Source organism: Oncorhynchus masou, chromosome 7 (genome assembly GCF_036934945.1).
Source record: "Oncorhynchus masou masou isolate Uvic2021 chromosome 7, UVic_Omas_1.1, whole genome shotgun sequence".
Classification (NCBI taxonomy): Eukaryota; Metazoa; Chordata; class Actinopteri; order Salmoniformes; family Salmonidae; genus Oncorhynchus; species Oncorhynchus masou.
The window spans coordinates 10,752,163-10,823,300 of NC_088218.1; the positions used below are offsets into that span (position 1 = coordinate 10,752,163).

Here is a 71,138-nt window from a genome sequence, read left to right on the forward strand (position 1 = left end):
GCTGTCATGTTGTCTTTGACAGATTCTAGAACTCTGAGGCTGCAGCATTCAGTTCTCCTTTGGCCATCATGCAGCGTCCATCAGTGGTGCTGCCTCCATTATGCGTTAGCTGTTGCAGCAGCTAGCAAGGCAGTTTCTCCTGAAGCACTTTCAATAACCTCTCAGTGCTCTTCTGTACTACAATGTGTCTTAGAGCAACAGTGGTGACCTTGCTATGAATAGCTTCAATGTGGTGGTGGAGATCACGCCTTTGTCACATTGTGACGTCAGCAACTCTAAGACCCTTTGTGTACAGAAGAACGCCCACCTCAAAAATGTACTCCCACGGGGCATAGCTAACTAGTTGTACTTTGAACAAAGGTGGGCCAAGGGCAGAAGGCCTGGGTGATATGGAGAGCCGAAGGCCTGGGAGCTATGGAGAGCAGAAGGCCTGGGAGCTATGGAGAGCAGAAGGCCTGGGAGCTATGGAGAGCAGAAGGCCTGGGAGCTATGGAGAGCCATTTTGGCTCATAATAACATGAATGACAGCTAGCATTCACACTGAAGACCAAACCTCACAATGCTGGAGCCAAAATGGACAGCTCTTCTTTTTCAAGTGATGAAAACTGTTATACTCGTGAGATAAAACCTTCTTATAATGAACATTCCAGTTTTGACAAATTATTTGGATCAACCCTTCCATTAAGAGCCCATGGCAGGACAGGCAGTATGATTATGCCATATTGTCCTGCATCTGCAGCTGTCGTGGTTTGCTACAGAGAAGATGCAGAAAAGATATTGCACAGATGCAGAGAAGCCAATAAAGCAGCATTGTTGAATTCCCACAGCCATTCCTTAATGCCCTTTTCTCGTAGTGTGCAGTAGTCAGTCAGACACCACGGAGCTCACCACTCCGACACCACAGAGCACACCAACCAGTCAGACATCACGGAGCTCACCACTCCGACACCACAGAGCACACCAACCAGTCAGACATCACGGAGCTCACCACTCCGACACCACAGAGCACACCAACCAGTCAGACATCACGGAGCTCACCACTCCGACACCACAGAGCACACCAACCAGTCAGACATCACGGAGCTCACCACTCCGACATCACGGAGCTCACCACTCCGACACCACAGAGCACACCAGTCAGTCAGACACCATGGAGAGCACCAGTCAGTCAGACATCCTGGAGCACACCAGTCAGTCAGACACCACAGAGCACACCAGTCAGTCAGACACCACAGAGCACATCAGTTAGTCAGACACCACAGAGCACACCAGTCAGACACCACAGAGCACACCAGTCAGACACCACAGAGCACACCAGTCAGTCAGACATCGCGGAGCACACCGGTAAGTCAGACACCACAGAGCACACCAGTCAGACACCACAGAGCACATCAGTCAGTCAGACACCACGAAGCACACCAGTCAGTCAGACATCGAAGAGCACACCAGTCAGACACCATGGAGCACACCAGTCAGTCAGACACTTGTAGGTGTACTCTCCCCATCTGTAATCCCCCTGCTGCCGACCTGCTGCCTCCAGAGATGGAGAGCTTTAGTGGTCATAATGCCAAGAAGATTTGTCTGATTATTCATTACAATTACAGTAATTGCCTCTGGTCTCACTTACTCAAGGCCCTTTAAGAGTGGCGCTGGATGGATCTCATAGACTTCCACTGCAAACGCATCAAGTAATATGAACAGAGGACAAATCCTGACATTCAAATCTCACATTGACCTTTAGGAAAGCCTGGTTGTGTGTGTGTGTGTGTGTGTGTGTGTGTGTGTGTGTGTGTGTGTGTGTGTGTGTGTGTGTGTGTGTGTGTGTGTGTGTGTGTGTGTGTGTCAAAAGGCTGCTAGCAATGGCCCTTCCATACTAGTGCTTGTATGTTTGAGACATTTTGGCCAGCCTGACATCTTGTCTCCCCACTCTCCCTGACACATGGCGAGCGTTCAGAGCAGAGGACCTCTATCAGCCTGGTCTATCAGCCTGGTCTGCCCACCCAGTTTCATTAGCAGCCTACATGATTATTCCAGGATCACAGCGCTTGCTGTCAAACCGCAGTTCAAATTAGTTCAGGATCAGAGCCCCTCGTCCAACAGCCCCAGGTTGCTTAATTGCATTATACCGTCTGCTGATCACCTAGGAAAACCCATTACCTATTCCCCTGGTGCAGGAGAGAGCCCCCTGGATTAACACTGGGCTGGGTGACAGGGGACCAGGTATATTAAGGGCCTTTAAGCAGAGCAAGCCACAGATACTAGTTCCCTGTTCAAATGAATGAAATCAGACCCAATGAAACAATAACACATTTTGAAAAGCTTTTGATGGATTAGGGGTTAAAACCACTGAGGCAAGCAGACTGAATTGAAGGATCTAGCAACTATAGAGCAGCTTATCTGTACCAGTGACTGATAGATCTATCCGTCCTTAATGCAGGATCATCTAGACTCCATGTGCTTCACTCTGACCAGTCTCTTCCATACATGTAGCTTCATAGTGGTGCTAGTAACAGGTGTCATCTCACGTATATACAGTTCTGTATGCTGACTGCTCATCAGAACCTGCTTCATGGAAGGCTGCCATATGAATAGATTTAGTGCAAGTGTCTTGGGTTTGTTTGTTACAGTTCCGTGGTTATAATGTAGGTACTAATTACCTCAGTTCAATGTGTAGTACACCTCAGTCTGAGTACAGTTCAACATGCAGCCGTTTTCTGTATTGTGTTGATTTATACTACTAAGTTCCCTTATGGGAGAATTATCATGCAAAGCTTGTTATGCTCACAAATCTGAATGGCGGTAAGCGGGATTGTAAAAAGAAACAGGGTTTGCCGTGAAAACACACACGAAAACAAAGTTGTTGTTAGCAACCAGATACATTTAATTACATAATTGCAGTGTGTCTTGGAAAAGCTTTTGAGATCGACTTACAGTGTTTATTGAAAAAAATAGGACTATGAATCTCTTTCAATCTGGATAAGGCTGGAATTTCATCCAAGCAGACACAAGCAAACATAGACAAAGTTGGCCCTGGCTGTCAAGGCATTGTACTGAAAACTCCCATGTGGCAAAATACTGATACACATGGTTGGATTCAGTTACAGTAAGAGTACACAGCGGAAGCCTCTAGAATGATTCTCTCAGCCTTTTTAGACAAAACAAGAACACACGCAAATTGTATTACAAACATGCCAACAACACCAATATTAAGAACCAGTCAGAACACTATCAAAAAATGTGATGTTCCTTTTATCCATTCGTAAAATACAAATTCTTTAAAAATACGTTTTAGAATATGTATCTTTACATGCTTTTTAATAACTGCAACATTAAGACAGTTCAAATATGTAAAATATAGAGGAATGAGTTGGAATAGGTTCAATTCATATGACGTCATACCGTGTTTGAAAGCAAGGCACAGATCATACATTCCCCTTCAACTGCTTCCCTCTATAAAACCGCAAATAATCAGCAGAACTGCAAGTATCAACTTAGTAATAGTACAAATACTGTACAAGCTCAGGTGCCACTGCAGACAGATACAGACAGTGAAGAGACATTTCCAAGCTCAGGTGCCACTGCAGACAGATACAGACAGTGAAGAGACATTTCCAAGCTCAGGTGCCACTGCAGACAGATTAGACAGTGAAGAGACATTTCTATACAATACTGAAAAAGGCACAACTTGTAACTTTCTGCAAAGGTAAAGGTGGTCACCTCCAGTTTACAAACAAATGCAGCGGCAGCACATTTGACTGGAAATGAAAGTTCCAGATTGTTCCGTTAATCCTCTCAGCATTAGACGTACATCATCACCACTCATACCTCTAGCTATCTTATCTTAAGTTCTTTGAATGATGGAAGGAGTAAATAACATTATAATGAATAAATATCTTTAATTAAAAAATATATATAATGATGTAGCAATAACAGTAGTAAAAAATCATTCATTCTGCCATGATTTAAAAAACAGTAAGGATAAAGATGGAGTCAGTTACTTAAGGTGCATCAGACAGACCAGTGGATGCTAGCTAGCAGACAGCAGATAAAGAAACGTCGTTGTCACCGGTGTGCCAGGAAAAAAGCCTTATTATAAACCAGGTAGTTTGGTCCTGTGTGCTGATTAGCCAAAACAGCATTTCAGACAATATACCAACGGTATGACACAAAAATCCTTGTTCACTGTTCTATTTTTGTTGGTAACTTATATTTGCACCAGTTTATAAAGCAGTAAGGCACCTCAGGGGTTGTGGTATATGGCCAATATAGCACAGCTAAGGGCTGTATCCAGGCACTCCACTTCGCGTCGTGCCAAACAGCCCTAAGCAGTGGTATACTGGCCATTATAAACTGGGTGGTTCAAGCCCTGAATGCTGATTGGCTGACAGTCGTGGCTGACAGTCGTGGTATATCACGGGTATGACAAAACTTTTATTTCTACTGCTCTAATTAAGTTGGTAACCAGTTTATAATAGCAGTAAGGCACCTCTGAGGTTTGTGATATATGGTCAATATACCACGGCTAACTAAGGGCTGTATACAGGCACTTCGCATTGCGTCGTGCATAAGAACAGCCCTTATCCGTGGTATATTGGCCATATACCACACCCCTCTCGGGCCTTATTGCTTAAATATACAGTGTGACTGCGGCGAGGAACAGTGATGTAAAGTAACATGCTGAAGTCAAAAATTAAGACGTGAAAACGTTAAGCTCGAGTGTGAATAAACTGCATGGTACTGTAATGCCGGCTGTCCCTAACGAGGAGGAATCAGGCACAACCAGGCAGAACTGGCTCTTGTATTGGAGAAAGGGCATAAGAACCACATCCAAAGTACAGCTCCAGTGAAATGTGGACATCCATGAGACACCGATAACAAAAATAAGACGGAATAATATAACAATAAACTATATTACAAAGCCATATAAGGCGAAGCATTGATAAGATTATAGACCGTATGAACGGTGAGTTACAGCTTTATGTCAGAGGCACTGATTGTCAAACCCATTGACTTTGTAGTAGTGAGAATCCAGTGTGATGGAAAACTGGCCAGATAGTCCCTGTTTCCCTCCATGAAAATATCAATACAAAGAATTATTATAAAAAATGTCTAACATCAAACTACATTTTATATTTTAGTCATTTAGCAGATTCTCTTATCCAGAGCGATTTACAGGAGCCATTAGGGTTCAGTCCTTGTTCAAGGACACACTGACCTTCCAGTTACTGGCCCAACGCTTTCAACCACCAGGCTACCTGCTGCCCCAATCTAGCCTCAACTTCACAATAAAACACTCAGGGTTGACACATACTCACCTAGATTAAATTAGGATACAAATCTAGTTTGTACTCTTGTTGTTTACAATATCATCCCTTTCATCATTGTCATTCTTAGCACCACAGCTCTGGTTAGTGTGGTGGTGTGGTGGTAATGTGTGGTGGTACGGTGTGATGGTACGGTGTGGTGGTGTGTGTGTGTGGTGCGGATGGGCTCCCCTCACACCCCTCCTCCACTGCGGTCCACAGTCACAGGTCCCCTCAGATCCAGGCTCTCCTCAGCTGTCTTCATCAGGATGGCCAACCTGCTGTCAGACACCTGGCCCTTCTTCACAGCACTCATCAGCTGGGAGCAGGGAACAGGGGAATATAGAGGATGAGGAAACTGTGGCATAGTTGTGGATGTAATGCAAGATATCAAATTAATGCAACGAGATACGCTGTATGTATGTATGTATGTATGTATGTATGTATGTATGTGTGTATGTATGTGTGTGTGTGTGTGTGTTAGAGACAGGGATAGAGATACATTATAATGCTGGAGCATGTTCTGATCTAAGCTCCAGGGGTGGTCAGGCTGTGTCTGGACAGAGTACTCATACTACTGACACTTGTGGTAGTAGTACACTGGTTTTACAGTACCCCAAACCATTCTGGGATTCTTACTTGACCATGGAGAGTCATCTCCTGTCAACAGTTCTTGTAATAAAGGTATTCTCTGGTCCTCAGCATTATACTTCCTAATTGATCACATGATGACTACTAACGACCTGGAAGTACTGTAGCTCTCTGTCACCCTCATTACCTGGAGTCATTGTCATACGTTTCAGACTGTAATGATCTGAATCTGGTCAGCAGAGAACATACTCCCAGTTAGGCTTTCACACCTACAGCTCCCTTCATAGGAGGGTCTGTCATGCCTTGCCACTCGCACAAGAGAAAAAACACCCAGCGAACAGAACATGAAGATCCCCTATTCTCCATTAATTACAATGTTGGAATCATGTAAAACTAATGTGAGCATCTACTTGTTCTGTAGCCGAGTGTTAGTGTGTGTGTCTGTCTGTGTGTGTGTGTCTGAGGGGTAATTGATCCTTCTCCCTGAGGAGTCTATTATCATGTTCTCCAGCCTGGTCTGTTTGTTCAGCTTCTCATGGTAAAGAGAGAGAGAGAGAAAGAGAGCAGAGATGGGAGAGGGGGCAGATATTGACCATGGGCCTGAGAATTAATGAGTCCTCTTATCAGTGGAGGGAGGAGAGACCATATGTGAAGATGCGTGCACACACACACACACACACCTACCTGTAAAAACTCGTTCAGCTCCACCTGTCCATTCTTGTTGAGGTCCACTTCGTTGAGGATTTCATGGAGAGCGTTCTCATCAATTTGGACACTGATGTTCTGGGAGGGGGAGAGAGACCAGCAAGGCAAAATATCAGGAAATGAGCCACAGCTCAATGGCCTTTGCACACAGTTTACATGAGCCCTGTCAGCACTCATGGATAAAGATTCCAAAGAGAGTTGTGAAAGTTTCTCACCTGTAAGACCCTCTGAACGTCCACTGTGGTGATGAAGCCTTTACTGTCTTTGTCAAACTTGTGGAACCGGTTTGTGTACCTGTCAATCAAAACAGAGCTATTAACGCAATCTGCATCTCATATCGTGGCAACATCTCAAGGGGAGTGATTTAAGAAGGTCAGGTGGGATGGAGCAACTGACCAGATTGAACCCTTGGTATATCAGGGGTCCAACTCAATCCAGTCAGTTTCTTCCTTAGAACACGTGTCAAACAAGGCCCGCGGGCCGAATCCGGCCTGCGACACATTTCTATCCGGCCTGCGCAATGATTTGTGTTGTCAATTCATTTTGTTCCGCTTTCGTACAGCTGCAATACGCTGCAATATAAGTCACACGGACCCAGACATGAGCCAGCCAGTGCGCTGTAACATGTCATCACTAATGGCACTGACCAAGTCTTCTACCGGACCGAAAGTTTAAACGTGTTGTAGGTTAAATGTCCATGCCAAGTTTGGGTTCCAACGAGTCATTGCTGTAGCCTACAGGAAATGTCATCTTGATCGTCAAAAAGTTATAACAAAGGATTCAGAAGTGGGTATACTGAACGTTACTACTAAAGGATTCAGAAGTTGGTTTACTGAACGTTACGACTAAAGGACAATAGGACACACAAGCGAGTATAAAGTAATAAACAGTTGAGTAATCTACTTTATGAAATCACAGCCTGATGCGCTCACATCTGTGAATTCAACATCAATTGCATTGCTTTCGTTCCGTTTACTGTGCGCAGCAGAGGTGTACAGACACATAACACAGTCCTAGCTAGGCTCCAAACATTTTGCAGTCTGGCTTCGTTTTTTTAAAGCTCGACAATGAATAACCAAAACTAAACCTGCGACAAAACTACATGCAAAGGAGGAACATGTAGACCTATTACAGCGTGGCGGCAGAATTTGGGGTGAACTGTTGCAACTTCTCAAGGGATATATTCCCTGTTGGACTGTGATGTTATGCCTTTCATACAGTAGACTCCTGGTATGTCTCACCCTAACACAAGGCCATTGTGTTCCAGAACTGTTGCTTGTATAAAGATCTGTTGTGTAAACAATATGATTGTATGATCACCTCCCACTATATAAGAACATTTAAGCATTTATTCTTTGAGTTCTTCCCTGACTGCGATCAGAGACAGATCTACCTTGCTGCTGCTCGTATGCATTAAATATTTGTATTTTATACATTAAACAGTCTCTGTCTTAATCTTTGGATTGAGCCTAGGCTGACTACTCATCTACAAGACATGTTGAGTGCACCATAAAGCAATGCTGCATTCAACCGCACCAGTGATCCATGCCGTGCAACAAAAATGTAACAATGTTTTTAAGTTTAAATGTTACAACAACCTAGCTACATTTATGTCATTGTTGTTATTAAAAACGTTTTGATTAGGGACGCAGCATATTATGCACATTCACAAGCATAGCAGCAAAGGCTGGACAAATATTAGAGCTCTTCTTTTGTTTTAATTTGTTAAAAATGCTATATACAGCATCCTATGTACATCAGTGGGCATTGTAAAGGGTCATATTTTAATAAAACAATGGCTAGTTTGGATCAGTTGTATGCACACATTTTTTGTAAAAAAACAACAACACATAACTGGCTATGTATGGCCCGCCAATTCATTGTGTTTTTTCAATATGGCCCTGTGCTGATTGAGTTTTACACCCCTGCCTTAGAGATTAGAGTAGACAGGAAGTAGAGTAAAGTAGACCAGAAGTAGAGAGTAAAGTAGACCATAAGTAGAGAGTAAAGTAGACCAGAAGTAGAGAGTAAAGTAGACCAGAAGTAGAGAGTACAGTAGACCAGAAGTAGAGAGTAAAGTAGACCAGAAGTAGAGAGTAAAGTAGACCAGAAGTAGAGCGTAAAGTAGACAGGAAGTAGAGTACTTTGCCACTTCCTGTGTGTCCAGTGTGATCTCTGTGGTCCCGGTCAGCTGCTCAGAGCGGGACCTGTAGCCCATCTCAAGGTACAGGAACTTCTTAGCAGCTTCCAGCTCCTCCTAAACAAACCATGGTAGTGAAGATAAATTACACTACGTGACCAATAGTATGTGGATACCTGCTCATCGAACATCTCATTCCAAAATCATGGGCATTAATATGGAGTTGGTCCCCCTTTTACTGCTATAACAGCCTCCACTCTTCTGGGAAGGCGTTCCACTGTATTAGAACACTGCTATGGGGACTTGCTTCCATTCAGCCACAAGAACATTATTGAGGTCGGGCACTGATGTTGGGCGATAAGGCCTGGCTCGCAGTCGGAGTTCAAATTCATCCCTAAGGTGTTCGATGGAGTTGAGGTCAGGTTTCTATGTAGGCCAGTCAAGTTCTTCCACACTAATCTCATCAAACCTTTTCTGTATGGACCTTGCATTGTATACAGGGGCATTGTCATGCTGAAACATATATATACAGTGTACATTAATCCTAACTAATTTAAGTAATAATTAATGAAGAGGGATCATAGCTAAATGTAACAACAACTTAAGTAAAAGGAACTCAAGCATCTTGTGATAAACCTGTAAAGAGCAGGACAACAGGAATAGCAGAACTGGGGGAAGGCGCACACACACACACACACACACACACACACACACACACACACACACACACACACACACACACACACACACACACACACACACACACACACACACACACACACACACACACACACACACACACACACACACACACACACACACACACACACACACACACACACACACACACACACACACACACACACACACACACACACACACACACACACACACAGCCCCCTGGAGAGGGAAATCCAGGAAGGGCGTAGATCCTACTATTATACTCTGACCTAACAACAGTTCCATGGCTCCTACAAGCTGACTAGCAGCACATGGATTTAGGGTTGGTCCTATTCAATCAAAACATTATTATTAGTCCACTGAGTGAGAATGTACTGTAGTCACTGAATCATTAAAACAATGGTTGGATTAAAACAGGTCCTAAGCCTTTCCTGGACAGGAAATACAGGGGCAATAATTCATCTTTGAGTTAAAAATGGATATTAAGGCAAGTTGTTCTTTTTAAAAGGTAAAAAGTATTTGGTTGTTTGTATATGTTATTGTAAAGGTGTTGTAAAAGAGTTGCTGTAACACTGCCAGACAGTCATTTGAACTACAGTCTAGTAGACAGGAACAACAGTTTGTGACGTACCGTCCTCTTTTTGTCGCTCCAGTCCAGCATCTTGCCCATGATGTCTACGATGCGTGGCAGAGCCTCATCAGCAGCCTGCACGTTGAGGAAACCCAGCCGTGTGCGCCGGGCGATCACATCGATGGCCGTACAGGCATATTCCTTAACAGCATACCTCACCTGGAAGGAGGGTGGGGGGGTGTGTGTTTCAATTGGTTAGATAATAGAATGTAATAGTCTATGGTCATGATGTGTGTGTGTGTGTGCATCAGGAGAACATAAACATGCAGTCTTTTACAGATCTGATGCAGTATCCTGTAGTAGTCTCAACAGAACACATATTGTACCTCACTCTCAATGTAAGGGAATTCAGAGACCAGTCTATTCCCTACGATGGGCCACCTCTTCCCAGTGACGCGCGCCATCTTGGCCACGTCGAATGCTTTCCCCCCGTACGTTGCTGCCAGGTGCTGGGCAACCTGTGGAATGATGGGAAACAGGCCACTATTCAATCAAAACAGCAATCCTTGTTTAAGGTTTTACCATGACAAAATGATATTGCTCTTGTGTTGTGAGAGGACATTGTGTGGGTGTCATATAATCAACGAAACAAGGTTTAGAGTGACACTTTTTGATTTAAGCCCAGTTAATGGTTTTGTTTGAATATGCCCCATGAAGACCTAAGGGCAGAAACATTGTTATAAATACATCACCTGGGGACATAAGCAGCAGTGTTAGGCGTTTTCCTTTCTGTTTCCCATGAGTTTGAATATGACTCACAGCGTTTTGCCAAAGACAGTATTGAGAGAGTATTGTGAAACGCAGCAGGTAGCTGTTCAAAGGCAACTCCTTATGGTTCGATACGATCTTTCAGCAGACAGCTCCAATGTTTTGGATATGCTGAGGTGGGTGATGGGTAGATACAGTTATGTCTATGATTTATCTTGCGTTTGGACCAAACAAGGGGTTATTGCTATTCAGATGGTTGGCTTAGCTCTCTCACCAAAAGGTCAAATGCTGTCAAAATATGAGCACTGACCTTTTGGAATATTCTAGAAAACACCCTAATGGTGTGGAAGGCTTTCTCTAATGAGAAGTTAACATAGATAGGAAGCGGAGCGCTTTCCTACCTGGTACAAATGACTTCTAAAACCTTGAAAGGGAAGTATACTGGTCTGGACTAGAGCCCTCAAACTCAACTCTGGACCGCAAAGCCAGTTCCACTGCATTGTTCCCCTCTAATCAGGGACTGATGTTGACCTGGGACACCAGGTGTGTGCAATTAATGATCAGATAGAATAGAAAACCAGCAGGCTCTGGACCTCGTGGGTAAGAGTTGATTAGCCCTGGTCGAGAGCCTTGGATCAATCTCCTGTGTACTGCTTGAGAGAGTGTCTTGTAACGCGACATCATCTCAACATTTTCAACCCTCATCCAACCGTTAACCAATGTTAAATGTTCTGATATATGACATACAGTGCCTGTGTAACCATAGTGCAACTGACAATGCCTAAGGGAGTATTACAGATCCAAGATGGTGGCTAAAAGACAGAATGTCTATGGGAAGGGTCTGTCCCCACCTCATTCTCCAGGCCGTAGTCCTGCACCAGTCGGATGTACAAGGTGGGGCTCCAGTCTTGGCCCCCCTCCAGCACCAGGCCCACTGTCTTACTGGGCCCGCCCCCCAGCCTGTGGGCTGCAACCGCGGCGTCCAGGGTCTCCTCTGCCATGGAGCGGTACGTTGTCCACTTCCCACCTGGGGTGATGGGATCATCCACATGTTACACACACATACGCACACATACACATACGATAGGGGGGCAGGTAGCTTAGCGGTTAGTGAGTTGGGCCAGTAACCGAAAGGTCGCTAGTTCAAACCCCTGAGCAGACAAGGTGAAACATCTGTCAATGTGCTCTTGAGCAGGGCACTTAACCCTATTTGCTGAGGGTCACTCAGGAGGCGTTGGGACATGCAAAAACACATTTCCAATTCACACATGCATATAATACACACAAACCCAAACGCCCACCAGATGATCATTATTATTAGATACAGGGCCAGACAGAATACAGGACAGGACCTATCCAATTTGAGCAGGAAAAGGTCTATAGGCTAAGAGCCATTGACGGCCACGAACGACCTCGAAACTACTACAGCTGTATAGCACGTCATCAGGTTACCACTTGTTTTAGAGTAGGTACTGACCTGCAATGGTGACCAGACCGCTGTCGCTGACGTTGACTATGTGGTTCCTGCAGATGGACTGGGTGTCTTTAGAGTTGGGGTCAGTGACCAGAGGACGGATACCACTCCACGCTGCCAGGACATCTCCTCTCCTCACTGAGGACCACCGGGCGAGGACAGAGTCAGTATTACACACATTAAATCAGATGACCATATCACATCTTATCACAGGTCCTAGAACCAGTCAGAGAACACAGGGAATCTCATCTGCATGTGATGACAGAGATCATTACCTGAGGCACAGAGGCATCAGACAGGTGTTACATCTAATGGCAAAACCATATCAAGCTAAACAATCAGAAAATCAAGCCTGTAGTGTCTCCAGCATTTAAAACAATTACTAGCTACTATGCTGTTCCAAAGTCAACGTTACGTACCCTCTACGGCAGAGGTAGTTTGGGGGTTACGTACCCTCTACGGCAGAGGTAGTTTGGGGGTTACGTACCCTCTACATCAGAGGTAGTTTGGGGGTTACGTACCCTCTACGGCAGAGGTAGTTTGGGGGTTACGTACCCTCTACATCAGGGCTGAGGTAGTTGCGGACTTCGTTCAGGATGAAGTTGATGTCTTCCTCCCTGGGTATGGGGTGGGCGGTGATGTCAGTGGGCGTGTCCGTCGTCCCGGCTATGGTCATCTTCTCCCAGGGCAGGAAGAAGATGACACGGCCGTCACTGGTTGCCGGGTCCAGGAGACCCATGTTGTCAGGACTACAAGAACAGGGCAGAGGGAGGAGGGGCTATGGAAATGACAACTACATTTAGGAAGACCTGGTTGGTCAGCGCTGCTGAATTGAAATTCCCTCATTAAAAATAAATTACAATTTTCAATTCACGAGTTGAATTTCAATTCATGACCTAAATTTACCTGGTGTGAAGGTGTGACAATGTGGCGCTGTCCCTGGTGTGAAGTAGTGACAGTGTGGTGCTATCCCTGGTGTGAAGTAGTGACAGTGTGGTGCTGTCCCTGGTGTGAAGTAGTGACAGTGTGGTGCTGTCCCTGGTGGGAAGGTGAGACAGTGTGGTGCTATCCCTGGTGTGAAGTAGTGACAGTGTGGTGCTGTCCCTGGTGTGACCGTGTGGTGCTGTCCCTGGTGTGACCGTGTGGTGCTGTCCCTGGTGGGAAGGTGAGACAGTGTGGTGCTGTCCCTGGTGTGAAGTAGTGACAGTGTGGTGCTGTCCCTGGTGTGAAGGTTGTACTGTGTGGTACTGTCCCTGGTGTGAAGGTGTGACCGTGTGGTGCTGTCCCTGGTGTGAAGGTGTGACCGTGTGGTGCTGTCCCTGGTGTGAAGGTGTGGTGCTGTCCCTGGTGTGAAGGTGTGGTGCTGTCCCTGGTGTGAAGGTGTGGTGCTGTCCCTGGTGTGAAGGTGTGGTGCTGTCCCTGGTGTGAAGGTGTGGTGCTGTCCCTGGTGTGAAGTGTGGTGCTGTCCCTGGTGTGACCGTGTGGTGCTGTCCCTGGTGTGACCGTGTGGTGCTGTCCCTGGTGTGACCCTGTCCCTGGTGTGAAGGTGTGACAGTGTGGTGCTGTCCCTGGTGTGAAGGTGTGACAGTGTGGTGCTGTCCCTGGTGTGACCGTGTGGTGCTGTCCCTGGTGTGACCGTGTGGTGCTGTCCCTGGTGTGACCGTGTGGTGCTGTCCCTGGTGTGACCGTGTGGTGCCATCCCTGGTGTGAAGGTGTGACAGTGTGGTGCCGTCCCTGGTGTGAAGGTGTGGTGCTGTCCCTGTGGTGCTGTCCTGTCCCTGGTGTGAAGGTGTGACAGTGTGGTGCCATCCCTGGTGTGAAGGTGTGACAGTGTGGTGCTGTCCCTGGTGTGACCGTGTGGTGCTGTCCCTGGTGTGAAGGTGTGACCGTGTGGTGCCATCCCTGGTGTGAAGGTGTGACAGTGTGGTGCTGTCCCTGGTGTGACCATGTGGTGCTGTCCCTGGTGTGAAGGTGTGACAGTGTGGTGCCGTCCCTGGTGTGAAGGTGTGATAGTGTGGTGCTGTCCCTGGTGTGACCAGGTGTGATAGTGTGGTGCTGTCCCTGGTGTGAAGGTGTGACCGTGTGGTGCCGTCCCTGGTGTGAAGGTGTGACAGTGTGGTGCTGTCCCTGGTGTGACCGTGTGGTGCTGTCCCTGGTGTGAAGGTGTGACCGTGTGGTGCCGTCCCTGGTGTGAAGGTGTGACCGTGTGGTGCCGTCCCTGGTGTGAAGGTGTGACAGTGTGGTGCCGTGTCCCTGGTGTGACCGTGTGGTGCCGTCCCTGGTGTCCCTGGTGTGAAGGTGTGACCGTGTGGTGCCGTCCCTGGTGTGAAGGTGTGACCGTGTGGTGCCGTCCCTGGTGTGAAGGTGTGACCGTGTGGTGCTGTCCCTGGTGTGAAGGTGTGACCGTGTGGTGCCATCCCTGGTGGGAAGGTGTGACAGTGTGGTGCCATCCCTGGTGTGAAGGTGTGACAGTGTGGTGCTGTCCCTGTACTGTACCTGTAATAACCAGGGATAACTATGTGAACCCCAGCACTGGGCTGGCAGATGTTAGTGTTTTTCCCGTCGTCCATCTTCCTCAGAGAGTCCGTGAACGGTCCCGTGGCGTTAATGACACATTTGGCTCTGACGTCAAATTCATTTCCTGTGAGAGATCATAACTGTTTCAGTCAAAAACCACTGTCATACTGTGTCTTCGTGTGTGTGTGCACATACAAGTGTGAGTACCTGTGATAACGTCCCTGCAGCGCGCCCCACAGACCTTCTCCTTGCCCGTCCCTGCGTCTGTTTTCTTCAGCAGGTGGACCACCTCTGTGTAGTTAGCGATGGCAGCACCATGTCTGGCTGCTGTCAGGGCGATCGCCAGGTTCATACGAGCATCGTTGTGCTGTCCTGTAGCGGGAGGGGGGGTGAAGGGTGAGAAACGATAGGAGGGGGTCGATGAGAAATAGAAACAAAGGAGGAAGATTTCCTTAGAGGTGCTCTATGCGGAATTGTTCCGCCATTTCCTGGTTGTGAAAAATTCGTAAAAGTCAGCCTAATTCCAGTTTATGTGCCAAAACAAGCAGTTATAGTGTAGAGAATCATTGTACCATCTAAACCGCTGTGAAATATATTTTCCATAAACAAAAATATAGTATTTTCAGCTGTTTGAAGCTGGTGTACAAAACCCAAAGTAGAAAGACGCAAAAACTAAACTTAAGAATAGAAGCATAGAAATAGCACACACATAACAGATCTACCGCTTCTTAGACTTTCTTTCAATGAGAATTACAGATCTATAACTCACATTTCTATGTGCATTTGGTCAGGTTGCCCAAAAAGTTAAATATTGCATCTTTAAGAATTTGGAATGGAGCTTTGAAGTGCAGTGTGGCTGTGGTGTATCTAATGTGTGGGAATCCCTTGCAGGGGCATTTGGTTCATTGCTGCCGTCAAGGCCCGGTCATAAGCCATGCCTGCTGGTGCTACTCAAATCACTAGTCAGAGAGCTTGTGGGATGGGACAGACAGCCAGGGCTGGGCTGGGCAGTGCTGGCTTGGGGTGGGCTGACGTGGGGCTGGGGTGTGCTTGGCTGGGCTGATGCCTCACATTAGGCAGCAGAAGGTTTGACTGGAGACCCTGTCGTTAACCCAAAATATGATACGTCGAACAAACCAGTTCATGGTTGCTTGCTGAAAAAAAATGCAATTACACACTTGTGCAGAATGAATTAGTAAGAATGAGGACTCCTGTGTGTGTGTGTGTGTGTGTGTGTGTGTGTGTGTGTGTGTGTGTGTGTGTGTGTGTGTGTGTGTGTGTGTGTTGGACCACACTGGTCTCCTGGGAAATGAGTGACGCTGGTGAAGTCTAAGATCCCACCCGGCAGGGTGAGGAACAGGAGGAGACAGAGCAGTCTGGCAGTCAGACCACGGTACTGCTCTCCTCTTCTCTGAGCCGCAGTAGCAGAGAAGGTCAGCTTTTGAAATGTCACGGCCGTGATTGTTCCAGACAGAATAATTGGAGAGAAAAGACCCCCTCAGCCTCCTGGGGGGGAGGGGTACAAACCAACCCAACAATGCTGCTTCAACCCAACACAAAACACCTCCGAATATTCTCTCTGTTTGCTGTAGGACAGTCAGCACACCCAGAGACAATACACACACAAACATGCTGCCTGGAAGAAATGTTAAGTTACAAATATGTTCTGCACATTTCAAATGAGCAATAAACAAAACGCATTAAAATAAACAAAATGCATTAAAATAAAATGCATTAAAATAAACAAAATGCTAAAAAAATATCAGCATGCCTCACTCTTCCTTAGAAAGTCAAGTGAGTAAATGTGATGAACTGTTGCTCAGGTATCTGGCCTGGTATATTATCCCCCTCAGAGAAGAGGTTGTCTTTCCACTCTTGGAGAGACCTAGTAGAATCTAAATGTAGACTGACTGATTCAGATAGCCTTCAGACACAGAGTTGGCTGTTGTTGGTTTGAAAAAGAGAGGCCTCCAGTCAACTAATGGGACATTCTGTGCACAGAGTACACCCAGATAGAGCCGGAACATCTGATTGGTTGTCTCTGTGCCAATCCAGGCCACGCACACACTACACAGCCTTGGCCCAAGGCACATAGAGAGCACAAGCTGCTCGCAGACGCATTGGTTCAGGCATCAATGGACATGTGAGATCTGATGGCCACTGGCTGCCTTGTTCTTGTCTTGTTGTTGACTTGGGTCACATTTAATCACACCCACACTAAAGAAAAAATATTTTGTTACTGTTGGGAAAAAGGCAGTATTTTTATAAACATGAGTTTTGTTTTGTTTAATAACAGTGTGAATTCTTAATGTATGGCAAACTGGCCCTCGACATAGCCCACTTTGCAAACAGAAGAAAAGCATCTTGATAAATGAGACGGTTATTACCATCCTATCGGAGTATTACTGACTGAAGTGTTGGTATGTCCAACAACACTTATACATCTTAGTCATTTAGCAGAAACACTGTTATCCAGAGAGACTTACAGTGAGTGTAACACATTTTGGACCAGTTCCCCGGATCCAGACTAAACCTACTCTTGGACTAAAAAGCCCTTTCAATGAAGATAATAATGAGAAATACTCACCATCATAGTAGACGATGGCTCCCACCAGCTTGTCTTTCTTCAGCATGGGGAAGAGTTCCAGAGCCTTGTTCTTACTGAGGACATAACTGCTCTTCAGACACTGGCCTCCAGCTACCAGGTCGTACATCTTTATACCAGCCCAGTAGTATGGCAGCTGCCACCATCTATAAACAGATAGTACAGTACAACATCTTTCTACCAGTCCAGTAGTTCATCTAAGACGGTGCCGAAGGGGATGGCTGACGTTTTACATGCCCATAACCAATTGTGCTATTTGGTTCATTTTTTTGCGTTGTTTGTACCTTATTATTTAACTTATTATGTACATAATGCTACCGTCTCTTATGACCGAAAATATCTTCTGGATATCAGAACTGGGATTACTCACCATGAACTGGAAGAAGCTTTTTCCTGTAACGAGTCTGACGAGAAAGATTTACTGCTCTCCTGGGAACAGGCCCAGATCCTCTTCATTTGCATGAAGAAAAGATGGAGGAAAAGATGACGCAGATCAGGCTGCCTTTTGAGAATCCGTAGGTGAGCGAGTGAACTCCCACTGCCATCAATTCTACTTGCTAATATGCAATAATTGGAAAGTAAAATTGATGACCTACGATTACGAATATCCTACCAAACGGACATTAAGAACTGTAATATCTTATGTTTCAACGAGTCGTAGCTGAACAACGACGCGGATAATACAGAGCTGGAGGGATTTTCAATGCACTGGCAGAACAGAGACGCTACGTCTGGTAAGACGAAGGGTGGGGGTGTGTGTCTTTTTGTCAATAACAGCTGGTGCGCAATGTCTAATATTAAAGATGTTTCAAGGTATTGCTCACCTGTGGTAGAGTACCTTATGATAAGCTGTAGACCTATCAAGAGAGTTCTCATCTATATTATTCGTAGCCGTTTATTTACTACCACAGATCGATGCTGGCACTAAGAGCACACTCAACCAACTCTATAAGGCCATAAGCAAATAAGAAAATGCTCAGCCAGAAGCGGCGCTCCTAGTGGACTTTGATGCAGGCAAACTTAAATCAGTTTTACCAAATTTTTACCAGCATGTCACATGTGCAACCAGAGGGGAAAAAAAACTCTAGACCACATTTACTCCACACACAGAGATACGTACAAAGCTCTCCCCACCCTCCAGTTGGCAAATCTGACCATAATTAAAACCTCCTGATTCCTGCTTACAAGCAAAAACTAAAGGAGGAAGTACCAGTGACTCGCTCAATACGGAAGTGGTCAGATGATGCGGATGCTACACTGTTTTGCTAGCACAGACTGGAATATTTTCCAGGATTCATCCATTGGCAATGGGGAGTGTACCACCTTCGTCATCAGCTTCATCAATAAGTGCATCGATGACGACATACCCACAGTGATCGTACGTACATATCCTAACCAGAAGCCATGGATTACAGGCAACATCCGCATCGAGCTAAAGGCTAGAGCCGCCACTTTCAAGGAGCGCGACACTAATCCGGATGCCAATAAGAAATCCCGCTATGCCCTCAGATAAACCATCAAACAAGCAAAGTGTCAATACCGGATTAAGATTGAATCCTACTACACCGGCTCTGACGCTCGTCGAATGTAGCAAGGCTTGAAAACTATTACAGACTACAAAGGGAAACCCAGACACAAGCTGTCCAGTGACGCAAGCCTACCAGATGAGCTAAATGCCTTGTATGCACGCTTCGAGGCAAGCAACACTGAAGCATGCACGAGAGCACCAGCTGATTTGGATGACTGTGTGATAACACTCTCGGTAGCCAATGTGAGGAAGACCTTTAAACAGGTCAACATTCACAAAGCCGCAGGGACAGATGGATTACCAGGACTTGTACTCAATGCATGCGCGGACCAACTGGCATGTGTCTTCACTGACATTTTCAACCTCTCCCTGACTGAGTCTGTAATACCTACATGTTTCATGCAGACCACCCTAGTCCCTGTGCCAACGGAAGTGAAGGTAACCTGCCTAAATAATTACCGTCCCATAGCACTCATGTCGGTAGCCATGAAGTGCTTTGAAAGGCTGGTCATGACTCACATCAACAGCATCCTCCTGGATACCCTAGACCCACTCCAATTTGCATACCACCCCAACAGATCCACAGATGGCGCAATCTCAATCGCACTCCACACTGTCCTTTCCCACCTGGACAAAAGGAACACATATGTGAGAATGCTGTTCATTGACTACAGCTCAGCGTTCAACACCATAGTGCCCACGAAGCTCTTCACTAAGTTAAGGACCCTGGGACTAAACACCTCCCTCTGCAACTGGATCCTGGACTTCCTGACTACAGGAAAAGGCGGGCCAAACAGGCCCCCATTAACATCAACGGGGCTGTAGTGGAGCGGGTCAAGAGTTTCAAGTTCCTTGGTGTCCACATCACCAACGATCTATCATGGTCCATGAGGGTACGACAAAACCTATGCAGTCCCCCTCAGGAGACTGAAAATGAAAAGATTTGGCATGGGTCACCAGATCCTCAAAACGTTCTACAGCTGCAATATCGAGAGCATCCTGACCGGTTGCATCACCGCCTGGTGTGGCAGCTGCTCCACATCTGACCGTAAGGTGCTGCAGAGGGTGGTGCGTACGGCCCGGTATATCACTGGGGCCAAACTTCCTGCAATCCAGGACCTCTATAAGCTCCACATCTGACCGTAAGGTGCTGCAGAGGGTGGTGCGTACGGGGCCCTTCCTGGGACCTATATCACTGGGGCCAAACTTCCTGCAATCCAGGACCTCTATAAGCTCCACATCTGACCGTAAGGTGCTGCAGAGGGTGGTGCGAACGGCCCGGTATATCACTGGGGCCAAACTTCCTGCAATCCAGGACCTCTATAAGCTCCACATCTGACCGTAAGGTGCTGCAGAGGGTGGTGCGATATCACTGGGGCCAAACTTCCTGCGGACCTCTATAAGCTCCACATCTGACCGTAAGTATATCACTGGGGCCAAACTTCCTGCAATCCAGGACCTCTATAAGCTCCACATCTGACCGTAAGGTGCTGCAGAGGGTGGTGCGTGCCCGGTATATCACTGGGGCCAAACTTCCTGCAATCCAGGACCTCTATATCCACATCTGACCGGGTGCTGCAAACTTCCTGCAATCCAGGACCTCTATAAGCTCCACATCTGACCGTAAGGTGCTGCAGAGGGTGGTGCGTACGGCCCGGTATATCACTGGGGCCAAACTTCCTGCAATCCAGGACCTCTATAAGCTCCACATCTGACCGTAAGGTGCTGCAGAGGGTGGTGCGTACGGCCCGGTATATCACTGGGGCCAAACTTCCTGCAATCCAGGACCTCTATAAGCTCCACATCTGACCGTAAGGTGCTGCAGAGGGTGGTGCGAACGGCCCGGTATATCACTGGGGCCAAACTTCCTGCAATCCAGGACCTCTATAAGCTCCACATCTGACCGTAAGGTGCTGCAGAGGGTGGTGCGTACGGCCCGGTATATCACTGGGGCCAAACTTCCTGCAATCCAGGACCTCTATAAGCTCCACATCTGACCGTAAGGTGCTGCAGAGGGTGGTGCGCAGAGGGTGGTGCGTACGGCCCGGTACGGCCAAACTTCCTGGGACCTCTATATATCACTGGGGCCAAACTTCCTGCAATCCAGGACCTCTATAAGCTCCACATCTGACCGTAAGGTGCTGCAGAGGGTGGTGCGAACGGCCCGGTATATCACTGGGGCCAAACTTCCTGCAATCCAGGACCTCTATAATAGGCGGTGTCAGACGAAAGCCCATAAAACAGTCAGATACTCCAATCACCCAAGTCTTAGACTGTTTTCTCTGCTACCGCACGGCAAGGGGTACCAAAGCGCCAAATCTAGGACCAAAAGTCTCCTTAACAGCTTCTACCCCCAAGTCATAAGACTGCTGAAAAATTAATCGAATGGCCACCGAACTATTACATTGACACCCCTTTCCCCCCCATTTGTTTTGTACACTGCTGCTACTCGCTGTTTATTATCTATGCATAGTCACTTCACCCCTACCTACATGTACAAATGACTTCTGTAACCACGCACACTGACTCGGTATTGGTACCTCCTTGATATAGCCTCGTTATTGTTAATTTATTGTGTTACTTTTTACTTTAGTTTATTTGGTGAATATTTGTTTTAACTCTTCTTGAACTGCACTGTTGGTTTGTAAGTAAGCTTGTAAGTAAGGGCTTGTAAGTAAGGGCTTGTAAGTAAGGGCTTGTAAGTAAGCATTACACAGTAAGGTCTACACTTGTTTTCAGGGCATGTGACAAATAAAGTTTGATTTGATTTAGGACGGCAGCTGCCACCATCTATAAACAGACAGTACAACATCTTTATACCAGCCCAGTAGACAGAGTACATTCAGCCATTGCATTTATATGTTCGTCATTTAGCAGATGCTCTTATCCAGAGTGACTTAAAGTCAGTGACCATTCGAGGTGACCATTTGAGGTGACCATTTGAGGTGACCATTCGAGGGTAACCATTAGAAGTAACCACTAGAGGTAACATGTAAATACACCTGGTATAACTAGCTGTCTGTTATACAGAATGGCCATCTAGCTTGTATACGATTGAACATTTTAAAATGTGTATACATGTTGTAAACAACCACCACACACTCAGAACATTTTCAGTTGACAGGGTATAACACTCATTCTACTAACTGTGTGGACTCGTGTCTTACTTGTAAACAGGGAGCATGATGGGTAGTGGGGCAGACAGATGCGGGGCGATGTCTAGCAGGTTGGAGCGCTCGTGGAGAGCCTCTTTCACCATCATGTACTGAGAACAAGGGAAAGAGGGGTTCAGAGGTCAGTAAAATGGGTGGATAACATCTAACACATAACACAGTACTTGTTGGTAGAAGAGTAGGAGTATACCCGTAGCAGTCACACAATAGCAGAGCAAGGAAGGATTATGGGAAACACCTAGTGCCCTACAACCCTCTGAATCTTCCAACCTCTCAATCTCTTTTCAATGATAAAATGTCCACAAAGGGGGAAAACAAAGCAATGTGATCCCAAAGGGAACCAACTGTCAGGCAGCATCGGAAACACGGGCCGTTTACCTGTTCGTAATCTAACTTCATGATGGCCTTTTGGAGGTATCGTACTCCCCCGTGGATGAGCTTGGTGCTCCGGCTGCTGGTCCCCGATGAGAAATCATTCCTCTCCACCAGGGCAGTCTTGAGGTCTAGGAGAGCAGAGACAAATCAAGACAAGACCGGGATTTAGACCGTCTGAAATATCACCCTATTTCCTATATGGCACACTACTTTAAACCAGGGCTCATAGGGTTCTGGTCAAAGGTAGTGCACTATATAGGGAATAGGGTGCCATTTCAGATGCACCCTCAGAGTCAGAGTTATTCAGGAGGCATTTGGTAGGTTATGACTTCCATGTGCTTCTCCTGTCGTGTAATATGCATGAAGGGAAAATGGCAAGGCATGCATATTGCATTGAGGGCCTCATAATATTGAGAGAAGAATAGCCTCGACTCTCCTGCACATTGACTGAAATTGAAATGTAATTGACCCCAACCAAAAAGGTTTTCCAAAATGGTGCAGCTCATGGGGACTCACTGCGTGTGACAGCGTCTAAGGCACATCCGGAGCCCGTGGCCCCTCCCCCTACGACAAGGACGTCAAACTCCTCGGTGTCTTGCAGGGTGGAGAGCTGAGCCTGTCTGGTTGGGAGCTCATCTTTAAACGGCTGCTTTAACTCCCCCTCCGCCGCTACGTACGCCAGCCGTGCCTGGACAACATGCAGTACAGGCACAGTTACATCTGTTTTTGTGAAGGCATTGTCTTTTGTGACAGATTTGGCTCTGGGTTCAGAGATTAGTGAAAGCATAAAGTGATGTCTTAAATCCTGGATAATCTCCTCTGGGATAGATGTGTCTACATTGTCACGACCATAGATATCGATGGTCACAACAACATCGGGTACCCATATCGGTAAGGGTTGTACCCACAATCCTATTCATACAGAAAGACCCCTGCTTGCAGTACTTAGATAATAACAATGATTCCTGGTGTCTGATTTGCAAAAGCACAAAAGAACTCAGGGAAAATAGAACAAAGTCAAATCAAGTCTGTTCTGAACTCAAGGATCATGGGGACAAGCAAGTTAAGGATGGCTGTCGTAATGAAACATTTTATTCATTTTCTATTTAGCATTTTATTCTCTAAATGATTACATCGAGCTGCTGCGATGCCACTTGGTCCATTTGACTTGCAAATCTGTGAATGAAACCCGGGCATTTGTAATTTAGGGTCGTAACAGCAAACAAGATCAAATAATTAGTATCTATTTCCATGGACGTGCATATTTAAAACACCCACAGACAATTAAGTGGCATTCTGCCCTGCAATCACGTTGAGTACATGGAGTCAGTGAGACAGTGGATGTCATGCAAATGTCCAATCGCCCACCGCCAGAAAACAGAAAAACGTTCAAGCTGAAAGAGAGAAAGAGATTGTGCCCTTGTCACAGAGGAGACCAAACAGACATATTTATCCAATTAGCAGTAAAGCTCCAGGGTTAGTTAGTGATGGCCTCTGTCGTCCGCATGCCTGATTGCAGATTATTATCATTTTTTCGGAGGCGTTTCACTTTTGCTTACCCATTTATTCTTGTTTGGGAGGAAGGTGAGGGGGACGAGATGTTATACCAGGATACAGAAATAAAAGTTCACATTAGGACAAAGGGTCACACAAAGGGTCAGATGCTTTAGACAAGTGACCTGGTATGTCACTAGTAATAACAGACCATTAAAATAGAAGATATACTGTAAGACGTATTTATATCTGTGGCGCTGACTAGGTTCAAAGGTCAAGAGATGCACCCGTTTCTCTCTTTCTAACGTTACCCACGTGACTCCTTGGCTATTTCAATCCCTGGTCTACAGTGATGCAGTGGTCACCTGGTCTCAGATCGGTTTGTGCTGTCAATATAGTCATTATCATGTCAAACATGTTCGGCACAAACAGATCTGGGACCAGTCTAATGCTTTTTCACACAGCAGTTGCCCTATTAAATAATTTCAAGTGATGCATCGCCATGGAAACATCATGGAGGTGTATTTTGTCCAGTTCCCTGGAGTTTCAGACGCTGTGTTATATGATCCACATGAGCTTCATCAGATTTGAATAAATGAAAAAGAATGAAATAAAATCAGGACTCCCATTCCTCCGCAGTGTTTTTTTGTTTGTTTGTCACCAAAATAGTGCTGATTATTTCACTGTACTAAACAAACATCAAAAGTCATGTTCCCTTCTTTTTTTAACACAAATGAAACAAGGAATAAGAACTTCTCACGTCACATAGCTAAAGTCCATCTTACCACCTCATAAGGCAGTTTATGGTAAGTTGCGACAGAAAGTAAGCTATTTTATGATCAGGGTTGGTCCCATTGACTGTCTTCATATTCAGGTCAACTTCACTCTACACAGCTAAAGTCCCATTGAAGGTCTTCATATTCAGGTCAACTTCACTCTACACAGCTAAAGTCCCATTGACTGTCTTCATATTCAGGTCAACTTCACTCTACACAGCTAAAGTCCCATTGAAGGTCTTCATATTCAGGTCAACTTCATAAAGTCCCATTGACTGTCTTCATATTCAGGTCAACTTCACTCTACACAGCTAAAGTCCCATTGACTGTCTTCATATTCAGGTCAACTTCACTCTACACAGCTAAAGTCCCATTGACTGTCTTCATATTCAGGTCAACTTCACTCTACACAGCTAAAGTCCCATTGACTGTCTTCATATTCAGGTCAACTTCACTCTACACAGCTAAAGTCCCATTGACTGTCTTCATATTCAGGTCAACTTCACTCTACACAGCTAAAGTCCCATTGACTGTCTTCATATTCAGGTCAACTTCACTCTACACAGCTAAAGTCCCATTGACTGTCTTCATATTCAGGTCAACTTCACTCTACACAGCTGTCCTATCTGAGCAGCATAGTCTTGAATAATAGTGGAACACATTCCTCAGTCTAGATAAGACATGCCCAGATGCATGTTGACATTTATTGTCATGAATCTTGTCCTGGAGGCAGAACTGAGCCATTTCCACAAGACAGGCCAGCTGGAATGTCAAAATTGGCTATATTGTAAAAATGCATGAAAATAAAAATGTGCTTTCTGGTCTTAATTTAAGGTTAGGGTTAGGCATCAGGGTTAGCAGTGTGGTTAGTGTTAGGCATTAGCAGTGTGGTTAAGGTTATGGTTAAGGTGTGTGCCAGCTAGTGACCACTCTGCAGAGCTGCCTACAGTACATTAGTCATCCCAATAAATGCCAACCTGCTGCCCAGATGGGCGTTCCCTATAGACTCCCAGGAGCCTGCCCTGCCATTGGCAGATGCTCTCCGAGCATTCACTAGTAGACTCCCAGGAGCCTGCCCTGCCATTGGCAGATGCTCTCCCACTCTCATTACTATCTATAACCTGCTGCAGAGGGACTCTGAGGTGTAATTTACAGGTCCTGACTTTAGAAACAGACTACCACAACCTTGGCAACATAAAGATGAGATTAGAAAATGTTATTGTCCTCAATGCAGCATGCAAACTCAAAATCCATACAAGTATCAGAAAAACAAGTTTACAAAACACAAGCAGATTGTGTGAAATGCAACCCACTACATCATCTCAATGTCCCAGGCCTACCTGTGTCTTTCTGTATTCTGACAGTTGTGATAGGCCCAGAAGAGCAGCAGCCGCCCCGGTCCCGATGATAGCTGTCCCTTTCAAGGCCTTCCGGAACGCCATTGATGCTGTTCCTGCAGCACAACACACAGCAGTGGACTGAGTTAGACACACTGGGTTATATTGCAATGACATGACAGGTGATCATGTGGAGAGGGCGTGACAGGAGGGCAAGGAGCCAATCGGCTAAGGCCAGGTGCTGAGGGACATGGGGTTCACAGGCAGAAGTAGTGGAGGAGAGTGTGGGAGCCCTGGGAGTGTCTGTGTGAGACACTTGGATGACAGCTGACTTTTCTTTAACATTCTTACTTGTCTGACAGTTAAATAAAAGGTTCAAAAAAAGAATTAACTAGGCAAGTCAGTTAATACAATGACGGCCTACTCCAGCCAACCCCTAACCCGGACGACGCTGGGCCAACCCCTAACCCGGACGACGCTGGGCCAACCCCTAACCCGGACGACGCTGGGCCAAACCCTAACCCGGACGATGCTGGGCCAACCCCTAACCCGGACGACGCTGGGCCAAGCCCTAACGACGCTGGGCCAACCCCTAACCCGGACGCGCTGGGCCAACCCGGACCCGCTGGGCCAACCCTAACGACGCTGGGCCAAACCCTAACCCGGACGACGCTGGGCCAAACCCTAACCCGGACGACGCTGGGCCAACCCCTAACCCGGACGACGCTGGGCCAAGCCCTAACGACGCTGGGCCAACCCCTAACCCGGACGACGCTGGGCCAACCCCTAACCCGGACGACGCTGGGCCAACCCCTAACCCAGACGACGCTGGGCCAACCCCTAACCCGGACGACGCTGGGCCAACCCCTAACCCGGACGACGCTGGGCCAAACCCTAACCCGGACGACGCTGGGCCAATTGTGCACCGCCCCATGGGACTCCCAATCACAGCCGGTTGTGATACAGCCTGGAATCGAACCAGGGTCTGTAGTGACGCCTCTAGCACTGAGATGTAGGGCCTTAGACTACTGCGCCCCTCGGGAGTTAAGACGACACCTGGTTCACCCACTCAGGTGCTGTGACCATGGCCACTTTCTCTCCATCATTCTGACAATCTGCTTAAAAGACACCTTTTTTTCAATATATTCTAATCTACAACTGAGCCAACATCATACTGGTGTGTGCATGCACACCAGCAGCTCTTGTTTCACTAGGCCAGAGGTAATGATTTCCCTCATAAAATGAGGAGAATTTAAAAAATATCTGTCATTTTCTTATCTGTCATGAATGTAGGTAGGCAAATCCTTTTGGATGAGACAAGCTGCGTTCTGTGTTTATTACCTGCGTAGTATGTGTTCATCAGATGGATCATAAAATCAAATATATGATAATAAGAAAAAAGTACATGTAGTATGACATCGTCGTGTTGATCCAGTGAATGTGTTAGAGTGCGGCCGGTAGCCTACAGTACTAGTTAGAGTTACCCCAGTAACCGGAAGATTAAGCAAAGCGCTCTGTACTACTAGGGCTGACCCGTAAAACAACACATTTCACTGCACCTATCCAGTTTTCGTGAAAATAAAACATATTTTTGTATTATTTGTTTTTATTATTATTAATACTCAGCATGATTCAGTATAGGGGAAATTAATGGGGAGGGGTCTTACAGCCCAGCCCACGCAGAGAGACAAGTACATTATTGGTTTCAGAATGGCATTACTTCCTGGTGACACATCTCCAACGTAACACACCAGGGCCAAATCCCACATGACAGCAGCCGTTTACTCAACTGACTGACAGAAAATGAAGAAATAACGCAGGGAACCACATGAAGAAGAGACATGATCACGCGAGATACAGACGCCACCATCCACATTACATACAGTAAATCCCTCTAAGACAACGTTTTAGCTTGAGACTTGTTGTTAATGACAACAAATACACATGCATGAACAGTGACAGCAACTCATTTGAAGGTTCCGAGTCTTTACACAAAAACGACAACGTGAAATTAGAGGACAAACTAACTTAGCATTTGTTCCAATTTGTATACGTTACATAACATTTAAAAAAGTCAATCCATCCCCATTTCGGTGATAGTGGTTATCCAATGCAAATGCAACAGGAAGGAAATAAGTCTATTTCACAGTGTTTTTATTCTATAGAACGGTGTAAAATAAAACAGAATGCCGTATCATCATCCTAACATAAACATAACAGAAAACGTTGAAGGTGCACTGGTGAGAGGGTTCTAGCGATACGTACAATGCCGCATTGACGTTCGCCATGATATTGTCTGGCTCGCTGCCAGTCGCTCAACTTTTCATATTATCAATATAACAATAAAGAAAGGGCACAAATATTTATTCTAAATCGTTCACTTACTGATTTTCTATGTTCAATTGATGATAACGCCAGGAGAACGGTGATACAACTCTGACAGCCAGGAGAACCAGGAAGCAAAGATTAGTTGACTGACATATGGGTAGACCAATGGGATTACACAATTATCCAATCAGGTTGGAGAGGGCGTTGCTATAATAATGAGGTAAGTGAAGGGCAAAAATGCACAACGTTTCCTCAGGAATCCCCATCCTCAATAGTGCGGGGTCACTATGGTGCCACAAGTGTCACCAGCCCTAGTCATTATTTTACATGATTGTTGTTTAGTATCTTCGTACATACCTCTATATTTGGCGTAGGCTGCTGTAAATGCAACAATGCATATCATTAAGTTAGTTGTGAATTGAGGTGAGATTGTTATTTGTTTTTTGCAATGCTTTCATCAGGCATTTCGCCAACCCATATGCGTTCATGTGTATTATTATGTGATGTTTTTTTATCATTCTTGTATGAGGATGTCAAAAAAATAACATTCTATTCTATTCTATTAGATTCTGTACGCTATCGTGCGTTTACAGAAGTATCTGAAACATCCATCCTTGGAAGGGATTGGTGCGCGTAATGCTCGATGACGTCCAGTGTCTTTGGCACGTGGGCAGTGGTATTCCGACTCCGAGCCACATAAACAAAGGCACATTGTCAGTGTTAACCGCGGCCAGTCTAGTAGCCAGTTGGGGATGTGCATGGCCATCTGCCCGGTTCTCTTCACAATGCTACATTTGCACTTGGATATGGATACAGCGGAGAAGATGTAATCCTCTAAATGTATGTATTATGGTGCACCGGGTGACAGTTTAAGGTATTGGTTTAATTGTCTTAAAATTCACATTTTGTTTTCAACAGTATAACATTAATGTGATCAGAAAGTAATATCCTGCTTATAAATTCATATCTTTACAGGTTTGTAATTTTTGTGACCGATTTTTTTCGAATTCTTTAGCAGGGAGCAACATCGAGTGGATATTATCATAACTCCAGGAAGTGATTCGGGCATTGTGTCTTTGAAAATAGTCATACAACTGAAGGTAAGACCACAAATAATGTTGGAGACGTTGCGCCTATTATAGATGCAATGCTTTGCTGTTGCCACTTGTTCTAGAGAGTGGTGACAGAATAGGCTAATCATATAAGTCTCGTGCGCTTTTACGCAAACATTCTAATTTACGTGCAATGCATCTGCATTGGATGGGATTGTGGCTTGACAAGGAGATCGATTTTTATAATTTTGTCTCCCTCACTCATTATAGCAGCTATGCCGTGCGTCCAGGCTCAGTGCGGATCGTCGCCTCAAGGAGCTTGTCCCGCTTCGCAACAGAGCGCAAGCAGCTTCCACGCGGCTGGAGAGCACCACAGCCATAACTGCGACTTCCTAACGCCCGAGTTTGTCAAGTTTAGCATGGACCTGACCAACACAGAAATCACATCAGCCACTATCACCAATCTTCCAAATGTCGGTGTTTTCGTGGACAGCTACTGTAACAATTCGAACTATGACGTCAAACCCCCTTGTCTATTCCAAATGCCCCATCCGGGGGAGCAGTCATCCATCAAAGTTGAGGACATCCCCATGTACCACCAGCAAAGTCACCACCACCAGCCGCATCAGTCCGATGAGATGGTCACTCCCTCCGGGTCCGTTTACTACAAGCCCCCCTCTCCACACACACAGACATTCCAGAGTCCACCCAGCCATGCGTGGGATGATTCTGGATCTCTCTACAGTTTTCACCAGGACTACTTGGCGGTGGCGCACAGAATGGAGCAGCGGAAAAATGCCATATCCAGATTATCCTTGTTTTCTCTCAAGCATTCCCAAACCGGTAGTCCTTTGTCGACGTGCCAGATGAGATTTGACGGGTCCCTCCAGGTGTCCGTGAACCCGGATACCTCAGGCAGGTATCATGGCTTGGAGAGCCAGGGCATATTTGGTTCCAGCTCCCTAAGGAAACAGCACAGGGTGGGTTCCCCCTATTCGTTCCAGCTCGGTCACGGACATCACTTTATGGATAACCAAGCACCGTCGCCTCCTATCCAAGGATCACCCACCAACACCGATGCTTTATGTGCGGTGTGTGGGGACAATGCCGCCTGTCAGCACTACGGCGTGCGAACCTGCGAGGGCTGTAAGGGATTCTTCAAGGTATGTTACATTAAATATCAGCGGGGATTGTTATACATTTAGAACTAACGGTCAACTAACATTCCATTTAAATGTATTTTAATATTTAGACTACTGATTCATTGTGTTGTTTGTTGGCTCCTGATACAATCCCTTCAAAATCAATAACCGTTATCTCCTTGCCATGTCAATAGAGGACTGGGAGAGGGTAAACTTAATATTATGAGTAGCCACGGAACGATATTTACCCACTGTCTGCCTCGTCCGCTGCTATGATGCATTATGCAGCTGGGAGAGTAGGTGGAAGACTACAACGCCGTGGCTGTTCATTTCCCATGGTCAATATGCGTGGCAAACGTATTTTAATGGCTATATTTGATCAATGTATCAAAGCTTCAGGTGGCAACGCATCGAATGGCAACTAAGGTGTTCTCCTCTGTGTTTCTTCACAGCGCACTGTTCAGAAAAATGCCAAATATGTGTGTTTAGCTGGGAAAAACTGTGCAGTTGACAAACGCCGGAGAAACAGGTGCCAATACTGCCGTTTCCAGAAGTGCCTTGTCACGGGAATGGTCAAAGAAGGTAAGGTTCGTTCTAAAACGCACAACTTTACGCATTTCCTTGAAATGTATCTACACATTAATTGTAGGCAGAATGTGTTTTTCAAAGCATAATAGTAATTATTTATACAAAACAACTTCATTTATATTTTTCATTATTCAGTCGTCAGGACTGCAAGTTTAAAGGGTCGACGTGGCCGGTTACCCTCCAAACATAAAATTCAAGACCCTTTGTCACCTGTCAGCATCCTTAACGCGCTAGTGAGGGCCCATGTGGACTCCAACCCCTCATTGTCTCGACTGGACTACTCCCGAGTAAGTACGAGCCTCGGAAATGCAACCCACATCACTTTGCGCACCAATTTATTCATAAAATAAGTTTAAAAAAATACGTTTTAAAAATATACCGTTGAGCATTGGGTTTATGAGTTCAATTTAACATCACCTTCTAGTTCCAGAATAATGCTGACAGCCAAATCGACGGAGATGACACGCAACATGTGCAGCAGTTCTACGACGTCCTGACCGTCTCCATGGAGATTATCCGGGACTGGGCGCAAAAGATCCCAGGTTTTACCGATCTGCCGAGACCGGACCAAGATCTCCTATTCGAATCAGCCTTCCTGGAACTCTTCGTTCTGCGTTTGGCTTACAGGTATCTTATACAATAGCATATCAAAAATGCACCTATATAAATAGTCTTTTTACGCACAACAATTACGCGCGATAGTATCCATTTGATCTTATTGCCAAGTCGGTATCCGATTCCTAATCATGCGATGCTATCATATTACAGGTCCAACCCTGAGGAAGGGAAGCTCATCTTCTGCAACGGATTGGTTTTGCACAGGCTTCAGTGTAGGCGCGGCTTTGGAGACTGGATTGACACCATAGTGGAGTTCTCTGCAAACCTTCAAAGTATGAATATAGACGTAGCAACATTCTCCTGCATTTGCGCCCTTGCCACAGTAACAGGTAGGCTAATAAAACCCTAAGTTCTGAATCTATGCGCCTATAATGCCATTGGGTTAAGTTTTGAAACGAATTGCACCCTGTCATTGTTTCAGAGAGACATGGGCTGAAGGAGCCCAGGAAAGTAGAGGAACTTCAGAACAAGATGGTGAACTGTTTGAAAGACAAAGTGACTTTTAACGATGGAAGTGTCAGTCGACCAAATCACTTGTCAAAACTCTTGGGAAAGCTGCCTGAACTTCGCACGCTATGTACACAAGGTCTGCAGAGGATATTCTACTTGAAACTGGAAGACTTGGTCCCTCCACCTGCAATAATAGATAAGCTTTTCCTCGATACTTTGCCCTTTTAGGTGACATATATCCTGTCATCATGTCAGATAGGCGAGGTTAATATGGCCATTTTTGAGTTCCCTATATCACGCATTATGCATTTTCTCTCATATTTATTTCCATTGTTTTTGTACCTCTCTTCATAAGAGCGCTTGATCATGTTTATAGGCCTACATATCTGCATTACCAGATAAAAAAGAGACAACACAATATTTAAGATGTTTTTAATTTAAACAGAATGAAGAGTTAGACAATATTACAATATCGTCGATTTCTGAAGAACATGGATGTCTTGAACTATTTGGTCTTGCTTTGAATTGTGAGTATTTTAATTTGATAACTAACCATTTTCGATAACTATGTTGTTGTATGTAGACACTGGATAATGTATATGGAACATATATGCCTCGAACGTATACAGATTTATTTTTTATCAAATAATTTATGGGAGATGTTTTATGTAGGCTATTTCTTGTCTTGTCACACCTGGACTGTGGTTATATTGCATTTGAATTAATAACGTATACTGCTAAATAATCTAACGTTTGTAAATGTGTTCGTTATTTTGATTGGTCAGGGGCTTACAATGTCAGGTTTTTCCATTCAAAATAAAAATCATGCCGTTTATTACACTTTTAAATGAACAATTATTTATGTTGGCAATTTATAAGGATTCTGACTTTATTTTAGTTGTTGAAATATCGTCATAAATCATCAAACATGATAATGGGGAAATATGTTGTTAATATTAAATAGTAGCCTACTAAATAGTTTCCTATTTTTCTTGTACACAGATTTGTCTGACAATCATTGATTGATTAAGGACAAGTGTAACAGATGTGATTCAAATATTTGTCATTAGATGGTCAGAGGATAAATTCCAAATAACGACAATACAATTATACCAAATTGTATAACCAGACCTAATGTAAAATGTTACCTATTCTCAACATAAGTTCTTCAAAGAAATAACTGTCCTCTCCAGTGAAGTGAATGTTATAGCCTATTTTTCTACTAAGTGTGATTTCTCCGGCAACAACAAGACGAGGAAATGGTCATTCTCCTCAGTAGAGCTTGAGTTGAAGATTGACGACGTGCTCTGTTATTACACATGGATTTATCATGAACCATCATGTCAATCAATTAACAATGTTGTCAAACCGTTGTCGTTTAGCGGTTTTATAATATATGCCATTTAGCAGACGCTTTTATCCAAAGACAAATGGGTGGTCCCGGGAATCGAACCCACTACCCTGGTGTTACAAGCGCCATGTGCCACCAACTGAACGAAGAAAGATTAAATAAGACTCACGGTATGGACTGTAGGAACAAATTGCTGGAGTGTGTGATTTGACCTGCTATATAATAGTCTACATGACATTTCCAAACCAAACCCTCAGGATAGGATTGGCATTAAAGAAACATGCAAACCAATGTTTTTCAGTGTTGGCATGTAAGTAAACACACATTGTGTCCTGAACTAAGAACTAAATAGCATTATATATGTATGATTTCAGCTCCCTATATGTAGTCTTTCTTCCAGGGAACGGTTAGAAAATGCCTAGGTCTGCCCAAAATGCCCACATTGGTGGAGGGCATGTAGATGAAAATTGCAGATTTTCAAATATGACCTCTCTTCTGTCCTGGCTACAAAATGTGAACCATTGATTCTATAGGCAGTAAAAGGTCTTATAACAACGATTATACTCACAAGAGGGTTTAATAGGCTAGAGATCAATAGAAACGCTGCTCTCTGCACCGGCCTGTCATGCAGGCTGAAATGCTAAGATAAAGTAATCAATATTATCTGTGAAATGTCACATTTATGATAATGGTGTGGATGAAGAGTGGCAGGCAGGGGCCATCCCAGAAGGATGGGCTCTTGTTAGTATCAAACACCTTTCAGCCAGGCCTACAACATCATGAATGGTAAATGCGTGTGTGTAGGTGTGTGTGTGTCTGGAGGGTGTTTGGGGAAAGCAGAGGTCTTGATGTTGAAGGAGGAAGTACAATAATCAGTTATTAACCACAACCTTTTCATGACAGCTATTTTCTAGGCTTGTGTGACCCTTCAAGTGCCAATCCATGCCATTCTGGTAAGGATGATAGCTTACTTTAGGAATAAAACTCAATGGGGTTTTCTAGGGGTCTGAACACTTCTGTTGTGGTCTGTGTGGCCCACCTTGATCTCAGTGTAAAGCTGCCTTCAAAGCCCCTAAGCCCTTATCACGGCCAGCCCAGACTCCCCTGCACCCAGGCCACCGCAGAGGCCCTCCTCCATGTGTGAAAATACCCTGATTTCATCTATAGCAGATTGGGAGCTGAACATAAACAACCCAGCCTCTATCCAAGCCGATGTTCTGAGACATGAAACAAGACAAAAGTCTGGAGTGATGAATATGAGGAGCTTGATCAAGGTTAGTCAAGACATTAGAATTAGTCTTGCTTGTCAATGTTCTCAATGTTAAGGTTACAAACCCCTACAAGCATTACAGTGTATTTTCTGTGGAATTGCCCACTGGGATTTAAATTGGCTTAGCAAGCAACTTTGCATCCCTAGAGTTTCCAACAATTAAAAAGCATTACCTCACCCTGAGGACAAACCCCAATCTCAATGTGTATAGATCTTTATAGAAATCCTAGAACTGTAAAGACAACCAACGGACCAACAACCAAGGGACGGACTGGGACCAAAAATCATTCTGGACATTTCTAACACTGGACAATTTTGTCCCTTGAGGGCCCCATTACTAGCCAAATAATGATAATTTTGTGCAAAAAAATATTTATACAGGCCCACTGGGCTAAAGATGGACCAGTCCATCTGGAATTTACCAGAATTTCCCTATATCCAGTCAGACCTTGCCACGGAATAATTTTAGTTGAGAGTCAGAAGGCATCTTCAGATACTTTACAAACACAGACATCCTTACCTCTCTTATTACCACAATATTACTTTTTCTGAAGATTAATTTTCAACCAAACAGCCATGAAAGGATTTGATTATGGTTGGTAAGCAAGGAGAAGGCATAGTTTATAATTACTCTAGTGTTAATGGTTATCCAGACAATTGAAGATAATTGGAAAGGATTAAAATTACTCTTGATGGGTCAAATCCTACCTTGTAATACTTGATACACGTGAACGTTTGGGTTACCCGAGCTAATATGAAGTCAGGACACTTATATAGGACACTTGAAATATAATCACTGGATTGGACAACAGCACTTGGGGGAACTAGGGAGTATAGGATGAATACACAAGCACTTCCTGCTTGACTGTCTGGTGTAAATAGACCACTTCTTTCCAAAAATAATTATTGTTTTCAAACACTTGATGATCCGTTTCATTACAAGATACAGATTGTAATAATTACATTCATTACATGTTTGCGTACTTCAACCGATATCCTGGGACTGTGTAGCAATTAAACAAATTCTAATTAATCGTTACCCACATTTTATTTAGCAAGGTACCTGATCAAAGTGACAGGTTTTTCCACATTAGATGAATATGCATCACACAGTAAATGGAGCAGCCAACCTGCCATCCAATAGCCTCGATGTTTAATCTGATTCTCATTTTGTATCTTTGTAGTTATGCGCACACACACACACACACACGCACACACACACACACACACACACACACACACACACACACACACACACACACACACACACACACACACACACACACACACACACACACACACACACACACAAAAAAAAAAACTCCATCACAGAGAGTGGGCTGGTGTGTGTGAGGTCAAACACAGACCCAGAGTTTCTCCGTTTGTCTAATAGGAGGGCGGGTCCACAGGGAGGAGTGATTCTATTTGACCAGAGGTTGGCCAGACTGCAGGGGACACAACCTCCCATATCTCAATCTGTATGCACAGGGCAGGATTCTGACCTGGCTCCATTAGGGAGCTCACTCTGATAGCTCCTCCAACCTGCACTGCAGAGAAATCAAAAATCACATTGCCTCTGTGCTGCAGTGGAAATACTTTAGTAGCACAGCAAATCTACTTAGACCCTGTTAATTTTACATGGTCTCTCTCAGAGTGTATTATTGCACAGTGCGGGACAGATCCCCCTCCCCCAGTGTCTTCCTATAGTTAGTGGTTTAGCAGTAGGATCCTACTAGGCATTGCCTGAGGCAGGTACAAGCACTGGGGTGTTTAACTGGCTAATGTATTCTGGTCAGTTAACCACACAGACATCACTGCTAATAGGTTTTCTATCTCTCCAATGTCCAGACCAGCAGACCTGGACATGACTGTGAAGCAGTAATATCACTATGGTATTCAACCCATGGATGCTGTTCATTAGATTTAACCGTAAAAACAATGGCAACAATGAGATTTGTCAACATGACTCACGAATGGCAGGTTCAGAAATCCACAAAAAAAATGTCTGCAGTGAGAACAGCACTTTTTGTAGCTCTTTCCTGCAATCAAATGTCCCTCTAGTGGCCTCATGGGTGGAATGTTATAAATATTTTTCATAATTAAAACCTTTTTACTGCAGAAAATCCAGTGTTTTATTGGAAACAATTGTTATATTTCAGTGTTCTGTGATGGATAAAGTGTAATATTGGGATGCAAACTGAAAATGTAGTATATTTCAACTATATCTGACATAGCATAGGTGACTACTTTTTTTTAAGCCCATAACTATCAGGAATCAAGGTAAGACCCAAGTGCAGATGTTTATTGTAACCACAGGAGCAGGCAAACGACCGGACAAGGCAGGCAGGGGTCGATAATCCAGAGCAGAGGCCAAGGTACAGGATGGTAGGCAGAGGTCGATAATCCAGAGCAGAGGCCAAGGTACAGGACGGCAGGCAGAGGGTCAGGACAGGCAAAGGTCAAAATCAGGAGGACAAGCAAAAGCGTGACTAGGGAAACCCAGAACCTGAGACAAACCACTGGTAAGCTTGAACAAGCAAGACGAACTGACAACAGACACACAGAAAACACAGGTATAAATACACAGGGGATAATGGGGAAGATGGGCGACACCTGGAGGGGGGTGGAGACGAGCACAAGACAGGTGAAACAGATCAGGGCGTGACACATAACCATATGTGTGAGGTGTATACTTGCTTCAAAGTAGATTTGTTTAAGACTACCAAGAAACACTTTGTGTGGTCCTGACCCTGATTTGGCCCACTGCTGTTAAAGGTTCATTTGTCCTCTTCACAGGTAAGGCTGGAGAAGTGGGGACCCCAGGTGGTATTCAACCTATGGGTGTTGTTCTTTAGATTTAACTGGAAACCATGACAAATATAATTGTTGACAACATGACTCAGGAGTGACTGGTTCAGAAATCCACAACAACAAAAATGTCTGCAGTGAGACCAGCACTATTTCTAACGCTTTGCCTGTTACAAGAACACACAAAACTTCTTGGGAGGAATCTGCCCATAAGCAATATGTACTCTAAGAAAAAAGGGTTCCAAATGGGTTCTTGGCTGTCCCAATAGGAGAACCCATTTTGTTTCCAGGTAGAACTCTTTTTGGTTCCAGACAGAATTCTTGGGTTCCATGTAAAACCCTCTGGGGAAAGGGTTCTACATGGAACCCAATAGGATTCTAGTTGGAACCAAAAGGGTTCTACCTGGAATCAAAAAGGTATCTTCAAAGGGTTTTTCTATGAGTGTAGTCACAGCATGAGATGAAGACTGGGAATCAAAGAGCTTTACCTGGTTGGTCTGTTTCAGCATCTGTATCTGCAGGTAAATGATTCCACATGTATGAAATGATGAACTTGGAACTGGGTGCCCTCTTATCATAGGACAAATATGTGCCCCATCTTCTTCTCTTGAAGCTTTTGGGCCTATACATTGACCTTTGACATATGAACCCTACACTGGGGATCTTGTTTTCTCATCCTCTCTTCCTGGTTAGATAGAGGTGGTGGCTTGAAAGTGGTTGCTGATGCTTAAAAATACATGGATGCTATTTCTGCTTTGAGAGAATATATACAGAAAGAATACACTGAGATGCAGAAGAAACCTCAGATGTAAATGTAAAATAACAGCAGACAGGCCCTTTAGTAAAAGAACACTGTCAGTGATTGACATGGCACACAATGGTACCAATATGGGACATCAGTTTACACTCACATTCATGTTCTAGACATCAGTTTACACTCACATTCATGTTCTAGACATCAGTTTACACTCACATTCATGTTCTAGACATCAGTTTACACTCACATTCATGTTGTAGACATCAGTTTACACTCACATTCATGTTGTAGACATCAGTTTACACTCACATTCATGTTGTAGACATCAGTTTACACTCACATTCATGTTGTAGACATCAGTTTACGTTCACATTCATGTTGATCAGTAATCAATTCACTATTTTGTGGACATCAGTTTAAATCAATTCATTTGATCTAATCAATGTCCTAGATGCTGTAAAAAACATTTTCTTGCTATAGATGCTACAAACCACCATACCAGCATATACAAAATGCTTTATAGACAAATGCTATATTAAAGAAAGAAAATAGAAAGAAACTTGTTTAAACCATTAGCCGGTGGGTTAGGGTTTAAAAAAAATAGCCAGCAGGTTAGAGTTTAATCACATGGCCAGTGGGTTAGAGTTTAATCACATGGCCAGTGGGTTAGAGTTTAATCACATGGCCAGTGGGTTAGAGTTTAATCACATGGCCAGTGGGTTAGAGTTTAATCACATGGCCAGTGGGTTAGAGTTTAATCACATGGCCAGTGGGTTAGAGTTTAATCACATGGCCAGTGGGTTAGTTTAATCCATGTGGGTTAGAGTTTAATCACATGGCCAGTGGGTTAGGCCAGTGGGTTAGTTTAATCACATGGCCAGTGGGTTAGAGTTTAATCACAAGGCCAGTGGGTTAGAGTTTAATCACATGGCCAGTGGGTTAGAGTTTAATCACATGGCCAGTGGGTTAGAGTTTAATCACATGGCCAGTGGGTTAGTTTAATCACATGGCCAGTGGGTTAGAGTTTAATCACAAGGCCAGTGGGTTAGAGTTTAAACATATGGCCAGTGGGTTAGGGTTCAAATCCATGGCCAGTGGGTTAGGGTTCAAATCCACGGCCAGTGGGTTAGGGTTTAAACCCACGGCCAGTGGGTTAGAGTTTAAACCCACGGCCAGTGGGTTAGAGTTTAAACCCACGGCCAGTGGGTTAGAGTTTACACCCACGGCCAGTGGGTTAGAGTTTACACCCACGGCCAGTGGGTTAGAGTTTACACCCACGGCCAGTGGGTTACACCAGGCCAGTGGGTTAGAGTTTACCCACGGCCAGTGGGTTAGAGTTTACCCACGGCCAGTGGGTTAGAGTTTACACCCACGGCCAGTGGGTTAGAGTTTAAACCCACGGCCAGTGGGTTAGAGTTTAAACCCACGGCCAGTGGGTTAGAGTTTAAACCCACGGCCAGTGGGTTAGGGTTTAAACCCACGGCCAGTGGGTTAGAGTTTAAACACATCGCCAGTGGGTTAGGCCAGTGGGTTTAAACCCACGGCCAGTGGGTTAGAGTTTAAACCCACGGCCAGTGGGTTAGAGTTTAAACACACGGCCAGTGGGTTAGGGTTTAAACCCACGGCCAGTGGGTTAGAGTTTAAACACATGGCCAGTGGGTTAGGGTTTAATCACAAGGCCAGTGGGTTAGGGTTTAAACCCATGACCAGTGGGTTAGAGTTTAAACCCATGGCCAGTGGGTTAGAGTTTAATCACATATGGCCAGTGGGTTAGAGTTTAAACCCAGTACATAAGATAAGGGGAAAGAAATCCTTAGCCCCATAGTGTCCACTGTAGGAGGGAAAAACGATGCACATGAAATAGATTTTGATCTATCGTTCCGTCTATCTCAAAATACAGGGGGGGGTCGGATGAAGAGCCTGTCTGGAGGAATTCAGGCCCTGTTTGAGGATTATAACTTTTTCATTCATCGCCAAAAGCCTGAGAGAAGGTCCTCCAATGCCTCATGGGCCAGGGGCCGGGGTCTATAGTACAGCTAACCACTTAGATAGGAGAGATAAAACTGAGTTCAACTGCAACAAAGTTAAAGTATTAAAAAGTATATCCTCTCAACTTTCATTTATTAACCACAAAAACAGATGTTACTGAATTCAAAACTGCCACCTTGTTCATGCACAGAAAGACGGCTCCAAAAATTGTCCCTTAGACACAGAACTAGGATAATTTTACTCTCCTCGATTCCCAATGGAGAAATTAGGGAGGAAAATGCATACCTGGGACAACGTTGACCTATTTTGTTGCAGACAGAAGAGCGTCTTCGTCATGGTCAGGACAACAAGCAGATCACTAGACAAGTCTGACATCTAGTGGCGAACAAGGAGCAACAAAACCCGAAGGCAGTTAATTGCGCAAAGACAGAGAGGAAGAGGTGAAGCGAGAGGATTACTCTGCCCAAACTCTGTCCACGTGTAATAAGCCCTTTTTTGTATTGGGGGGGGGGGGTCTATAAGCGAGTGTTGAATTACGTGAGGCTTACTTGGTAGAATAGAGTTTCGTAATGTTTAGACTGTACTGATTTAAGTGGATGCACGTGCCATTCCGGCAACAATTTAGTTGTGCCTGTTGGTCATGAGCCCTCTCGTTGACTAGAATGGTCTCGCCTGCCTTCAATCACTGGGGAAATGTAATTACATTGTTAGAGCGGTCACTCGGCTATCTTGTCAATGTAATATATCGTCTTTGGTACAGTTTTCCTTTTCTGTCCTGTACTTTCCTACCTAGCCTGAGGTCTAATCTGTGTATGGAGGAGTTCGTTTTGCATAGCCCGGTGACTAGGGATATCAGTTAAGGGCCAATGGAATAGTCTAAAATATCCAACTACGCCTACTTAGAATGGTCTAAAATAACCAACTCCGTCTAACCGGAGCACCGGGCCATGTGAAACGAACTCGACCTATGAGAGAAGAGGGAGTGTCCAAAACTCCACCCCCGCCCTTCGCAGTTTATAAAAACAGATTACAGTAACACACGCAGTTAAAACATACTCACGGAGACCCCATTATAGGTTCACTGTGAGAGGTTATACCACCAACACTTTTATTTTTCTACGGAAACGAAGACAAACAGAATCAAAATGGTGAGACCTTTATTTTTTTCAACATTGCCTTCGACGCATAGGTTGTAATAATGTAAAGGTTGAGATGTATGAATTAGGCTACATTTCTAATGTTTTTTTAGTCTATCCTGTATAGTAATGTTTATGTTATCTATAATACTTGTAGGTACAGCCTACGCTACGGCTCACCTGTTTTTAAATAATATTATTTTGTTCTGATAACATGGTGCGTCATTATAGGAGTATCCATTTTGCTGCGCGTTCAATTTAGCCCGCCGTTTTGCTTTTCAATTAAAACACGACTGGCGCAGTAGAAAACTATTACTAGAATTCATTTAATTATTAAATTGCGTCACATGAGCCTTAATTGTCCTATTTCATAATAATGACTCAGTTCACAGGTATCTGCATTTACTATCAAGTTGTCATTTGGCGCTTGAAGCAGCCTCCTGCCATTTTGAATGGTTAAAGGAGTTGCCCGTTTCCATATAGTGGCCGTGGGGCCAGTGTGGTTATGGGTGTGTTTATTTGCTCTGCTGGCTTTAAATGCTGATGTGGCTCCCACGGGTCCGTGTGTATTCTGAAGGGTGACTGTAGGTCTAGTCAGCTACTGTTCCTGTTGCTCTAGTCTACTGCGCAAAACTGGGAACGTTCTCTCTATGTAGTGCTATTCAGTCCGAACAAATGCCAACGACTACTAATGAACCACAGATCCACCATCTTTTGGAATATGGCAGATTACATCCACAATGAGTTTAAAAAAAAGATTCACTGTAATAAGTAACATTTTCCCACCAAGTTGGCACATAGATGTTTTTAGGACATGGCTCACATTTGTATTACCTCACATCCTGCCCATGTGATTAATCATAAAATATATCAAGGAATTCGACTTAGACCTCTCAGAAATCTTGTGACTATGCATACATGCTTAGTCTTGATGGGGTAACCTTCAGTAATCTGACCTGAACGGGAAATCTGAGGTTAGGAGTGACGCAGAGCCCAATGGATCAGCATTTCAGACTAGCACATGGCAGACTGTCTGATCGAGAGGTTAAGGTCTATACTACTAAATGTGGGTGAAAGAGCCTTTATGATCCATTCCAGTTCATGTACTACTCAGGTCATAATGCGGTGTCTTGATTTGCCTGTTCTTGATTTTCCTCTTTACTACAGATTACCATGGCATGTGGGAGTTTCTTTTGACACCTGCCATCTAATTTGAATGTTATGAAAGGAGAGGCTATTTGTTTGGGTGTGAATTCCAAGCCATATGTCTTCCCGCATAACACAAGGCCCTCTTTGCACTTTTAAAAACACCATAGGGGACAGAACAGGAAGCTGGAGGGGGGTTGCTTACTAGCTACTGAACAGGCCACAAGCGGTTGGTCCATCAGCCATGCTGGTGCCAAGTGTCTCAGCGGACTTGCAGTTGCACAAACAATTTGTTAATCTAGACTGTACTCTACGGTCTACCGCCATACCGAGTTCAAAATACAGGAAATGAATACCATAACCTAGCATGTACCTGACTGGCCTATCTGGTAACATTAACATAAATGGCTTATTATATCATGCGCAAACAGTCACTGAATCAGCAAGCTATCACAGTTACACACGGGCCTGCACTAGACTCGCCTACAAGGTTTCAAGTGTGTGGTTTAGCAAATCAGGGCAACCCCTGACAAATGCAACAGGGTGGAGGTTAGTTTCTTACATCTGGTATGAACTAGGGACTGCCTGAACATCAACTCTGACTGAACTAGAGGTTCAGGACACCATGTGGTTGTTCCCACAGAAAGGGGTCAGTGGAGTAGAATGGGGTCTGGCGGGGCTACATACAGTGGGGGGATGGAGTCATGATTGACACCTCCCTTTAAATAGCTGGCTGCAGTGCTGACCTAGCTGTCATGCCTAAACTAGGCACACACTCACATCCCTGTCACCACCCCTCCCCCACATCCACCCTACCCAGCTTGTTCTGTCAAACTAGGAGGCTGGAGAAATGGCTGACAGTTGTGGCCCCAGTCTCTACATGAGTGGAGTCATACCAGTAGTACATTATGTGTGGAGGGGTGTAGCAACATGCAGGTGTAAGACCTTTATGTCACGAGGACCTCCCTGTAGTAGATTCAGATCTGGAGGGAAGTGAGGTTTTCTAACGTTTCCTTCACATCCTCTTACTATACTGGAAAAAATAATTTACAAAGTTACAGTTCATAAAAGGAAGTCCTATTCCCATTATGTGGATTCTTCCATTTAAATTGCCCTTGATACTACTGAAAGTTAAACCTAGCTTAAGGGGAAATGATTCTACCAGAGGGCAAAGCCTAGTTGGCTGGTGTCTGTTCTCCTGTTACTGTGGCAGGTGGTCTTGTTTATAGCTGGGCCTTTGCAAATCAAAACGCTCTGATTCATAAGTACTGCCAACACATACAACCACACAACATTCCCAGACTCGTCCTCTTGGCATGTTTATTTTTATTTTTTATTTTACCTTTATTTTACTAGGCAAGTCAGTTAAGAACAAATTCTTATTTTCAATGACGGCCTAGGAACAGTGGGTTAACTGCCTGTTCAGGGGCAGAACGACAGATTTTGTACCTTGTCAGCTTGGGGATTTGAACTTGCAACCTTTCGGTTACTAGTCCAACGCTCTAACCACTAGTCTACCCTGCCGCCCCAATGTCACTGTCTCGTGAACTTATCTTCCTTGACTTTCTCGTTTCTCTTGAATGTCTCGCTTCCATCTCTGTCTTGTCAGCCAGTTTGGACAGACTGGTGTGTGTATGTAGCCAGCTCTGCCTCTGGTGTGCTGCGATTCAGAAATGATACGCTTGTTATTATCAGCTTCACTCATCCTTGGTGGTGCTTTCCCCTCGGCCTGTTCTCTGGAAATACTTCATTAGGGTGTGGAGGGCCTTTTGGCCTTGACGCAGACTCGTCAGCTCCTGTTAGCATTGTCGCTACTCGCTAGCTCAATGACTCGCTGAAGGGGTAGCCACTTTCCAGACCTCCCAGTTCAGCCTGGATTCTAGTGATGTCTTATCAGACCTTGTTTCCTTGCGAAGCTGTAATGTTAAACAAACTCACATAATTGTATAATCTCTAATGACCTCTGTCCAAGTTGGCATTCCTGTGTGTGTGTGTCAATCTAGTGGCATCCTCTCCTCAGGGGTGTGGTGCCTAAATCACAGGAAGAGTAGGAGAGGAGAGTATAAGGAGAGTAGGCTGTAATGGACTATTGGGATGCACAATGTGGTAACACATTCAGCATGGCTGTTTTGCTAATGCTATAAGAGTCTAATCGACTGGATGGTGTCACTGCAGTCTAGCCTCAACTATCCTGCCGTCTGCCAATACTGCATTGCAAAATTGACTCATTTCTCACACGCACACCTTCTGTTTGGTCCTTAGTGAATATAGATATCAAGTGCCGCCTTCTCTATAAAATGTGTACACTACATGACCAAGTATGTGGACACCTGCTCTTTGAACATCTCAATCCAAAATCCTAGGCATTTAAATGGAGTAGGTCCACCCTTTGCTGCTCAACAGCCTCCACTCTAAGAAAGGCTTTCCACTAGGTGTTGGAACATTGCTGCGGCGACTTGCTTCCTTTCAGCTACGAGCATTTGTGAGGTCGGGCACTGATGTTGGGCAATTAGGCCTGGCTTGCAGTCAGTGTTCCAATTCAGCCCAAAGGTGTTCGATGGGGTTGAGGTCAGGGCTCTGTGCAGGCCAGTCAAGTTCTGCCACACCGATCTCGACAAACCATTTCTGTTTGTACCTCGCTTTGTGCACAAGGGCATTGTCATGCTGAAACAGGAAAGGGCCTTCCCTAAACTGTTGCCACAAAGTTGGAAGCACAGAATCGTCTAGAATGTCAATGTATAGTTAAGATTTCCCTTCACTGGAACTAAGGGGCCTAGTCCAACCGGTGAAACGGCCCCAGACTAAAGTCACTGAGCTCTTCGGTAAGACCAATGTTTGTCTATGGAGATTGTATGGCTGTGTTCGATTTTATTAACCTGTCAGCAACTGGTGTGGCAAAAATAGCCGAATCCACCAATCTGAAGGGGTGTCCAGACTCCTGTGTAAATGCAGTTGGTGTACAAAACATTAGGAACACCTTTTTTATAATTGTTCCACCTTTTGCCCTCAGAACAGCCTCAATTCGTCAGGGCATAGACTCTACAAGGTATCAAGCGTTCCATACTGGTCCATGTTGACTCCAATGCTTCCCACAGTTGTCAAGTTGGCTGGATGTCCTTTGGGTAGTGGATCATTCTTTATACACATACGTTGAAGTGCTTGACACAACCCGGTGTGCCTGGCATCTACTATCATACCAGTGTCATCAATAAGGGATCATAGCTTTCATCTGGTCAGTCTGTCATGGAAAGAGCAGGTGTTCTTAATGTTTTGTACAGTGTAGATCAGTTACATGGTTCAGACGTGGTTAATGGCTATGTCAATACCGGTAGTCACACACTGAGACGTGGCTAGGCTTCTGAGACGGTAGCTGCATACAGTTCAGTACTAAAGTAGGTCAGATCCACTCACTGCAGAGTTGGCTAAGCCATGCTAGGAAGTTTAGTCATCGTCCCGTTTCACCACACTGCAAACAAATTGGGTCACCATGCAAATATACATACGACTCATAACTTTGGCTCATAACTCCGGTGGCTTGTCTTTAACTAGCTAGATCATGCCGCCCACTGTTTTCAGGCTCACCTGTCCTTTGTCACTCAGACATGGGCAGGTTAGGTTTGTTTCCTCTGTTAGTGTAGAGCAGTGGTTCCCAACCTTTTTCTGTTATTGTACCACCAACTGAATTTTGCCCTGCCAGACGTACCCTCTCATGTGCATTCTATCAGTAACCTTATGGTCTCATGAGTCTTCTCAAGTACCCTCTGTGTATCGGCATAGCGCCCCCAGGGAACCTAGTACCCCTGGTTGGGAACCACTAGTGTTAGTGCTGCCACTTGGTGGTGAGAAACCGCAGATAAACAAGTGCTAAAATGGTTGCCCAAATCCTTAATCGTCCTCAGACTCCTATGCACTGAGTGGTTTGGAGGGGTGCTCCACTGGCTCCATTTATCATTGGCGACATTGACATCCAAGTGTTCCTCCATCCAGTGCAGACTGCTGTCAAATCATCGGCTCTTTGTGTAGTCAATGTTTTGTACCTGTTCAAAGAAACCATAAGCTAATTGTTTGACTAACCCTATATTTCCCGGTCTCTCCAGCGTGAGTGTATCTCTGTGCATGTGGGTCAGGCTGGAGTCCAGATGGGCAACACCTGTTGGGAGCTGTACTGCCTGGAGCACGGGATCCAGCCGGATGGCACCATGCCTAACAACAAGGCGGTCGGTAGCACTGACGACTCCTTCACCACGTTCTTCAGCGCCACGGGCATCGGGAAATACGTGCCCCGCGCCATCTTTGTAGACCTGGAGCCCACTGTCATTGGTGAGTATTGGAGGGATCTGGCAGAGAAAATCCACTGACTGATTGACACTGGGAATGTGTAGGAAGAGGTCTTCATCAATATGGTGGTACAGTTCAAAACAAGCATCAAGACCAGACTAATTAACCCTAGTCTGTTCCCTTTTCTCTCAGATGAGGTGCGGACAGGTACGTACCGCCAGCTGTTTCACCCCGAGCAGCTGATCTCAGGGAAGGAGGACGCAGCCAATAACTATGCCCGTGGCCACTACACTATCGGCAAGGAGATCATCGACCAAGTGCTGGACAGGATCCGTAAACTGGTGAGAGAAACTCAGATTTGATAGATTCAATGGTGATATTAGGATGACAAATGGGTTTCTCATTAATATTTTATCAGAAAGGGTTTTTGCTTTGGCTTGAATATATCTAGCCTGAATGTGTCTTATCAGAGCTTGGACTTTCCTTCTAGAAAACATGTTGATGATTTTTCTGTCTTGACAGGCTGACCAGTGCACGGGGCTCCAAGGTTTCTTGGTCTTCCACAGCTTCGGCGGAGGTACCGGGTCTGGTTTCACCTCGCTGCTCATGGAGCGTCTGTCAGTCGACTTCGGGAAGAAGTCCAAGCTGGAGTTTGCCATATACCCTGCTCCCCAGGTGTCCACAGCTGTGGTGGAGCCCTACAACTCCATCCTGACCACCCACACCACCCTAGAGCACTCTGACTGTGCCTTCATGGTCGACAATGAGGCCATCTACGACATCTGCCGTAGAAACCTGGACATTGAGCGCCCTTCTTACACCAACCTCAACAGGCTCATCAGCCAGATTGTCTCCTCCATCACCGCCTCTCTCCGCTTCGATGGTGCCCTTAACGTGGACCTGACAGAGTTCCAGACCAACCTGGTGCCTTACCCCCGCATCCACTTCCCCCTGGCCACCTATGCCCCTGTCATCTCAGCCGAGAAGGCCTACCACGAGCAGCTTTCTGTGGCTGAGATCACCAACTCCTGCTTTGAGCCTGCCAACCAGATGGTGAAGTGCGACCCTCGCCACGGTAAGTACATGGCGTGCTGCCTGCTGTACCGCGGAGACGTGGTGCCCAAGGATGTCAACGTGGCCATCGGCAACATCAAGACAAAGCGAAGCATCCAGTTCGTGGACTGGTGCCCTACAGGTTTCAAAGTGGGCATCAACTACCAGCCACCCACTGTGGTGCCAGGGGGTGACCTGGCCAAGGTCCAGAGAGCTGTGTGCATGTTGAGCAACACCACAGCCATCGCTGAGGCCTGGGCGCGTCTCGACCACAAGTTTGACCTGATGTATGCCAAGCGGGCATTCGTGCACTGGTACGTGGGTGAGGGCATGGAGGAGGGAGAGTTCTCTGAGGCCAGGGAAGACATGGCTGCCCTGGAGAAGGACTATGAAGAGGTCGGAATCGACTCATTTGAGGAGGACGAGGAGGGAGAGGAGTATTAGGAGAAGAGTTCAAAGGAGGGATATGTCCTCGGTCGGCTTACGTATCACTGAGAGATAGAACTGCCTTTACTTAACCATGAAGTGGGGAACGGCCTGCTCCTTCCCTTGTCGAAAGTCATCAATCGTGTTTTCTTCACCAAAGACCCCACATCCATCCATGTCTGACACTATTTTCCCAGGTTGACTATGGAACCATGCAGAACCTTGAAGATTAAGCTGTCTCCATAAAAATGTTTCCTTTAAGTTCATGGTACTTCTGTGTGTTCAGATCTATCCTAAACACTAAAGTTACTGCCAATCAGAAAACAAACTAGCCAACTAAACCCCATGGTGTTGGGTCTTAATGAATGTAATTCAGTAACAGTCTTGGAGGATTATTTTGCATTGCATGTTAAGTTACCCCAAAATAATTTATTGGTTTTATCCCTACAGATTGTATTTTTGCCATGTCTTATTTTAAGAGTTATCACATCAGGTTACTGTTGTGGCTGTATCCCCTCCTTTGTAAATAAAGTTGTATCTCAGTTAAACCTGTGTTCACCTCTTTCAATGGTTATAATCAATCACAACTGCCTCCAGTCCTGACCCGAGGTTTCATTGTAATTTGTCTAAATGACTTAAACGGCCATAAAACATCGGTCTGTGCAATCGGCCACACAAATGGCCGTGTAAGTAGCAGAGAATTCTTGGGATATAAATGCAGCCGCAGGGTGCCTTGAAAAACAAGTTTATGGTCAGGTAACTCTGTCTTAATTGCATACTCCTGTGGACTGGCAAGCCCCATTGGATGAGAAAGCCAGGGGTCTGTCCCTTCTGACCTTCTCAATGTGTTTTGAGAAGGTGAGAAACAAGGATAACCTGTAGTGTTGACTAATGTGGAAGGATTGGCCCCATAATGTGAAACTAGTTTATTTAGATTGTTACAGAATAGCCTAAAGGTGACAAGTGCTGAATCGAGAAGTTTAATTCGGCCCAAAATCTGTCCCCGGAATTAAGCCCACAAAGTGAGGACTTTTGTATGGAGGTCAATGAGTACAGTTTGTTCAAAACAGTAAAATAATTTGCTACGTGAGGCTTATTTGATCGAATAGAAATGTCGTTAGGTTGTTACGAATGCACATGTGTGGACGCAAAATGCTTCAAAATATGTCACATGCTTCATAAACAGGTGTAGAGTACACGTAGCACTAGACCAAAAGCCTGCAGGTGGCCATATTGAGACGTTTTATTTGACATCCAAGGGGAAGCGCTTGTGGGCATGAGAAAATACTTTATCGGACCTGTGTCTGTCATGGAGGGATCATGGGAATTGCCGTTGAGGGCTTCCATTTTAACGTCAACTGGGTAGATTCCCATGCGTTAGGCACAATCAACCAAGATTAAGATAATTTAGTACTTTAAAATGGCGCTCCCCATGCGCTCACACGCATGATGGCACGGATACAAAGACAACTCCTACATCGCTATGGCCTGTTCACACGCGTATATGTCCTTGTACTACGTCGAATGATTTCGCCGCCTGCCTTCTGCCTTTGAGGACATGTATTTCCATGGTTAAAGTTAACTTGACTATCTTGTCGATATAATAAACTTCGATTGGTGCCGCGTTCGACACAACTGGTAACTCGGGGGAAAAAACGATCTCCGACTGGGAAAACTCGATTTGAACGGTCTTCCAACTCGGGCCTCTAAATCTAGAGCGACCTGAAGATCGCTGACGTCATGATTTTATCTTGTATTTTTCCGAGTTCCCAGTTTGGAAGGCAGCAGCTCACAGGCCTGCGTCATCATTACGCGTTTTATGTACACGGAAGTAGCCAGCAGAAAACAGGACGATAACAGAAGGTATTTTTTATATATCCACCGCTAACAAACGCAAATATCCCCATGTATTTTCCTCACAAGTTTATCAATATCTCTATCAGATAATATTGGCTGATCAGGATTGATCTGCATGCTGCCCTCTTGTAGTTAGCTTGTATTCTCATACCGGTGTGCCACGTTACTAAACAAAACCGTACACTTTTGAAAAGGTTTAGGATCAAGAGTCGCTGTAGCGCTGCTAGGAAAGTAACCGAAAGGTTGCTCGTTTGAATAGTTAGGCCATAACCGAAAGGTTGTTAGTTTGAATCCCCGAGGCGACAAGGTCAACAAATCTGCCGATGTGTCCTTGAGCAAGGCACTTAGTCCTACTTTCGCCAGGGTCACCGTCGACAATGTCGGACCCTGGCCGTAACCCTACTCTCCAAGGTTGTCTCAGGAGGAGTTGTGATATGCAAAAAACACATTTCCAATTCACACATGTGTAAATAAGACAAATATAAACACCCACAATTAGTATCAAGCACAGGTGACAGTGAATCATTTTGATAAGTGAAATTGACACTGCATCAATCCTTGGAACATAGTGGAATGGACTGGATTTCATGTTTCAGTATGTTTTTTACACATATATCCCATACTCGCCCTCTCTCCCATGGCGTTCCACTTGACCTCTCACTTTCAATTCCACTAAACCTGGTCTTTTACCTCGTATGCACTCCATCTCTCTCAATTCAATTTAAGGGGCTGTATTGGCATGGGAAACATGTTTACATTGCCAAAGCACAAGTTCCAAAATAAAGACATTTTGAATGACATATGTCTGTATACAGTGTTGTAGCGATGTGTAAATAGTTCAAGTACAAAATGGAAAATAAATAAATATGGGTTGTGTCTCTCTCTCTCAGTCCATCTGGGTGTTGGTGTGTTGAGTTATGCCCCAGGGAGGATGGGTCAGACCCTGTGTATCTGTTCCCGCGGCTCCATCACCATTGACAACAAAAGATACTACTTCATCCAGAAACTAGATGAAGGGTAAAACCGTCCGCATCAGTGAAACACTGTTACCTATTCTACATGGCAGACGATCATCCCGGTCCCTCCCACACATGTATTTGTATTTCAGTCTTCTGTAACGTTACATCTTACTGATCAGGACTCTGGTTTTGTCTGCCTCTCCACTTTCTCCTGCTTTCGTTATCTACCCCCTCTGTCGTTCCCTATTTTCTCTCTTTCTATCGTCTTTTACCTTCCATCCCTCCCTTCATCCCAGAGGGTTCAGCTATGTGGACCTGGTGGAGGGGGTGCAGGACGGGCGTTTCTACGCCCTGAAGAGGATCCTGTGCCATGACCAGGAGGGTCGCCAAGAGGCTCAGACGGAGGTGGAGATGCACCGTGTCTTCAGCCACCCCAACATCCTGGGCCTGGCAGGGCACACCTTCATAGAGAGGGGGGGCAAGAGTGAGGCCTGGATACTGCTGCCCTACGTTCAGGTACGTGTATGTGTGTGCGCATGTCTATGTACTCACGCCTGTATGTGCGTATTAGAGCCCAGGCGATTTTTGGGGTCCGATACCGTTTTTTTTGGGGGGGGGGGTTAAAAGATACCGATACATCTGCCGATACACTGTTTTAAAGCGCGGAAATGAAAAAGTGTGTATGTATACGTCTTTGTATTCACGCCTGGGTGTGGTTGCTCCTACAGAAGGGCAGTCTGTGGTCAGTGCTAGAGAAGCTGAGGGACAAGGGCAGCTTCATGCCAGAGAGACGCATCCTGAAGGTCCTACAGGGCATCTGTTCTGGACTGAAGGCCATGCATGACAGAGGCTACGCACACAGGTACAGGCTGATACTGCTATTACACACACACACACGATTATGGTTAGTGGTTCAAATTAGAATGAGTCTATCTCTATCCCTCTCTTTACCTCTCCTCTCTCCTCTCAGAGATCTGAAGCCTACCAATGTACTCCTAGAGGAGGATGACAGGCCGCTGCTGATGGACCTGGGTTCTATGAACCGCTCCAGGATGGAGGTCAAGGGGACCAGGGAGGCCATGACAGTACAGGACTGGGCAGCTCAGAGGTGCACTATATCGTACCGCGCCCCTGAGCTCTTTAACGTGGAGAGCCACTGTGTCATCGATGACCGTACAGACATCTGGGTAACGCACACTAGCGTACTACCCCCCCCCCCTTCTCACTTTAGTTTGGTCGGTGGAAACTGTCAGTATTGTACAAGCGATATAACATGCCTGGTGTTTGGTCGGTGGAAACTGTCAGTATTGTACAAGCGATATATCATGCCTGGTGTTTGTTGACCTTGTAGAGACAGTATTCTCTCTCTCTTTCTCTCCAGTCTCTGGGCTGTGTACTGTACAGCATGATGTTCCTGGAGGGGCCCTATGACATGGTGTTCCAGAAGGGAGACAGTGTGGCCCTTGCTGTCCAGAACCCAGTAACCATCCCTCAGCCATGCAGGTCAGTCAGTCCCCTGGCAAGCTAACTCTAACCCCCAGTCACCATCCCTCAGCCCTACAGGTCAGTCAGTCCCCTGGCAAGCTAACTCTAACCCCCAGTTACCATCCCTCAGCCCTACAGGTCAGTCAGTCCCCTGGCAAGCTAACTCTAACCCCCAGTCACCATCCCTCAGCCCTACAGGTCAGTCAGTCCCCTGGCAAGCTAACTCTAACCCCCAGTCACCATCCCTCAGCCCTACAGGTCAGTCAGTCCCCTGGCAAGCTAACTCTAACCCCCAGTTACCATCCCTCAGCCCTACAGGTCAGTCAGTCCCATCCCTCAGCCCTACAGGTCAAGCCCCTGGCAAGCTAACTCTAACCCCCAGTCACCATCCCTCAGCCCTACAGGTCAGTCAGTCCCCTGGCAAGCTAACTCTAACCCCATCCCTCAGTCACCATCCCTCAGCCCTACAGGTCAGTCAGTCCCCTGGCAAGCTAACTCTAACCCCCAGTTACCATCCCTCAGCCCTACAGGTCAGTCAGTCCCCTGGCAAGCTAACTCTAACCCCCAGTTACCATCCCTCAGCCCTACAGGTCAGTCAGTCCCCTGGCAAGCTAACTCTAACCCCCAGTTACCATCCCTCAGCCCTACAGGTCAGTCAGTCCCCTGGCAAGCTAACTCTAACCCCCAGTCACCATCCCTCAGCCCTACAGGTCAGTCAGTCCCCTGGCAAGCTAACTCTAACCCCCAGTCACCATCCCTCAGCCCTACAGGTCAGTCAGTCCCCTGGCAAGCTAACTCTAACCCCCAGTCACCATCCCTCAGCCCTACAGGTCAGTCAGTCCCCTGGCAAGCTAACTCTAACCCCCAGTCACCATCCCTCAGCCCTACAGGTCAGTCAGTCCCCTGGCAAGCTAACTCTAACCCCCAGTCACCATCCCTCAGCCCTACAGGTCAGTCAGTCCCCTGGCAAGCTAACTCTAACCCCCAGTCACCATCCCTCAGCCCTACAGGTCAGTCAGTCCCCTGGCAAGCTAACTCCATAACCCCCCCTGGCAGTCACCATCCCTCAGCCCTACAGGTCAGTCAGTCCCCTGGCAAGCTAACTCTAACCCCCAGTCACCATCCCTCAGCCCTACAGGTCAGTCAGTCCCCTGGCTAGTCAACCCCTAGTTACTCTTCAATCCATCACCCGCTCAGCTTTCAAGGCTAGCAAAATATAATTTATTGATTCCAAATAGGTGCCTACCACCTAGGCACTCCTGCAGATCTAAAAGGATTGGATAGATTTAAGCATTTTTCATCTGGCCTTTTCATAGGTTGTATGGAATTTATACAATTTACAGTATGTATTTTTTCTCAAGTTACTCTGGAAGTTTCTCAGTATATATATTTGTTATTCTAGTAGTTTATTTTTTCTCCAGTTATTCTGGTAGTTTCTCAGTATACAGTTGAAGTCTGAAGTTTACATACACTTAGGTTAGAGTCAATAAAACTTGTTTTTCAACCACTCCACAAATTTCTTGTTAACAAACTATAGTTTTGGCAAGTCGATTAGGACATCTACTTTATGCATGACACAAGTCATTTTTACAAAAATTGTTTACAGACAGATTATTTCACTTATAATTCAATGTATCGCATTTCCAGTGAGTCAGAAGTTTACATACACTAATTTGACTGTGCCTTTAAACAGCTTGGAAAATTCCAGAAAATTATATCATGGCTTTAGAAGCTTCTTATAGGCTAATTGACATCATTTGAGTCAATTGGAGGTGTACCTGTGGATGTATTTCAAGTCCTACCTTCAAACTCAGAGCCTATTTGCTTGACATCATAGGAAAATCAAAAGAAATTAGCCAAGACCTCAGAAAAAAAATTGTAGACCTCTACAAGTCTGATTCATCCTTGGGAGCAATTTCCAAATGCCTGTAGGTACCACGTTCATCTGTACAAACAATAGTACGCAAGTATAAACACCATTGGACCATGCAGCTGTCATACCGCTCAGGAAGGAGACGCGTTCTGTCTCCTAGAGATGAACGTACTTTGGTGCGAAAAGTGCAAATCAATCCCAGAACAACAGCAAAGGACCTTGTGAAGATGCTGGAGGAAACGGGTACAAAATTATCTATATCCACAGTAAAACGAGTCCTATATCGACATAACCTGAAAGGCCGCTCAGCAAGGAAGAAGGTACTGCTCCAAAACCTCCATAAAAAGCCCTGACTACTGTTTGCAACTGCACATGTGGACAAAGATCATACTTTTTGGAGAAATGTCCTCTGGTCTGATGAAACAGTCCCTCCTGCTTTGCTGCAGGACGGACTGGCACATTTCACAAAACAGATGGCATCATGAGGGAGGAAAATTATGTGGATATATTGAAGCAGCATCTCAAGACATAAGCTATTTTGCCACAACTTTGGAAGTATGCTTGGGGTCATTGTCCATTTGGAAGACCCATTAGGGACCAAGCTTTGACTTCCTGACTGAAGAACAACAAAGTCAAGGTATTGGAGAGGCCATCACAAAGCCCTGACCTCAATCCTATAGAACATTTGTGGGCAGAACTGAAAAAGAGTGTGCGAGAAATGAGGCCTACAAACCTGACTCACCAGCTCTGTCAGGAGGAATGGGCCAAAATTCACCCAACTTATTGTGGGAAGCTTGTGGAAGGCTACCCGAAACGTTTGGCCCAAGTTAAACAATTTAAAGGCAATGCTACCAAATACTAATTGAGTGTATGTAAACTTCTGACCAACTGGGAATGTGATGAAATAAAAAGCTGAAATGAATCATTCTCTCTACTATTATTCTGACATTTCACATTCTTAAAATAAAGTGGTGATCCTAACTGACCTAAAACAGGGAATTTTACAAGGATTAAATGTCAGGAATTGTGAAAAACAGAGTTTAAATGTATTTGGCTAAGGTGTATGTAAACGTCCGACTTCAACTGTATATATTTATTCTGAAGTTATTCTGGTAGTTTCTCAGTATATATTTGTTCTCCAGTTACTCTGGTAGTTTCTCAATATATATTTGTTTCCAGATAGTCTGTTAGTTTCTCAGTATATATTTGTTCTCCAGTTATTCTGGTAGTTTCTCAGTATACACTGCATTCTGAAAAATTTCAGACCCCTTGACTTTTCTTGGGTATGACGCTACAAGCTTGGCACACCTGTATTTGGGGAGTTTCTCCCATTCTTCTCTGCAGATCCTCTCAAGCTCTGTCAGATTGGATTGGGAGCGTTGCTGCACAGCTATTTTCAGGTCTCTCCAGAGATGTTCGATCGGGTTCAAGTCCGGGCTCTGGCTGTGCCACTCAAGGACATTCAGAGAATTATCCCAAAGCCACTCTTGTGTTGTCTTGGCTGTGTGCTTTAGATTGTTGTCCTGTTTGAAGGTGAACCTTCACCCCATTTGAGGTCCTGAGTGATCTGGAGCAGCTTTTCATCAAGGATCTCTCTGTACTTTGCTCCGCTCATCTTTCCCTTGATCCTGACTAGTCTCCCAGTCCCTGACGCTGAAAAACCTCCCCACCGCATGATGCTGCCACCACCATGCTTCACCGTAGGGATGGTGCCCGGTTTCCTCCAGATGTGACACTTGACATTCTGGTCAAAGAGTTCAATCATGGTTTCATCAGACCAGACCATCTTGTTTCTCATGTTCTGAGTCTTTTTGGTGCCTGAAAAATTTCAGACCCCTTGACTTTGGTTTTAAGTCCAAGCGGGCTGTCATGTGCCTTTTACTGAGGAGTGGCTTCCATCTGGCTACTCTACCATCAAGGCCTGATTGGTGGAGTGCTACAGAGATGGTTGTCCTTCTGGAAGTTTCTCCCATCTTCATAGAGGAACTCTGGAGCTCTGTCAGACCATCGGGTTCTTGGTCAGGGAGGTGACCAAGAACCCGATGGTCTGACAGAGCTCCATCTCTGCAGCACTCCACCAAGGCTTTTGCTTATACTCTAGTATTTTCTCAGTATATATTTGTTCTCCAGCTACTCTGGTTGTTTCTCAGTATATTTATTTGTTCTTCAGTTACTCTAGTAGTTTATCAGTATATATTTGTTCCACAGTTACTTTAGTAGTTTCTCTATGTATTTGTTCTCTAGTTGCTCTGGTCATTTCTCAGTATATATTGTTCTCTAGCTATTCTGGTAGTTTCTCAGTGTCTTATGGATATTTTTGTTGTTCCCCTCCAGTTACTCTGAAAGCCTGCAGAACCTGCTGAGCTCCATCATGGTGTCCAACCCCCAGGAAAGACCCGACGTCAACTGGATCCTGGACCAGATACAGGACATGACATGTTCCAGCCCCAACATACAGACCAATATGGTATGATGCTCCTGATCGGGGAACCATGGCAACCCTGGTTCCCCTCTGGTTCCAACATCTGTGAGTGATGAACTTTGAACTTTATGACCTCTGGACTGTTTTAATGGCGACCCTGACCTCGTCGTTTTCCTCTAGTCTTAGAAGCTCAGGGGATCCTACCCCATACACACACACCTGCTATTCTGCAGTTGAAACCACATAGACTTAGGTCACAAGTCCTCACTGTCCTCTATATGCATGTGCAACAATATGCTCAGTGTCGGTCAACTCCACATCCAGCTCCCCTTGGGGAAATTGAGATTTGGGTGGAGCCATTTTATGACTGCTGGTGAATAGGAAACCCCATGGGTTAAACTACCATCAGACACTAGGGTTGAAGGGGGCCCCGGACCAGGAAAAGGACCTATGGTAAATTCCAGACAGACGGTTTCCATGGAAATGTACTCAGCCATATCTTCTATCAGCTTCAAAGGGATTTTAATAACTTGATTCCAGACCTGGGTTCAATACATGAGTATTTGTTATTTCAATACTTTTTCTGTATATTTGAGTATTTTCAAATACACAGCTCAAATGTTATTTATTTATTTGAGTACTTGAATGGTTATTTGTAAAGACCAAATAGTCGACCAAATTGTATTTGAAAGTGTTTCAAATACTATTTTTAAATACCTGGGTTAAATGCATGGGAGTGTATTTGAGTGTTTTAACATAATTTCCAAGTGTATTTCCAAATACATTCCAATATTCATCTACTTGTTTTTTCAAATATAGGTAATCTGATTGTTTTGAAATGTATCGAAAAGCAATTGAAATACCTGAAATAGTATTTTGAACCCAGGTCTGCTTGATTCATCCTTGAACTTCTTTCAAGTCCATCATAACTGTATTTATTTGTTATCATCACATAATGCTATACAGTAACAATTCTCTATTTTCCATTCATGACAAGTTCATTTAGGCCTGTATGTATTTGGCAATACCTCACAAGATTCTGTTTTGAGTGTCAACAGGAAGATAAGATAATCTGGTTTTAAGTCTCAGCAGGGTTTGCTCAGTTAACTCTCACTACAGTTGCTTGATAGTAACTTTTTAATGGTTGCTTTTTTTAAGCTGTTATTTGTGTGTGTGTCTATTTAAGGAGCAATGATTTATTTGTCCATGTATTTGCTATATGAACACATTCTAAATAAGACAATGAAGTTGGAATACAGACGTTATTGATGATTTCAGTGGAACAATGTAGAATGTACTGGAACTATAAATTGCTGCTGGCTATTTCGGACTGTTTGTAGCCTAATTCAGCCCATCCAGGAATTTGAGATATTGTGATAAAATAATAGGGAATTGCATAATACTGTTAATACAACACTGAAGGCGTTGCTTGTTTCTCATAAGATTGATGTTTTATGGGCATTACTTTTTCTTTATTTTTTTACATTTGTGGTACATCTTAATTTGTTATGTATAAGAGGCCCTTTTCACATACTTTTAGAGTTGTCTGAGGGCCTGCCTTTCTAGATGTTGTCATGTGGCTTTTATTCCACTCGGGGGAGCCGTGTCCTACACGTTGGTCAAAGCAGAGGGAGTCGGGGTCTCAAAAGGTTGTCTTAGTTTGGCCAGACCTGTAGAGATGATAAAGACTCACTCAATATGTGAACATATGCAAAACCTCTACTCTGATAAACACCAGGGAATAAAATGGTACTGATTCTGATTTGTCCTTTCTCCTTTTACTCCAATACATCCACCTTCCACGATAACATTACAGCTGCCAATACCTACCCTTGCTGTTGTTAAAAAGGGCAGGGTCAGCGGTTTTCATTGGAAATTAAAGTTAAAGTTCTATATTACAAATACATGTTCAAACTTGACGTATGGGATTGTTGGCAGTGAAGAAAGGAGGATGAGCGTGATGCCAGAGAGAACCAGAAGGTGCCTGGAAGCTCAATGACAGAGGCATGGATAATGTGCAGAGTGCAGGCCAGAGAACCTTTAGCTTGTAGCTGTGTACACAGCCCTATACGTTGCTTTAAGTGTGTACGCACAGCCACAGTCTTGGATGGGCTGTGTGTGCGGACTACAAGGTATGAAACAATTATCAGAAACTGTTTACTGTGCCTGGATTTACAGCCCTGTGGCTCACTAGGGTCAAAGTGACGTCGTACCTCACTCCTCATCCTAATAAATCTCAGACGGTCATAAACCTCACAGACATAACCCACAGCAGAAATGACTGACACAAGAAAACACACACTAACACTAGAGGAATTCATTACACTTTAATTAACGGTTTCCCCAACCAAATACACCCCCATACAGGAGGTCGGCCCACCCATAGTCCAGACTCCCCTGGGACAGTATTCATTACAGACAGACTGTGTTTACGGGTTGAGGAGCGGAGGAAAAGCACCCCCATTGGCCTAGCAGGTTGAGGAGGAGAGGGGCCCTCCCCATTGGTCCACTACCTTTATATTCACCATCATCTGCCTGATGATGTCATGCAATACCAGTACAAGGTCAACACAATGCTGGTTCCATTTCAACATCCACCTCCCTATTCTTTTCCTTTGTGAGTCCATAAAGGCCATGGACGTGTGTGTGTGTAAGTCTTGTCTAGGTGTGTTTTTGTGTTTCATTGTGAAGGTCTATTCCCAATACCGTAATTAGTCCCCCCCCCCATCCCGTACTCAGAGTGGCGCTCACACCATAAACCATCTGGATGCTTTATTGATTTGTTGATGAATCAATTAGTGAATTATTTAATGAGCTGGGAATTATGGGTCAGTTCTGAACTGCTCCCCCCTGCACTGTTCCCAGGTCTCTCTAAATCATCATCACTTCATCACTACCTGCCTAGCCTCGTTGACTGTGTGGGGGCTACTCTGGTGAGTGTGTGTGTGTAGTGGGGGGGTACTCTGGTGTGTGTGTGTGTGTGTGTGTGTGTGTGTGTGTGTGTGTGAGATGTGGAGATTCTGGTGTGTGTCCATGTGTGTCAGTTAAACAGTCCCTCTAACCTCAACAAGTACATTACGTGAGTAGGCAATATGGCCAGGCTGTCCGATTTTATCTTTAAAGTGGTTGCAGCAGACTCTTTCTCCAGCCAAAGCAGTAACACACCTGATATAACTAGTCAACTAATCATAGTCTTCAATGTAGACTTTATTAGTTGAATCAGATGTGTTGCTTCTTTGGCTGGAGGAAAAGCCTGATCCCATAATGGCCCTATGAAAGACTGGACTAGATTGTTTCTGGACACTGGACAGGGTCCTACTCTCAAAGACGTTTCAATTGGCTCTGTTGCCCTGAGAGAGGAGAGTAGGAAAGGAAAACATATGGACATTATGTCCAGCCCATTGAGTGTGTGAGTTATGACTTCCACTTATTGCAGCTAGGGGAGAATTTTTAAGAGCCGGCTTTTTGCATGCTCATTAATTCCGGGAAGTGTTTAGGTTAAAATGCATAATGAGTTCATTAAGGGGGATTGGCGTAATCAGGAAAGGTATCGGCTTAATTACTGGCGCGGCGCCAAGGCGAATGCTCTCCCTCTTCTGTTTCCCGGCCGGGGCCCTGAAACCTGTCCTGGCTGGTAGCAGTAGTGCTCGCGCTATCTAATTTCATTAAGTGTACAAAATGCTACGCACTAACGTCCCCCCTGGGGGCAATTAGCAGGAGAGAGATTGAGAGATCCCTGCTGGGCATTTTACTCCCTGGCAGGAGATTCCCTTTGTCAGTTAGCTGATTGCATTGATTATATTGATTTGTAACAGCTTTTCAGGTAATTCCATCTGCAAAGGTGAGAGCAACACGTTGGCCCAGAGACTTTTATTTTTATTCATTCATTCTTTATTTAGGCCCCAGGGTTGTTCTGCCAAGTGAACAGATGAGAGTGTACCTCAATAAAACCTCAAACCCGGTCAGAACAGGTGGGATGTTATTGATGCTTTTAAAGAAACATCACAACTCTTTCAGCGTCTGGATAGGAATGTGCTGATGGATGCAGGAAAGTGGCATCAACGGTCAAACCAGACAAATCCACACACACACACATAGCGTAATTATGCATGCACTCACACACAAACACACACACACACACACACACACACACACACACACACACACACACACACGGTTGTAAGGAATTACAAAAAATAACTGTAATCCGTTACATTACCAGCAAAAATCTTGTAACCAGATTACAGATACTTAAAAAAAACAGATGATTACCTCGAGGATTACTTTTAAATTCAGACAGGATGTTTGCGGAAAAAATCTTTGAAACTTTTCTGTTTTCTCTATGACATTCAGATCAGCATTGAAAAGGCGTAAGTTTAAGTTTGTTTCACCTGAGCGACTCTGGCCATAAATCAGAGATCACTATGATGACACACCAAATGTGTTTGATGGATCGTGGGAAAAGAGCAGGAATAGGCTTTTATAGGTTACAGTCCAAGCTATGTCTTCCAATGGTGCGACTGCTGTCAGCATCCAAAGATGATCCAACTTGAATAAACGCTTGGAGGTAAAGATGACAGCAGAGGTGTAGTTTACGGCGATACAGATATTCCTTATTATTGATATCTACATAGGGCATTGATGTGAATCACACTGTTGCTCTCTCATTTAGCTATTTGCTATTTGAGGATGGCTGTTCACAAATCTAAATGTGTATTTGAACCCAATAATGATTGAATGCAAGAAGTTCGAGCTAACTATCAATCATTGTTTTTGAAACTAGTTGACAGCCAGTGAAAAATGTACAGTGTGGATCCCAGCCTATGGAATAACAGTGGGGCTTTTATTTCTCAATCTAATTCATGCTGATACATGTTTTAAATCTATAGGCCTAATGGACACATGTTCAAACTCGTACACCTTTGATAGACTTAAAGGGGCAATATGTAGTTTCTATATGCATGTTTGGACTTCTAAAGCTGTCATCAAGGCAAAGGGTGGCTACTGAAGAATCTCAAATATAAAATAGATTTTGATTTGTTTAACACTTTTTGGTTAGTACATGTTTCCATATGTGTTATTTCATGGTGTTGATGTCTTCATTATTATTCTACAATGTAGAAAATAATCTAAATAAAGAAAAGCCCTTGAATGAGTAGATGTGTCCAAGCTTTTGACTGGTACTGTACATCCATAGATTCTTGAAGAATATAATTTATGAATATCTCATGAGTTTAGTTCAACTGTCAAACTCCATTAGAACCCCAAAAATAACATTTTTTCCCCTCCAATGTTTGCTAACATTGTCAATGTAAACAAACACTGTGTAGCCTCATAACATGGTCAAAACAATACTTTTAATATCATGGAGCGTCAGTCCTTGTAACTCTGTCTATTAATCTGAGAGTGGTTACATTTCTCCAGGCCCATCCGTCAGCTTTTTACCCAAACAGAAGTGGGGTCACCGTTTTGTTATTGTTTCATCTATGTATTATCAAGATATCAAAGTGTCACCAACAACAAGTTGAACCATAGACCTGTTGCAAATGCAGCATATGGAATTCATTTTTCACATGTCAATAGCACTTCTCAGTAGTGCTCAAAACATGCCATTCCATGAGCGCAGCATTTATTTTTCAACTGGAATCAATGAGACCAATCAGTCCTCCATGACAACAAAATCATAAACAACATCAGTTACATTTACTGTAACATTTATTTGAATGACTGGAATTCTGATAGACTTTGGTTTATAATGTAAAGATATAATTTAAAGACATAACAAACCTGTAAAGTAACATTTAACATCCATACTGTATAGCCATGTTGCTCTCACAAACACCAATACCAACACAGGTCGTTTATGTACAACTATTTTGCTCTTTAAAAATGTGACATATAGCTCATGAGACTATGTTGCAACCTAATAACAGACCAGAGTTCCATGTTTGGTTGATTCTCTGAAACAGATGTGTTAGAGCTGGGCTTGGAACAAAAGCCTACACACCCGACCAGTAGTGGAGAGCGCAGGTTTAATTGGTGGATCAGGAGTTAATTTAAGCAGATTAGACGACATAGATGACAAGATACTCTAGCGGTGCACCGGTCGTTAGGGGCGACGGGGCGAGAGCCAATTAGCTGATTAAACCGCCCAGCACAGCCAACATGCAGCAGGCTGAGGGGAGGGGCCTGGTGATTGATGGCCGAGGAGGTGGGAGGGGGAGTGTTTGTGTAGCTTGTCAGAGAGTTGTCGCTGAATGAGTGAAATGTCTTCATCAATTTGGAGCCATTACCATGTCAAAAGGAGAGGATGGTGTTTAAAGGAGGGGAGGAGAGGAGAGGACGAGAGGAGCAGATGATCAATACGCGCACACACACACACACACACACACACACACACACACACACACACACACACACACACACACACACACACACACACACACACACACACACACACACACACACATTTCAATGTCATTTTCATCATCATCATCATCACACACACACAAATCAAATGTTATTAGTCACATGTGCCAAATGCAACACCTTACAGTGGCACCTTACAATGCTTATTTGCAAGCCACTAACCAACAATGCAGTTTAAAAAATACAAATAAGAATTAGAAATAAAATGAACAAGTGATTAAAGAGCAGCAGTAAAATAACAATAGCAAGACTATATACAGAGGGTACCGGTACAGAGTCAATGTGCGGGGGCACCAGTTAGTTGAGGTAATTGAGGTAATATGTACATGTAGGTAGAGTTATTAAAATTACTATGCATAAATAATAACAGAGAATAGCAGCAGTGGGAGGGGGGTTGGCAAATAGGCAAATAGTCTGGGTAGCCATTTGATTAGATGTTCAGGAGTCTTATGGCTTGGGGGTAGAAGCTGTTTAGAAGCATCTTGGACCTAGACTTGGTGCTCTGGTACCGCTTGCCGTGCGGTAGCGGAGAGAACAGTCTATGACTTGGGTGGCTGGAGTCTTTGACAATTTTTAGGAACTTCCTCTGACACTGCCTGGTATAGAGGTCCTGGATGGCAGGAAGCTTGGCCCCAGTGATGTACTGGGCCATACGCACTACCTTCTGTAGTGCCTGGCTGTCGGAGGCCGAGCAGTTGCCATACCATGCAGTGATGCAACCAGTGCTTTTGATGGTGCAGCTGTAGAACCCTTTGAGGATCTGAGGACCCATGCCAAATCTTACAAGTCTCCTGAGGGGGAATAGGTTTTGTCGTGCCCTCTTCACGACTGTCTTGGTGAGCTTGTACCATGTTAGTTTGTTGGTCATCCGGAACAGCTGGTGCTCTCATGCATATTTCTGTGTTATTTGCCTTGAAGCGAGCATAGAAGTAGTTTAGCTCGTCTGGTAGGCTCGTGTCACTGAGCAGTTCTCGGCTGTGCTTCCCTTTGTAGTCTGTAATGGTTTGCAAGCCCTGCCACATCCGACGAGCGTCGGAGCTGATACACACACTTATGTAAATGTACATTCAGCCATTTAGTAGATGCTCTTATCCAGAGCGAATTGCAGTAGTGAGTGCAGACATGTTCATACTACTAAATCTACACAAACACTTCCAAACACACACACTCATGTCTCCACACACACACACACTGTGCGTCCAGGCCCCGCCCGGGCGGGCCCCTTTACCGTAAGCCTGTTTAATTTTCCTGAAATAGGGCTGTGACAGCTCAGTCATGCTGATGAGATGGGCTGAAGAGAGTGGCAGCCTGTCAGAGTCTGTCTCATCTGTCTCCTTACTGCTGACCAGCCTCTCCTCATCTCCTCAGCCCTGTCAAATCATCACACACACTCTCACCACCACATCTCCGTCCTCACTTACACACTTTACAATAGAGAACCTTGGCTTATCTACAGAGGTGTGTGTGTGTGTGTGCGTGCAGTCACGTATGTGTGTGCATGTGCACTAGTGTGTGTGCATTTGCGTGCGTACTAGTGTGTGTGTGTGTGTGTGTGTGAGGACTGAAGCAATAACTGAGAGCTGTTTTTTATTTCACCTCTAGTGATTGTTATGGGTCCCTCTATCACCTGACCCGGATCAATTATGCTAATTGGATACTGCAGTGACACCATAAGGCTGTAGAGAGAGAGAGACAGAGACAGAGACAGAGCGCGAAAGGGAGAGAGAGACAGACAGAGAGAGAGAGAGAGAGATAGAGAGAGAGACAGAGACAGAGACAGAGCGCGAAAGGGAGAGAGAGACAGACAGACCGAGAGAGAGAGAGAGCAAAAGGGAGAGAGAGAAAGGTAGAGAGAGAGAAAGGGAGAGAGAGAAAGGAGAGGGAAAGGGAGAAGGGTGAACGAGAGAAGGAATTGAGAGAGAGGTGAGGGAGATGAGGGGAAAACAGCCTGTTTGAGGATTGCATATTACTTAGGACATATTGATGTACGGTATAGAATATTACTGATGTCATTTCCACTTGTCAGTCATGTCTGAATGCCGATAAACCCACAGCCATTACATAAATGAAATGTTGACGGCACCGTCTCTGTCTGCATAACCATATACACACGCCACAGAGCTGGGACCAACACTTGTCTGTTATTTCAGGTCCAGATCATAGAAGTGTAACAAGTAGTCAGCCTCTTAAATAAGGTGATCGTGACCCCGTGGGGTTACGAAGGTGATCGTAACCCAGTAAGTTTGATCAAGTGATCGTGACCCCGTAAGGTTAATAAAGTGATTGGGTTATTTAACCTATGGGGTCACAATCACTATATTAGGGTTAACAAAGGGATTGTGACCCCATAGGGTTAATAAAGTGATTGTGACCCCATAGGTTTAATAAAGTTATTATGACCCAATAGGGTTAATAAAGTGATTGTGACTCCATAGGTTTAATAAAGTGATTGTGACCAAATAGGTTTAATAAAGTGATTGTGACCCAATAGGTTTAATAAAGTGATTGTGACCCCATATGATTAATAAAGTGATTGTGACCCCATAGGTTTAATAAAGTGATTGTGAACCCATAGGGTTAATAAAGTGATTGTGACCCCATAGGGTTAATAAAGTGATTGTGACCCAATAGGGTTAATAAAGTGATTGTGACCCCATAGGTTTAATAAAGAGATTGTGACCCAATAGGTTTAATAAAGTGATTGTGACCCCATAGGGTTAATAAAGTGATTGTGAACCCATAGGTTAATAAAGTGATTGTGACCCCATAGGGTTAATAAAGTGATTGTGACCCCATAGGGTTAATAAAGTGATTGTGACTCCATAGGTTTAATAAAGTTATTATGGCCCAATAGGGTTAATAAAGTGATTGTGACCCCATAGGGTTAATAAAGTGATTGTGACCCAATAGGTTTAATAAAGTGATTGTGACCCATAGGTTTAATAAAGTTATTGTGACCCAATAGGGTTAATAAAGTGATTGTGACTCCATAGGTTTAATAAAGTGATTGTGACCCAATAGGGTTAATAAAGTGATTGTGACCCAATAGGGTTAATAAAGTGATTGTGACCCCATAGGTTTAATAAAGTGATTGTGACCCATAGGGTTAATAAAGTGATTGTGACCCCATAGGGTTAATAAAGTGATTGTGACCCATAGGTTTAATAAATTGATTGTGACCCAATAGGGTTATTGACCCAATAGGGTTAATAAAGTGATTGTGACCCAATAGGTTTAATAAAGTGATTGTGACCCAATAGGGTTAATAAAGTGATTGTGACCCAATAGGGTTAATAAAGTGATTGTGACCCAATAGGTTTATAAAGTGATTGTGACCCAATAGGGTTAATAAAGTGATTGTGACCCAATAGGGTTAATAAAGTTTATTGTGACCCCATAGGATTGTGAATAAAAAGTGATTGTGACTCCATAGGTTTAATAAAGTGATTGTGACCCCAATAGGTTTAATAAAGTGATTGTGACCCAATAGGGTTAATAAAGTGATTGTGACCCAATAGGGTTAATAAAGTGATTGTGACCCAATAGGGTTAATAAAGTGATTGTGACCCAATAGGGTTAATAAAGTGATTGTGACCCATAGGGTTAATAAAGTGATTGTGACCCAATAGGGTTAATAAAGTTATTATGGCCCAATAGGGTTAATAAAGCGATTGTGACCCCATAGGTTTAATAAAGTTATTGTGACCCAATAGGGTTAATAAAGTGATTGTGACTCCATAGGGTTAATAAAATTATTGTGACCCAATAGGTTTAATAAAGTGATTGTGACCCAATAGGTTTAATAAAGTGATTGTGACCCAATAGGTTTAACAAAGTTATTGTGAAGGTTAATAAAGTGATTGTGACCCAATAGGGTTAATAAAGTGATTGTGACCCAATAGGTTTAATAAAGTGATTGTGACCCAATAGGTTTAATAAAGTTATTGTGACCCAATAGGTTTAATAAAGTGATTGTGACCCAATAGGTTTAATAAAGTGATTGTGACCCCATAGGTTTAATAAAGTTATTGTGACCCAATAGGGTTAATAAAGTGATTGTGACCCAATAGGGTTAATAAAGTGATTGTGACCCAATAGGGTTAATAAAGTGATTGTGACCCAATAGGGTTAATAAAGTGATTGTGACCCAATAGGTTAATAAAGTGATTGTGACCCAATAGGGTTAATAAAGTGATTGTGACCCCATAGGTTTAATAAAGTGATTGTGACCCAATAGGGTTAATAAAGTGATTGTGACCCATATTAATAAAGTGATTGTGACCCATAGGTTTAATAAAGTGATTGTGACCCCAATAGGGTTAATAAAGTGATTGTGACCCAATAGGGTTAATAAAGTGATTGTGACCCAATAGGTTAATAAAGTGATTGTGACCCAATAGGGTTAATAAAGTGATTGTGACCCAATAGGTTTAATAAAGTGATTGTGACCCAATAGGGTTAATTGATTGTGACCCATAGGGTTAATAAAGTGATTGTGACCCCATAGGTTTAATAAAGTGATTGTGACCCAATAGGGTTAATAAAGTAACCCAGGGTTAATTGATTGTGACCCAATAGGTTAATAAAGTGATTGTGACCCATAGGGTTAATAAAGTGATTGTGACCCAATAGGGTTAATAAAGTGATTGTGACCCAATAGGGTTAATAAAGTGATTGTGACCCAATAGGGTTAATAAAGTGATTGTGACCCAATAGGGTTAATAAAGTGATTGTGACCCAATAGGGTTAATAAAGTGATTGTGACCCAATAGGTTTAATAAAGTGATTGTGACCCAATAGGGTTAATAAAGTGATTGTGACCCAATAGGGTTAATAAAGTGATTGTGACCCAATAGGGTTAATAAAGTGATTGTGACCCCATAGGTTAATAAAGTGATTGTGAACCCAAGGTTTAATAAAGTGATTGTGACCCAATAGGGTTAATAAAGTGATTGTGACCCAATAGGGTTAATAAAGTGATTGTGACCCATAGGTTTAATAAAGTGATTGTGACCCAATAGGGTTAATAAAGTGATTAATAGGGTTAATAAAGTGATTGTGACCCAATAGGGTTAATAAAGTGATTGTGACCCAATAGGGTTAATAAAGTGATTGTGACCCCATAGGGTTAATAAAGTGATTGTGACCCCATAGGGTTAATAAAGTGATTGTGACTCCATAGGTTTAATAAAGTTATTTTATGGCCCAATAGGGTTAATAAAGTGATTGTGACCCCATAGGGTTAATAAAGTTTGTGACCCAATAGGGTTAATAAAGTGATTGTGACTCCATAAAGGTTGTGAAATAAATAAAGTGATTGTGACTCCATAGGTTTAATAAAGTGATTGTGACCCAATTGACTCCATAGGGTTAATAAAGTGATTGTGACCCAATAGGGTTAATAAAGTGATTGTGACTCCAATAGGTTTAATAAAGTGATTGTGACTCCAAGGTTTAATAAAGTGATTGTGACCCAATAGGGTTAATAAAGTGATTGTGACCCAATAGGGTTAATAAAGTGATTGTGACCCAATAGGGTTTAATAAAGTGATTGTGACCCAATAGGGTTAATAAAGTGATTGTGACCCAATAGGGTTAATAAAGTGATTGTGACCCAAATAGGTTTAATAAAGTGATTTGACCCATAGGTTTAATAAAGTTTGTGACCCAATAGGGTTAATAAAGTGATTGTGACCCCATAGGTTTAATAAAGTGATTGTGACCCAATAGGGTTAATAAAGTGATTGTGACCCAATAGGGTTAATAAAGTGATTGTGACCCAATAGGTTTAATAAAGTTATAAAGTGATTGTGACCCAATAGGGTTAATAAAGTGATTGTGACCCCATAGGTTTAATAAAGTGATTGTGACTCCATAGGGTTAATAAAGTGATTGTGACCCAATAGGGTTAATAAAGTGATTGTGACTCCATAGGGTTAATAAAGTGATTGTGACTCCATAGGTTTAATAAAGTGATTGTGACCCAATAGGGTTAATAAAGTGATTGTGACCCAATAGGGTTAATAAAGTGATTGTGACCCAATAGGGTTAATAAAGTGATTGTGACCCAATAGGGTTAATAAAGTGTTGTGACCCAATAGGTTAATAAAGTGATTGTGACCCCATAGGTTTAATAAAGTGATTGTGACCCAATAGGGTTAATAAAGTGATTGTGACCCAATAGGGTTAATAAAGTGATTGTGACCCAATAGGTTTAATAAAGTGATTGTGACCCAATAGGTTTAATAAAGTGATTGTGACCCAATAGGTTTAATAAAGTGATTGTGACCCAATAGGTTTAATAAAGTGATTGTGACCCAATAGGTTTAATAAAGTTATTGTGACCCAATAGGTTTAATAAAGTGATTGTGACCCAATAGGGTTAATAAAGCGATTGTGACCCAATAGGTTTAATAAAGTGATTGTGACCCAATAGGGTTAATAAAGTGATTGTGACTCCATAGGTTTAATAAAGTGATTGTGACCCAATAGGTTTAATAAAGTGATTGTGACCCAATAGGGTTAATAAAGTGATTGTGACTCCATAGGTTTAATAAAGTGATTGTGACTCCAATAGGGTTAATAAAGTGATTGTGACCCATAGGGTTAATAAAGTGATTGTGACCCAATAGGGTTAATAAAGTGATTGTGACCCCATAGGGTTAATAAAGTGATTGTGACCCAATAGGGTTAATAAAGTGATTGTGACCCAATAGGGTTAATAAAGTGATTGTGACCCAATAGGTTTAATAAAGTTATTGTGTCCCAATAGGGTTAATAAAGTGATTGTGACCCCATAGGGTTAATAAAGTGATTGTGACCCATAGGTTTAATAAAGTGATTGTGACCCATAGGGTTAATAAAGTGATTGTGAATAAAGTGATTGTGACCAATAGGGTTAATAAAGTGATTGTGACCCAATAGGGTTAATAAAGTGATTGTGACCCAATAGGGTTAATAAAGTGATTGTGACCCAATAGGGTTAATAAAGTGATTGTGACCCAATAGGGTTAATAAAGTTATTGTGACCCAATAGGTTTAATAAAGTGATTGTGACCCAATAGGTTTAATAAAGTGATTGTGACCCAATAGGTTTAATAAAGTTATTGTGACCCATAGGTTTAATAAAGTGATTGTGACTCCAATAGGGTTAATAAAGTGATTGTGACCCAATAGGTTTAATAAAGTGATTGTGACCCAATAGGTTTAATAAAGTTATTGTGACCCAATAGGTTTAATAAAGTTATTGTAACCCAATAGGTTTAATAAAGTGATTGTGACCCAATAGGGTTAATAAAGCGATTGTGACCCAATAGGTTTAATAAAGCGATTGTGACCCAATAGGTTTAATAAAGTGATTGTGACCCAATAGGGTTAATAAAGTGATTGTGACCCCATAGGTTTAATAAAGCGATTGTGACCCAATAGGGTTAATAAAGTGATTGTGACCCAATAGGTTTAATAAAGTTATTGTGACCCAATAGGTTTAATAAAGTTATTGTGACCCAATAGGTTTAATAAAGTGATTGTGACCCAATAGGTTTAATAAAGTGATTGTGACCCAATAGGTTTAATAAAGTGATTGTGACCCATAGGGTTAATAAAGTGATTGTGACCCCATAGGGTTAATAAAGTGATTGTGACCCAATAGGGTTAATAAAGTGATTGTGACCCATAGGTTTA

General features: G+C 44.1%; 4 protein-coding genes and 1 long non-coding RNA gene across 8 annotated transcripts; 4 read left to right on the forward strand and 1 right to left on the reverse strand.

Annotated features, from left to right (window-relative positions):
- Nucleotides 1–2,857: 2,857 nt before the first annotated feature.
- On the reverse strand, nt 2,858–28,518 carry LOC135543251 (glycerol-3-phosphate dehydrogenase, mitochondrial-like). Of its 2 annotated transcripts, XM_064970387.1 has the most exons (18): nt 28,424–28,518; nt 26,042–26,154; nt 23,991–23,999; nt 22,948–23,119; nt 22,435–22,559; nt 22,051–22,148; nt 17,338–17,501; nt 14,958–15,122; nt 14,730–14,874; nt 12,789–12,982; nt 12,237–12,371; nt 11,611–11,786; nt 10,378–10,509; nt 10,052–10,210; nt 8,744–8,856; nt 6,815–6,893; nt 6,579–6,677; nt 2,858–5,622 (listed from the first exon to the last, which is right to left on the reverse strand). In XM_064970387.1, exons 2-18 carry the CDS (start codon nt 26,141–26,143, stop codon nt 5,497–5,499), a joined length of 2,193 nt encoding a protein of 730 aa, XP_064826459.1. In that variant the 5' UTR covers nt 26,144–26,154; nt 28,424–28,518; the 3' UTR covers nt 2,858–5,496. The 2 variants fall into 2 exon arrangements, with proteins under 2 accessions (XP_064826459.1, XP_064826460.1); XM_064970388.1 differs by lacking the exon at nt 23,991–23,999.
- Nucleotides 28,519–28,956: 438 nt separating this feature from the next.
- LOC135543252 (nuclear receptor subfamily 4 group A member 2-like) lies at nt 28,957–33,051 on the forward strand. Of its 3 annotated transcripts, none has more exons than XM_064970390.1 (8): nt 28,957–29,240; nt 29,382–29,466; nt 29,689–30,581; nt 31,013–31,142; nt 31,284–31,435; nt 31,573–31,775; nt 31,917–32,095; nt 32,188–33,051. In XM_064970390.1, the coding sequence occupies exons 3-8, from the start codon at nt 29,694–29,696 to the stop codon at nt 32,442–32,444; spliced, it is 1,809 nt and encodes a 602-aa protein (XP_064826462.1). In that variant the 5' UTR covers nt 28,957–29,240; nt 29,382–29,466; nt 29,689–29,693; the 3' UTR covers nt 32,445–33,051. The 3 variants fall into 3 exon arrangements, with proteins under 3 accessions (XP_064826462.1, XP_064826461.1, XP_064826463.1); XM_064970389.1 differs by having other exon boundaries at nt 28,957–29,206; XM_064970391.1 differs by having other exon boundaries at nt 28,957–29,206; nt 29,385–29,466.
- Nucleotides 33,052–41,402: 8,351 nt separating this feature from the next.
- On the forward strand, nt 41,403–48,978 carry LOC135543254 (tubulin alpha chain-like). The gene is made up of 4 exons (XM_064970392.1): nt 41,403–41,539; nt 46,771–46,993; nt 47,144–47,292; nt 47,474–48,978. Exons 1-4 carry the CDS (start codon nt 41,537–41,539, stop codon nt 48,446–48,448), a joined length of 1,350 nt encoding a protein of 449 aa, XP_064826464.1. The 5' UTR covers nt 41,403–41,536; the 3' UTR covers nt 48,449–48,978.
- Nucleotides 48,979–49,674: 696 nt separating this feature from the next.
- On the forward strand, nt 49,675–58,788 carry stk16 (serine/threonine kinase 16). The gene is made up of 7 exons (XM_064970393.1): nt 49,675–50,293; nt 51,178–51,304; nt 51,543–51,762; nt 51,975–52,108; nt 52,217–52,433; nt 52,628–52,749; nt 56,939–58,788. Exons 2-7 carry the CDS (start codon nt 51,219–51,221, stop codon nt 57,075–57,077), a joined length of 918 nt encoding a protein of 305 aa, XP_064826465.1. The 5' UTR covers nt 49,675–50,293; nt 51,178–51,218; the 3' UTR covers nt 57,078–58,788.
- On the forward strand, nt 53,086–54,024 carry LOC135543007 (uncharacterized). Its single transcript, XR_010456166.1, has 3 exons — nt 53,086–53,135; nt 53,202–53,741; nt 53,810–54,024. It is a non-coding gene; the product is annotated as an uncharacterized LOC135543007 (long non-coding RNA).
- Nucleotides 58,789–71,138: the final 12,350 nt, after the last annotated feature.

Coding starts and splice junctions, on each gene's coding strand:
- LOC135543252 (XM_064970390.1), top strand. CDS start 29,694: ATGCCGTGCGTCCAGGCTCAGTGCGGATCGTCGCCTCAAGGAGCTTGT. Junction 31,143..31,283: donor CACGGGAATGGTCAAAGAAG/GTAAGGTTCGTT, acceptor TTCATTATTCAG/TCGTCAGGACTGCAAGTTTA. Junction 32,096..32,187: donor CGCCCTTGCCACAGTAACAG/GTAGGCTAATAA, acceptor TCATTGTTTCAG/AGAGACATGGGCTGAAGGAG.
- stk16 (XM_064970393.1), top strand. CDS start 51,219: ATGGGTCAGACCCTGTGTATCTGTTCCCGCGGCTCCATCACCATTGAC. Junction 52,434..52,627: donor ATGACCGTACAGACATCTGG/GTAACGCACACT, acceptor CTTTCTCTCCAG/TCTCTGGGCTGTGTACTGTA. Junction 52,750..56,938: donor ACCATCCCTCAGCCATGCAG/GTCAGTCAGTCC, acceptor GTTCCCCTCCAG/TTACTCTGAAAGCCTGCAGA.
- LOC135543254 (XM_064970392.1), top strand. Junction 46,994..47,143: donor CCTGGAGCCCACTGTCATTG/GTGAGTATTGGA, acceptor CTTTTCTCTCAG/ATGAGGTGCGGACAGGTACG. Junction 47,293..47,473: donor TGGACAGGATCCGTAAACTG/GTGAGAGAAACT, acceptor CTGTCTTGACAG/GCTGACCAGTGCACGGGGCT.
- LOC135543251 (XM_064970387.1), bottom strand. CDS start 26,143: ATGGCGTTCCGGAAGGCCTTGAAAGGGACAGCTATCATCGGGACCGGG. Junction 22,560..22,947: donor CTTAGACGCTGTCACACGCA/GTGAGTCCCCAT, acceptor CTGCTCTCCTAG/ACCTCAAGACTGCCCTGGTG. Junction 6,894..8,743: donor GACACACAGGAAGTGGCAAA/GTACTCTACTTC, acceptor TTTGATTGACAG/GTACACAAACCGGTTCCACA.